This window comes from Sitophilus oryzae, unplaced genomic scaffold (genome assembly GCF_002938485.1).
Source record: "Sitophilus oryzae breed Bouriz unplaced genomic scaffold, Soryzae_2.0 scaffold_1532_pilon_pilon, whole genome shotgun sequence".
NCBI classification, from domain to species: Eukaryota; Metazoa; Arthropoda; class Insecta; order Coleoptera; family Curculionidae; genus Sitophilus; species Sitophilus oryzae.
The window spans coordinates 201,632-262,579 of record NW_022146206.1 but is presented as its reverse complement, the minus strand read 5'-3'; the positions used below and the strand labels follow the sequence as shown (position 1 = coordinate 262,579).

The window sequence follows — 60,948 nt, the reverse complement described above, 5'->3', positions numbered from 1 at the left end:
TCCGCTACGCCGACGCGGAGGCATCAGTCTAGTGTGAGCAATCGGAGCAAACACACCTCTGAAGATGCTAGCCACTCGTGCTAGCGAAACGTTAGGAAGCAATTCTAACCGACGACGGCCTAATAACCCGAAAAACCAAAATTCTTCAAACGATGGCCGCGAAAGCCTAAACTACTACATTAACCCGCTGTATTCTCGACTCCTTTACTTCTACATGCAGGGCTCTGTAGAAGTGGACCAACTAAACCTTGCGGTGTAATTGACCTCAAATCCAAGGAGGCAATAGAGAAAGAGGAATATCGTACATATATAGACTTTATGATGAGCTATAACTCAAGAAAGGGTGACACAATAGGATTTTAAGATCGCGGTGATTAACCCTCACTCTTACTCATTCTACATTCTAGTAATAATTATTGAAACAAAATTAGGTGTTATACCCTTTTTGGCTAAAAAAATGTTTATAAATAAAACAACATTTTGTTTTTGTTTTCTCGACTAGTTTATTTATATCAGGTAACAAGTACAATGTAAAACATCTTACTGTCGATTTAGTCTAAAAATCACAAAAAAGATGGTTGTAGTATAACAAATTACGTATTATGTCAATAAAAATCAAATAAGAACATATTTTATTGCTGTGTAGTAGTTATAGAGACGATAATGGGAAAAAGAAAATATATCTCAGGATTAAAATATATTCGAGCAGTTCATCGAACCACACGATCAAACCAATGTCCTATATTGTTAGACAAAAGGCAATAGGCAGACTGAATGGATGGTGCTGACAGGTAGATGATTTTTTAGTTTTATTAAAACAACGTGTAGTGAGATGAAGTGCTTCACAATGTGTCTTTCTGTCTTTGTATAAAGCAACAACTCATATTTACAGAAAATAAATATAATTTGCTAAATTATCTATAAACATTTCTAGAAAATAAGTAAATATATATGGGTGACAAACGATAATTAACATGGCTGTAAAATGGAATGACATTTAGTCAGTTAATTAATATTTTTAAACAATGACAAGCTAAACGAAATTCGGAAAATTTACATTCATTTAAAGTAAATATTCCAATTACGGTGCATGGACATACCAAGCATTCTAAAAAAATGAATAATAAAACCATTGCGAGGGTTATTCTACACAAAATAGGAAAATAATTAGTGCAAAAGCTGCCACCACACAAGCAAAAAAACAACAAAGAAAAATTTAGAACCTATATACATACTCACCGAGTGTTACGAGGTAGAATTATCACACGAAATTACACACATGTATAAAAGTATTTTAATGAAAATGTTTTTATAAACCTATATAGTATTATATTACAGTCTTTACAAAAATATCAAATAATTCGCAGTTATTTTCCTCTCACACTTGGAATGTTCTGGCAAGATAATAACTTAGTATTATGTAAAATAACCCTGCAAAAGAAATTAATTTGAGTATAACATCATCGTAAATAAATAATGTGAAATATTTGATCTGGTATATTGATCTTCTGAGATTCTTTAGTTTATTAGTTTCGGTTTCCTCCTCCTGTAATACTTTTAATTAGATAATTTTTGAGCAAATCCGTACCTATCTTTTTTAATCCTTGTGATATTTTGTCCGTGAGTGAGGATCCTGAACTCTTTTGTGGATACTGTTGTTGGTATGGATTATAGTTGTTTTGGTAACCTCCGGGGTACTGATGATTACCTAGAGATTACGAAATGTTAATATATATAAAAAAATCCTATACTATGTTTGATGTAATTTCTTGAAAACATATTATTCTGCCAGTGAAACAGCGGTATTGCCGGATTTTGCATCAACATTTCAAACCGCACAAGTATTGTATTATTATATATAATATTATTTTATTTCTCGTACGAACTGGCAATACCGTATACCGCTTATTATTTTTTCTCTCTATCTGTCAACTGGCCCTATACCTGGTGCGTCTCAAAAGTGGCTCACCCCTATAACTTTTTTATTTTATCAGATAAAAAGAAGAGATTTGGTATGTTAGTATATGACATAAATTAGGATTGATTGACGTATTCAATTATTTTCTGTCACTTTCTGTTTCACCGGAAATGACTACAACTCTTGATTTTTAAATGACACCCTAGGTATTTTTTTACTTTATTCAATAGAAAATTACACTCTGAACAGAATGACATATCATATGTCAACTTCTGACATTTTCGCATATGGTTTATTTGAAATTATAACTTACGGTTCGTAACGAAAATTTGACTCGAAATACCAAGTGTGTGGTATCAAATTATTCATAAAAAATGCTTTTTCCAAATATGCTAATGAGCCACCATCGTTCCATTTAAAAAAAATTGAGATATTATTAAAAATACGATTTGAGCATTTTCTAACTGGCCAGGACGAGACACTAAAAACATTAGACAACCAAATCTATTTTTCCAAGGCTCCTTGATTAAGAATTAGTATTTTTAACATAGCCATGGCACTCTAGATTGAATTTTAAAATACGAATTTTTATTAAGCGATAATGTCAAAAGTTTACATATGATATGTCATTCTATTCAGAATGACAGTTTCTATTGAATAAAGAAAAAAAATGCCGAGGGTGCCATTTAAAAATCAAAAGTTGTAGTAATTTCCGGTGAAACAGGAAGTGACCAAAAACAATTGAATACGTCAATTAGTCCAAATTTTCAGTCATATACTAACATACCAAATCTCGTTTTTTTTTTATCTGAAAAAATAAAAAAGTTATAGGGGTTAGGTTGTGAGTCACTTTTGAGACGCGCACCCGGTATATTTATCTCTGTCGTATGAACTAAAGTACAGACCAGGCAAATGACCAGGACTAGTATATTAAATAAATTTCTACGATGTGAAGAAAATGAACTTTGAAACATGCGTGCATATGATACAAATTATAAAAAAGTACTGTCTAATAATTCAATTATACCTTGAGGGTATCCTTGGTAACCACCCTGAGGATAACCTTGTGGATACCCTTGATAGCCTCCTTGAGGATATCCGCCTTGTTGTGGATATCCTCCTTGTTGTGGATATCCTCCTTGTTGAGGGTATCCTCCTGAATGGCCACCTTGTCCTGGGTATCCAGATCCAATTTGACCACCTTGATATCCAGCTCCACCAGAATAGGCAGGCCTAACAACAGATACATTTTTATAATTTTTCGACAATTCCTAATTCCTTGTGTTGTATAAACATTATTTTACTAAATTGTATATTTTATTTATTATCTTTTTATTTTACTTAGATTTATAATTATTTTCTAACAAATGGTTAGAAACGTATTATCAAAACGTTTTATGAGCAAGCGTGCTTTGTGTAATGAGAAATAAACAATTCTTATGAGAAATTACATTTTAACTTTCAAAGTCAAAGCCTACTTGATCTAATTTTTTTATTTCGTATGGTATTTTATTTGAAGGTTTAACGTGATTTTAAGTACAGCCTATACATTAGACAGCTAGCTGACTTCTAGCTGACTTTTTGAGTACCCGCGCTTCACCTGTCGAGGCTGTTCCCGTATACACATGCAGGCAGTCAAGAGGTCTCAATATTTTTTATAAATGGAGCTTCAATCTTCAATGGACCTCAGGATCAGACTTCTTACATGACATAAGATAACCGAATATCCAAGTAGGTACGTACAGTTCCATGTAAATTATCGTAAGTCGACTGGCTGTCAAATGAATAGGCCCTGGTTTTAAACTTGTAATTTAAGAATATATGGTTTGATCAAAATTGAATAATTTTTAGTATATTTGTACCAACCTAACATTAGGTCGAGGAGTGGTCTCTCCCTTTGGTAAACTGGGATAAACTTGTCCAGAATTTTCAGCTGGTGGTGCATTTGGTGCATTGTTGTCATTTATAGCTTGAGTGTCATATGTTGCGAGTCCAGCTGTAATAAATTATATGGAAAATTATTACACTTGATTACAATGTTTAAAAGGTACACGTTAAAATTACAGTGTGCAAAAGAATTTATGGTTATTGATGTAATAACACTACAGTATTATATTGGTAGCTATCTGTTAAGCCGGTTACAGACGACATGGCAAGCCATGGCCAGCGTTTCAGCAAACGTTTGTAGAAGCGTTGGTCTTTGCTTGATATTCGCGCACCGACGACCGTACACACTACATGTTTTATCTTTGCCAATCTTTTCGAGGTAAGTGAAGGCGAACGTTGTACAAGGGTACAAATAACACAAGAAATGGACGTCGACTCCATTTCTTGTCTATTAATTGTATATTTACAGGGTGGCTCGAATTCGACGCTCATTATTGGGATTTCGGAAATCGTAAGAGATACAGGATCGGTTAAATGGAGGCAAAGTTGTGCAATTTGATGCTCAATAAAATGCCGTATTGCATTTTTATTTTTTATTTCTTTATTTTTTTGCATAAAATATTCTGGTGATGGAATTTTCTGTACGAAACGTCGGCAAATATCAAAGTGACTATATATAGTGTTTTAAGAGTGATGAAAGGATTTAATTAAATTAAAATTGTACCATCAAGTTTATCATTTGTTACTGGTTCATCTATTTTACTATAACATTTTATTTTGACAGAAAAAGTAAAGAATAGGCCCCTATTCAGTTCACATTACAACACCCTTGCATTGTCATTTAAACTCAAGCTCTCTTGGACTAACATAATATGTCGTGTGTACGGCGATCAAGGCCACTGGCGAGTTTCAACAAGTCCCTTTGATGTGTGTCGAAAATACCGCTTCATAGGCGAACCCTGGCCAGCGCCAACCTTGCCTTTGCTTTGCCATATGTTTTGCATACACACGATCCGCCAACGTTGAAACGAGCGGACACTGGCCAAGGCTTGCCATGCCGTCTGTAGCCGCCTTTACATAAGTACACCAGAAATAAATAACTTAATAATGTATAATATAATAACTAATTCATAACCATCTATGCACACAACCATCTATGGACCGTTTTTTTGTTGACGAAATTTAAAAAAATGTTTTTCTTTTTGCTGTATTTTTTTTGTAATGCAGCTTGCCTATGAAGCTCTTTTAGTAAAATAATATGATGCTTTAGAATCATATTGGGCGATGCCCAAGCTATACAGGTTTCAAAAGTTGATATTAGTTCTCCATGTTCAATAATTCGCCAGGTACAGTCAACTGATAAATATTGGACCGTGTGGGTTCATTTAATGAAAAAATACTCAGGATTTTTTGAAGATCTGAACCCACCTTAATGATATTAATGATATAATAATGAGATTATTTATTGAGCCGTTTTTTAAACCTTTGAAGCCAACCTTGAGATGCACAAAAATCTCCATTTTACGAATAGTTTTTGCCTTTGGTATTTAAGATCCAATCTTATTTGTTTTCGTTTCAACGTTATTTTCTGATTTATAATGAAAACAATATAAAACTCTAATTCACCACAATACACCAAACCACTTTTACTTTTGCACTGCATCATCAGCAGATGATTAAAACTGTTTTAATCAGTTAAGTAAAAATGTTTTGGTGTATTGTGGTGAATTAGTATTTTATTTTGCTGTTGTAATCACGGTACTCGGTGGCGTAGAGGTACAGGCTCTTGTCTACCAATCTCAAGGTAGTGGGTTCGAATCCTATACCCGGCATTTCATCAGCCGACTATTTTTATTAAAATAAAAGTAGTTTGGGTACCTAGATTGACTCAGCCTTAAATGAGTACTTGGGATTCACAATCCTGAGGTAATAATAGGCGGTTGAAGGGTAGTGCTAGTCACATTACCTTCCTTGTATACCGAACGGCTCTAGCATGGCAAGCTGTACCTTGCTACTCCCAAGGCGTCAAACGCTATATACGGAAGCTATTATTATAATACTAAAGGTTCTAACTTCCAACTGTAATTCTAATGAAAGTACTAAATTACTCTTTTAGTTGTTAATAATTATGATGCTTTGAAATCATATTCTTTGATGTCCAACCCTATACAAGTTTTAAAAGCTGATATTGGTCCCCCATGTTCAATAATTCGTCAGTGACAGTTCACTGATAATTATTGAACCACTCTAAAGGTTTAGACATTAGTTATTAAACCGTTTTTTGAACCTTTGAAGTCACCCTTGCCACCTTTTAATGCAAGTTAATCTCTATCTCACAAATAGTTTTTGGAATGCCTTTGCTTTTTAAGATCTAATAATTTTACTTGTTTTCATTTCAACATTATTTTTCAATTTCTAAAGAAAGTACTGATTCACGAAACTGATGATTGTTGGATGCAGATTTGAAGATCAGAAATTAACTGATTTCTACATTCAAGTTCAAACGTGTTACTCTTAAGGGAGGAATGCGAAAGATAGAGCAAGTATACACCGTGCTACGTAATTGACAAGTCTTTGGAGAAACGTTCCAGTTATAGAGTAGCGTTATTCCTACTATAACATCGCAATTAGGGTGTTGCGATAATAAACTGTTTTTAATGATAAATTCATTTTAATGATGGTTTTAGTAGTTAGCACTTACATTTTGATGCATCATTAGAACATTTGGGAGTATCGCCGTCCATTCTGCAGACTTGACTAGGAGGACACACAAAATTCGAGCATGTCCGTTTCCCTGTTGTAGACCTTTTACACGTGGGATATCTGTAAATTTATTAGCACAAATATTAATGTCAGCACATAAGTGAATTGGGTTTAATAATATAAATTAGCGAATACCTACGATCCACATTCTCCTTGTCTTTGATAGTAGGAGCAAGGATCCGTTTCCATTACGCATTGCTGATTTGACGGACATCCAATATCCGCACAAGTTCTTCCATATTCTAAAAACAAATTATTTATTTATTTATTAATTACGTGACATATTAAGATAAAATAAATAATTTAAGCTATGCAGAATCAAATATAAAATGTAAATGTTTAATTACAATACATTTATGGCAGAATTTTTTAACTAAAAATATTGTTTTAATACCACTTGAACGAGATGAAGAAAATATATATTATCCTTTAATTGTAAAATTTGGGTTATACAGGATGAGTCTTAAATGTGTCTCGCTGTATAGAAGAAAGACAATTTTTACTTTACTATAATTATCTATACTAATATATAAAATACTTAAGTGCCTGACATACTGATTAATCACGATCCTGCTCAAACCACTCAACGTAAGAAGCTCAATTTTGGCATACAGGTTGATTCTAGGGTGTAGTGGTTCGATAAGAAGGGATTTTTGGAAATTTCAGTTCCAAGGGGGTGAAAAATCTGGTCATTGATTAATCATGATCCTGTTTAAAGCGCTTGACGTAAAAGCTGCTTTTTGGAAAACAGATTGACTTTAGGGTGTAGAGGTTCGATAATAAGGGATTTTTCGAAACTCGAATTCTTAGGGGGTGAAACTAACCCTCAAATATTAAAATATTTTTTATTTAAAAACCGGTGAGTTTTTCGGAAAAACTCTTAAACACGTATTTTTATTTTGTTGTTTTACATATTTTAAGATTTTTTATAAATTTATACAGGGTGTTTCATAAAATATGACCATTGAGTAATCACAATTCTGCTTAAACTGCTTGACGTTTAAAGCTGATTTTTGGCAAACGGATTGACAGTGGGGTGTAGAGGTTCGATAAGGAGGGGTTTCTCGAATCTCAAGTTCCAAGAGGGTGAAAACGCCCCTCAAGTATTACAATATTTGTTATTTAAAAAACGGTTAATCTTTCGGGAAAACGCTTGGACAAGCATAATTTATTTGGTTTTTTTACATATTTTGATATTTTTAAAAAAATCATACAGGGTGTTCCAAAAAGTTGGGTAATTTCTTAACCACGATTCTGCTTAAACTGCTTGACATAAAAAGCTTATTTTTGGCAAACGGATTTTTCGAAAGTCAAATTCCAACGAGATGAAATTACCCCTCAAATATTAGGTACCAAGTTATATAATAATATCGCCATATTGTTTTTTCTCATGCTGACATAAATGTGAGAGAATTTTATCCAGTTTGTATGTTAATGGAAATTCTTGTTTTGCTTTATCATCACCATTACAAATGATTAATTCGACGCGAACGAAGTCGCTGGTACACGCTAGTTTAGATATATAAATAAAACATATTTACTTTTGTTAACTTAAGGGCTAAAATTCACTTCTCATATTTTTGATTAATTCTTTTAGTCGTTATATAATATTTTTTGAAAATTTATGTTTGGCATCCTTCCATTTTTGAAAACAACAACAAAAAAATAATGGATATTAGATAAAGTTGTTGTCCACCAATTAGACCTTTACTATTATTATTAAGACAAATAAATAAGGAAGTCACTAATTAAGTTCGTTGAAATTTATTTGGGATTTCCTACTAATAATCACTCATCACGATGTAACGCATATTGAAATTGCAGAAACGATTTTGAATTGCATTACATACAATAATATAAATTATAATCTTTATTGAAAAAATATATTAAAATATAAACAACTTTTATTTAGAAAATGTATAAAAACATGTTTGGTTCATATATGTATTGTTATTCTTGACAAGAGCTCAAAACTTGTTAAATAATATTGATATAATCTGCTACATTATCCTGATGAAACAAATTACTATAACCTTGACTTTCAAACCATTCAAAACTAGTTAGCATATAAAAAGCGCTCATGTAACCTAAACCCTTTTGTATACTTAAATGAAATCTTGATTTGCTTCACAGTTTATGCTATTAACATATTTAATGGATATAAAGCAAAAAAGTAACAGCCAATTTTATGGTCGATATAAGGTTTTTGCCATGTTATTATTGGGCTATTTAAACATAATATATTGTAGAACATTCTTCTAGAAAAAAGTGCCCGATAATATAGGGAAAATCATCAGAAAGGTAAATATCGATAACACAACTCAAGCAAAAGCAGGAAATAATCACGAGACACGAGACGTACCAATACCAGTGGGCATTAGACAAGGAGACAGCCTTAGCCCCTTCTTATTCAATCTTTTAATGAACATCATCATAGAAAAGATGAATATCGGTTATCGAATGGGACACAACAGAGTTAGCATCGTTTGTTACGCTGATGATGCACCCATTATCGCGGAGACAGATGACGATATGCAGAGAGAGATTCATAAATTCTATCAAGTAAGCCGAGAATTAAATATGATTAATTCTATAGAAAAAAAATAAATGTTCAACTTTCTCTAAAGAGCCGGTAAGATGTAAACTGGTAGTAGAAAACAAAATTATTGAGCGGGTATCACAGTGTATATACCTAGGAATAGATACGTCGTACTACCATGATTCAGAGAAAGATCTGAGAAGCCAAATAAACAGAGCAACGGCCATGCTAGGATGTCTGAGGCAAATAGTGCGGACAAACCCCTTCATGCGAACAGAAAGCAAAATTAAAATTTATAAGACCTGCATCAGAACAATAATGACATAATATGGCATAGAAATCCGAGAGGCAACAAACAAAACCAAATGCATGTTAAGAGTCGCTGAAATGAAGAACCTAAGAACCATAATGAGGAAGACTAGAAGAGACAAAATTAGAAACACAAATATTAGACAACAATGTGGAATACAGGACGTAGTGAGATGGGGTAGGCAAAGAAAAAGACAATGGTTCGCACATGTAAAACGCATGGAAGAAAACAGGCTACGATGCATAGTTCTTGAAGGGAAACCCATGGGTAAGAGACAGCTAGGAATATCTCCAAAAAGATGGAAAGACAGTTGGCAGTCCATCTCCTAGAACCCCTACAGAGGTAACCCCTGAAAAACAGATCGACTAGATCTCAAATAACAAGAAGATTTCTTATAATAGGACGAGGTCTTGTCAATTCTGTCAACTGCCCTTTTGTGACGTTGATGTCCAGCTGCCATACCAGCCTACCAACTCGACATCTTGTTACTGGTTTTTGTGTTTTGGTCCACTTGGCTTATTATAGATATAGGTAATCTTCTTTTCTTTAAACTGACCACTATGGGCTCACCGCACAATAACGAAATGTAGGTATGTCGCTTAATAAACTGTCATAGAGAATTATTGGCATATTTTGGTACACAGCCAACAATTTGCTCGTGGTTTTTTCCTCAAAATGTTACCTACGATCTATAATCTACATAGATATCTACTACTTCAGTAGTATTACTTACTTGTAAAACAATTTCCTATATCAACCCATCCCAGTATGGCAACGACGACTATAAGTGTCTTCATTTCTTTGTCCTATCTGAAACAACATAAAAAAATCAATAAAGAACTCTCTATAAACAAAACTAGAACTGTAACAACCCGACAAAATCCACTTAACAACTAATTCTACAAATATTTATCGATTTTATCTTTGGACGAATCAAGTTAGCGAAGTTTCTCCACTCTCCCAACTAGGAGAGTAGAATAGTAAGGAAGAGCGATGGCGGGTTATGTAAACCTCTTAAAGTCCTTAAAAGGACTGCAGGACATCGGCTGTAATGATCGCTAGCAGGAGTCGGTGCGTAATCAGATTACGGGAAATTTATAGAAGCGCCGGCAAAATGTGTAACGTGCTGCTCGCTGACCCTATCTAAATAACTTAACGTTTAATACAGTTCGGTTATGGAATTATTAAGGGTAGGACCGTGTTTTCCTTTCGCGTACCGTTAATAGATGTCTTCGTATTCAATTAAATGTGAGGTTAGAGGATTCTCTGAGGATTTCGAGAGGGTGATTTATGAAATGTTATTGGATAACGTCAGGGAATATTTGCAAAATGGTTGAACTAAGGAAAGTTCTATATAGCTAAACTAAGATATATATAATATCTCCCGTATATAGCGTTTAACGCCTTGGGAGTAGCAAGGTACAGCCGTTCGGTATACAAGGAAGGTAATGTGGATAGCACTACGCTTCAACCGCCTATTATTACCTCAGGATTGTGAATCCCAAGTACTCATTTAAGGCTGAGTGGACCTAGGTACCCAAACTATTTTTATTTTAATAAAAATAGTCGGCTGATGAAATGCCGGGGGTAGGATTCGAACCCACTACCTTGAGATTGGTAGACGAGATCCTGTACCTCTACGCCACCGGGCACCTAAACTAAACTAGACTAATAAACTAAGATTATTTCTTACAATAAATAATTATTTTTTATGTATATTTTTACATAATAAAATAAATTTAATAATTAATAATAATACATACAAATTTTTTTTACAAAATGATAATATGTATATTATTTATGAAATTAGATTGTTAGAAAAATTAAGGGGGCGCAACAATTTTTTTTAAAGGGGGGCGCAGGTACAAAAATGTTGGAAGCCACTACGTTAATCTTTGGAACTCGCTGCCAATTTATACATAGCTCTTAGGTTACATCGCCATAGGTTACAAGAGGATTATAGAACATCAGGATCAACAAAATATAAGAGTCAATTTTCTAATGGTGATCAATGATTAGTTAACAATTAGTTTAAGTTAAGCAGTAGGAAATATTTAGTATAAGTAGGATTTTATAGAATTATGTATATACATGATATAGTTTGGAAAACACATTGCGAAAAGATCATTGAATTTTAATTACCAACAATTTTTTACAATAACCTTAGGTTTTGTTTTGGACATCATAATATAACACAGAGTTTGTTTAATAATTCTAATTCTTAAGAAAGACACCAAAGAAGATCAGAAACTATCAATAAGCTTACTACCCATAACATACAAGCTATTCACAAAAATAGTAAACAACAGAATACAAAACAAGCTAGACGCTGCACAACTACGAGAACAATCAGGCTTTAGAAACGGCTTTAGCACAATTGATCACATACATACATTTAGAGAACTTATCAGCTGTAGAAAAGAATATGAACTTTCACTAGGCATAGCCTTTATAGCCTTTGAGAAGGATTTCGACTCGACATATCCTAAGGCAATTATAGAAGCCCTAGCGAAACAAGGTATTTGCACTCATTATATATAAACTCTCGCCAATATATACAAAGAAGCCAAAGCAAGAATAATGATATATAAAACAACCCCAGAGTTCCCAACTGTCAAAGGAGTACGACAGGGAGACGCGATATCCCTAAAGCTGTTTACAGCAGAACTAGAAGAAATCTTCCGTTAACTAGGCCAAACCACCAAAGGATTAAAAGTAGATGGAGAATATCTTAACCATCTAAGATTCGCTGATAACATAGTCCTAATTGCCAATAGTCCTAAAGAACTACAAACACAAATTGACGAACTAAATACAACCAGCAATAAAGTAGGTTTTAAATAAATTTAGCAAAAACTGAAGTAATGCACAACGAACTAATAGACAGAAAATAAATTCTAATAAATAACACAACACTGGAAATAGTAGAAGAATACATATATTTGGGACACTAATACACAGCTTGGGATCTCTTGCTACCAGAAATCAACTGAAGAATTAAGTTGGAATGATGGAGTACTTATGGAAGAAACCCAATCATATTCAAATCGAGGATTCCATTTTAGCTAAAGAAGCAAACATTCGACCAATATGTACTATCAGTCATGACCTATGCACGTGAAACTTGGACACTTAAAACGGACATCATAAGGAAACTGCAGGTCGCACAACGCTCAATGGAATGAAATATGCTGGCAATAACTAAGAAAGATTGTAAAAGAATAGAGTGGATACTACAAAAGACCCAGTTCTAGATGTCATCCACAGAATCAAATTCCTCCAGTGGCAATGGACAGGACACCTGGCAAGAATGATGGACAACAGATGGACCATAAAAATTACAGCATGGTACTCACGAGGAATTAAGAGACCTAAAAGATGACCAAACCTGAGATGAGACCATGATATTAGGAAATTAGCAGGGATAACTTGGACCCGCATAGCCAACAATAGACAACAATGGGCCCAACTACAAAGAGTATCTAAATATGTGAGATAGGCTATACCATAATTGCAAATAGTTGAATAAGCTAAGAATGATGATGATGATGATGATGTTTAATAAAGTCTGCAGATTATGATCTACTATTAAGAAGGATTATTGTATTATAAAATTAGTTTAAAATCCATCAAGGGAGTCGAATGAGAAAATTGTTATTTGTTAGTTAGGTTGTTGGATGATGTCAGCTCAGGGTTATAGGATGTAGATCTTCTTTCTATTTTACCTTGTGATTATATTTCGATAATACGAAGCATTAATCGAATTTCATAGTTAACTTTTGGAAGTTTGCATGTAACAACAATATTTCAAAATAAACAAATTAAAAAATGTAAACAGTAAATAACAGCAGCACGATAGAACCTTGATAAAATCCGATCGCCATCAAATCAGGGTCTGTATGCTTCATCTCCAATTTGATACTGTCGCATCACAAAGGCTTCGCCATTCGAATCGGCTCCAAAGATATCAAATTTAATTTTTGCCAATCAACATCACCCAACAAAACTTCATTTCGCCTCGGTAACGAACGGGTTCAACCGTTCGTCGCATCGTCCTACTTAAACGGGAGCGCCAGAGAGAGACTCTAGTCAATTATTAAATTTTGTTATAGTTGCCTCGCAAAGAAATTGAGTTATTCACTTAAGTTCAAAGTGCCTATCAATCTCCTCTCTTCTTTCTCTACACCACGCCTCTCGATATTACCCTCTCTTTGGATAATTGCTTGGAGAAACTCTCCTTTTGCACAAAGATGCCCGAAATAAAAGAGCCTAGACGTAAATTAAATCAATCGTTCGATGTGGCAAAGTCTGGAAAGGACCGGGAGTGGATACTGGGGCTTTTCCTGTTAATATTTCTGAAATTCGAAATAGATCTTCGCTCACTAGTAATAGGTTTGAGATTAAAGTTGTATGCTATATATAAAAGTATACAGGGTCAGTCTTAAATGAGTCCAAATATTGTCAGGGCTGGTAGATCTCGATAAAAGAAACTTATTTTCTCTCTACCGTATTTCAAATAAGTCCAAAACAACCGAGATATTTTAGACTTGTTTTTATAAAGAAATTGTATTTTGCTAACATTTTGAGAACCGCTAGATCTTTTCTGGATTTTCTTTCTTTTAAATTTGATCTATTACCTATGTTGCCATATTATGAAGATATTACGTTTTTTAACTAAACATTAAAAAAATTTCCAATTTTTTTTTCAAAAAATTCCAAATCTTCAAGATTTTTTTTTCGCGAAAAAACCGCATAGCCGTATTTCTGGGGTCGAAATATACTACCCCTAAAAATATTTGCACTTATTTAATACTCACCGTGTATAAACACAACCAAACTTATATGGAATTATCTATTATTGTGTGTCATAATTTTTGAGACGTTTGAACATTTTGTGCTTATTAATAAAACTTAACAAACTCTTTTAATGAAAGATAAATCCATTTAACGATAAAAAAATAATCAGTTCCTAAAATAAACACAATGATATTTTTTTGGTTTCTGAAACGATATGATATTTAAATTTTTAATGATCAAAAAGCAGAACCAAAAAGAAAATTGATAATTTTAATAATCCTTGTTGCCACCTCTAGTCCTTATGCTTCTTATTAAATTATCAACGTTGTCTTGTATGTTTTCTCATTCTGCTAATGTTGCATTAATAAGCTCTGCGGGCTTTCCTGGATGGTTTCGATGAGCTCCAAGCCTTCTTTTGAGCGTGCTCGACAAGTGTTCGATAGGGTTTAGATCTGGTGAACGTGCAGGCCAGTCCAAAATTATGACACCTTTCCCAAGGTTTCAAGACATTTTCTAGCCACTCTGCTAGTATACAGAGGTGTGCACTATCGCGCATGAAGTTAAATTTATTCCCAATTGTGCAGCTTTCCAAAGCCTAATGATTGGTTCTAGCACTAAATCAACATGCTTTCGACCCGTTATTGTTTGTTGAATTGGTAACAATGAAGTTTTTGCTTTCAGCATAATACCTCCCCAGGACATTACAGTTCCTCCTTTATGTCTTGGATATATTTGGCAGCCTGGAGTCTCGCTCGTCTTCCGGAACCTCTGAGAACCCGAATTCGATGGTCATCTGGTCTTAGACCGATTTTGGTCTCATCCGAAAAAAGAACATTTTGCCAATTCTCAATTGTCTAGTTTTGATGTTGAAGGCACTAATTCAGCCGGTCAATTTTATTTTGTCGAGATAACTGTGAGACTCGTAACTCTCTCCTACTGTACAATCCTCGAACACGAAGCCTTTTTCTTATGGTTTCAACTGAAACGTTCACACCTGTAGCTGCCAGGAGTTGTCTTTGTAGCTCTGGTTGAGAAACATTGGGGTCTCTTCTAGCAATCTGGCATACAAAGTGGCCTTGTTGTTAAGTTGTTACTCTTTGACGCCTTTTTCTAGGCCTGTTCTTGAGAATTCCTAGTTCCAAATACCTTGTATATGATTTCGATACAACACTCTGGGCCTACTATCTCTGCTACCTCTCTTTGGCGCATTCCTTCTTCAATGAGAGCAATAATTCTTCTCTTCTATATATCTGTCTCCTCTATATACCAACATAGGTATTTTTTTTATTTATTTGGATCGATTGAAAATTACCGGACAATCATGATTTTACTACTCAACACAAAATTCACAAGAAAATAAGTCGCAGCAGTCGTTTATTCTTTATTATCATGTTTTGTTACAACCTTATCTAAAAGGTCTTATCTTAAAGCTGTATATCTATTTAGTTCTTTGCAATAAGTTTAGTCGGAAATAGAGTGATTCCATATAAGTTTGGTTGTATGTATGCATCATCCCCCTTTAAAGAAATTAGACAGATACAAATATGTTTGGTTATTTATAGCGATGGGAACTATCGAATGAATTAGACTATCGAATGGTTACTGAATGAATGATTTCAACTATCGAATGGTTTTATTCGAATAAAATCATTCATTAATTTGTATAGGAAAGCATACGTGACAACATCGCCGTGCCACTAAATAGTTATCGTTGAGCCACGACTATCGAATGCTTTTGATAAATGAAATTTAGTATCCGTTTGATTTTTGTGTGCGTCAGTGCCTTATTAGTTCTTCTAAATTTTTATAACTTTGCCGTATAAATACTGTGCTATTTTTGCGTTTATTAAAATATTTCAAATACTAAAATAGTAGTTTTTTTTTTAATTGACGATTGTGTGCGTGTGCAGGTGGTCAACATTTTTCCGAAAATTTTTGTGATTTTTCGTAGCCCGATCTTTCAATTATTTAATTTTATATGGTATATGGTCTATTTTTTAATGGAAAATTTTGAGAAGTAGCAATTTTTAAGAGAGATGAGATGAACTTACAATTAATTTTAAAGATAGATATTTGTATTTTAGATGTTTTAATAATATGAATTAGTTGAACTTAATAATCATATTTAAGTAATGTGGTTAAGTAAATGGTTATCGAACTCAAACTATGGGGTGAGAAAATTAAAATAAAAGTTTTACACGTGCCAATTTAAAAAAAAAGTTAACGATGTTTGTATTTTGTTTATGCTAATTCTCTTACATGTAGTTTTTTTTTATGAAGAAATATTTCATTTATTTTTAAAGTAAATGCCAGTAAAAGTAAATAATATTATTTTAAATAGTAATATAAAGCACCTAATATAAATAATTTTGATTTCTAATTTTTTATTTATATTTTCCATCCATTACACTGCATGCTTAGAAAATTAATAAATGTTGATATTTCATGATTTTAAAATTTGTTGTTAATATAACAAATTAGTTCTGTAATTATTATTATTTAAAAAACAACCGTTGCCCAAAAATTTAGAGTCTATATTATTTTTAAATAGGATCTAATATAAATAATTTTTACATCTAATTTGTTGTTTATATTTTGCCACTACTTAAAAAAATGTTTATATTAAATGATTTTAAATTTTGTCGTTAGTAGGTATAACAAATTATTACTGTTATTATTATTTATTAAACTTATGCTTAAAAGCATTAAAAATCATTTTCCTACATCCAAAATAACAAGTATTATTGCAGTGTAACAACAGAATATTAATAAAAAAAATGCAAAATATATAGACGTACTATCCCTAACTAACTAAAGCCAGACAATAATATTCTTTGCTAATATCAACTAATACCAATATACGCCAACAGCGCCCTCAATGTAGTTTTTTGTGTAAAATACTAGCACCTCAATAAAAAAAATAATGTGTCCTTATCTTTATCTACTCCGCAAAAAATCAAAGATGCCGCCTTCTTTCATAGCATTGCCACCGACCGCTGTCGGGTTTCTCGGAAAGAAACCTACGTCGCCGGGCGACAACTAAAATCCAGTTAATATTTTATTATAATCGATCCTGACAAATAATTGAATTTCATAAATGAATGAATTTTATAAATGAATGGTTTTTGCTGCCGAATTACTGGAATACAATATTTCAAGGCAGATGACACGTTTATTCGATAATTTTTATTCGAATAGTTTTCAACGAATGTTTTCTTACTAGCTATCGAATTATTCGAATGAATTGCAACTATCGAATGTTTCGATAGTATTCATTCGATAGTTCCCATTACTAGTTATTTATGCTTCTTAGATCCAGCCATTAGTCTGATCTTATGCACATTAAAATCATATCTTCTTTCATATTCCTTTGTTTCGTCGCAATTTTTTCTTAGCCATTCTTATTTTGCAATTTTAATTTTTTAGGTTGTTTAATATAAGGATTGTAATTTTTACAATAGAAGATTAAATAAAATTCCTTATTTAGTAAATTATTTTTTTTTCTTGTTTATACAAAAAAAAATATAAAATTTCGCTCAAATTACGTCAACTTTATCTTTGTAGGTTTCTCATCGGGAGTTACAATCATTTAGGGAAGACCGTTTTATAATTTAATTAAAGCAATACGGATTTTATAACATAATAACCGGAACATATTACAAGAGGGCAAAATAAATGTAGCAGGTTGGTGGTTTTTATATATTTTTTACAACCGAAGAAATGGCAAGTAAGATCCATGAAAATCTATATTAAGTCTTTTAGTGTTCGGATTTATTTCTAATACATATTCTTATACAGGGTGGGTCTTAAATAACTGCAAATATTTTCAGGGCTGGTAGATCTCGATAACCGATTACCGTCTTTCAACAAGTCCACAATAACCGAGTTGTTTACGAATATTATTAAAGAAGAAGTAATACAATATAAGTAAAATAGAAAATTATCTTCTCATAGCTTCCATTTGTAATAATATTTCCAAATTTGACGGTTTGGTTTGTCTTGGGAGTAGCAAAGTACCTAGTTATGTGTCTAGTTAGGTATACCTGTCACATATATTTAAAATTCATAAAGGTAATAAAAATAAAATATACTATACCGTGGAAAAAAATGACGTCAGAGTTGTAATGATGATATGTTTGATTTGATGTAAAATTATAAGAGTGAACATTACAATTGAGGGTTGGAACCTTTGGTGTTACACAGCAAAATAAAAACACTAAATCACCACAATACACCAAAACACTTTTACTTTTACACTGGACGCGCGTTTCGCTAACCATGTTAGCATCATCAGCAGATGATTATAAACTATTATCATCTGTTACTATTACCAACATATTATCTATCAGTTTATAATCATCTGCTGATGATGCTAACATGGTTAGCGAAACGCGCGTCCAGTGTAAAAGTAAGAGTGAACGTTATCGATCTTCATTTTCAAGCGAACCTGACGATTTTTTTTTCGATTCTACAATATTAATGATCAATGATAAATAGAGTTGCAATGGATTTTAATGCCATATATCTCTTAATATTTTTTAAAAGTAAATAAGTAAATCTTTAAAGTTTCTAAATAAACAAATCAACATCATTTATATCTGCCCCATTGAATATTACACCTCCAAATAAAGCCAAAAGTTTAGGAAATTCGGAGAACACAAAGTAATTAAAATTATTTTTATAACTCATGCCATAAATCTATTTTACCGCCAAATGATACTAAATTCCTTTTTGCTTAATTAAAACATAAGACGAGTTTAACTAGAATTAACGAACTACAATGATTAAAACACGCTAACTTTAGGAGTGTATAGAAATTATGTAAATGGCAATATTTTCAAACCATGTGGATTTATACAAACTGAAAGAAATGTAATATGGAATTACAGGGGACATCGTTAATGTAATTATATTAATTAAATGTAGAAAACATCATTAAGTTTCATTAAAAGTATCTTTAGCCAAATAATTTAATTATTTTAAAATTGTGGCATGTCGAGATGTGGCTATATCGCAGAATCCTGAGGATACTTTGGACGACTAGATTAACAAATGAAGAAGTTCTAAGACGTGTTTACAAACAGCGTGAATTGTATGAATTGAAAAGAAATAAACCGCATACCTAAGGCACATAATGCGAAACCCAAAATATCAATTCTTATAGACATGTGTTGATCGCAGGGAAGATCGTAGGCCGGAGGGGTATCGGATGGAAAAAATGTCTTGGCTGAAGAATATCTACTGTGTAACAGTGGACATGTCTACATGATGTACAGTCGCTAATAAACACCGCTAGGAATAGATAAGCAATGGAAACATCCATTAATGGATTCGCACTAAAAGAAGAAGAAGAAGACACATCGTAAAATAATATATTTTTTGTATATACAAGTCTAGAGCTTAGATTGCTAAGTTTGTTAGTTGAATTACATTCAACAGAATTAATAGTTTTTATTAATGGTCATGATATATGGAAACTCTTAGTGCACAATATTCTAATCTATTGACACAACAAATGTTGTTCTTCGATGATTTTACATTTTGTTCGTCACCTGATTTCATTGAGTTAAATCTATAGTGAGGATATATTTAAAACCTCGTACAGTTAGTTTTTTAGAAACTATCAGCCGAAAAAAGAATACGAACTTCCAATAGATCCAACAATAGACACCAATAGGCTCAACTGTGAGGGAGGCTACACCATAATTTGAAATAGTTGAATAAGCTGATAATGATGATGACAGTTATTTTAAAAAAAAATGGCAAGTCTTACAGCGCAGTTGAGCTATATTTTTATAAACAATAATCAAATTACACATTTGTCAATGCTGATGATTTTTCAAGTTACTTAAAAAATTGGGAATAAAGAGTATTTAAAAAAAATAGAAAATATCGTTTCTCCATATCTATCTCTGCTCAGTTTTAATAATTCCAGGTTAAGTTTCTATTATTCGAACTTATAATGCAGTGTACGACATTTGGCGTACCGAGACAAGAGGGAATAATGGGAATATTATTAATTATACATGACGAACAAAAGATATGCGCTGGTACCCCGTTCTATAAACATCGTTACGGAACTTTAGACATGTGAAGATTGTGAACGGAGGGATTTATCTGCTTTACCAACTAATGCCAACTTTGTCTTCTATTTGCATTTCCTTACCTACTACGTTTTAGTTTCGAACAAGAATGTGAAAATTTTATATTTTTGTCTTTCCAAAAAATGTTAACTTTTAGTTTCTTTAGTCAGTATAGCTTATTGTAAAACGGCAGAGTGGGGAAAATCTGTTACTCTTAAAGAATATTCTCAATTAATTGAATAAAATAAATAGTTTTAAAAATTAAGTTAAATTGAATTGTAAATTAATGTATGTATGTAAAGTATAATGTATGTACTGATAAGCCAAGAAAGGGAAAATTAGTAAAACTGCAGTGGGTTTACTAACAGGGCATTTCACGTTCAATAGGCGTTTCAAGCTCATAGGATTGTCAATTGAAGTCATGTGCAGATTCTACCAATCAGAGGAACAAACGACAGAAGATATTCTATGTTGGTTCGATAGCTTGGTAAAGTTCGGTATTTTGAACTATACAGTAATAAGTTATTGGATATATGTATCTAATATACCATATCAAAGAAGAACAGCACCGAAGACATCAGAACAAGAGAAAGAGTGCATCTGTCAGGTACATTGTAAATGTGGTGAGTCGTATATTGGAGAGAAAAACTGCTATTAAGAAGCATAAACATACGTAAAATGGTGAAAAAGTCAGGTTATTGGAGACCATTAGATTACGACTGAAAACCGAAACCACCTAATCGAAACTTATGTATGAAACTATGTAAAATATCAAAATTAAAGACAGTATAAAATACTAAACTTCTCTCTTCTTCAGTTTTTCATAAAAAGATTTAAAAAGGATATTTTGTATGTAAGTAAATTATATTGAATTACTCATTATAATATTTTAGCATGTAACAAATTCAGTTTTAACTTCATACATATTTCAAGAAAACCACAGATATGTATATAAGAAAATATTTCTATATATATGGTGATAACATTGTTTTTTTTTGTTTATTTTATTTGTGGAAATGATGGGTTAAAATTATTGGTAGAATATTTCTACACTAAAATTTTAAAAAGAGAATCAAGTCCTAAACATTTACTTTATATGATTACAGTTCTGTTTCCAAATATTAAAAGTGAACGTATAATTATACTAATTTCGATTAGGTTTAGATGTTATTATTTACTCTGTTTTAGTTTATCTTCTATTTTGTTTCAGTCCAATTACTTAGTGTAAAGTTAATATTAACATTATACAGGATGAGTAAGAAAACTAACTGCAATATAATATCATTCTGGATATATCTATTGGATATACCGGAATTATAGTTCTTCGGTATCTATATCTATAAATTGGTCCCAGTTATGTTAAAAGAATAATCGAGAGTTTTTAATGTCATTATACCACGGACAGGAAAATTCAACTTCAAATTATAACGGATAACTTCAATAATTATATTTGGTTATACACTTCTCGTCGCTCAAGCCTTTTTAGATCTTCTGTGAAAGACTCTATAAATAATTAGTAAGCAATCATACCATCTATAACCGTCAGAATTAGTGATGGGATAACTCGAGAGAAAATTCGCTCGAGTACTCGATTATTAAAATAACCGACATCGCTCGATGTCTGAGTGTCAATCATCTGTCGTCAGATGATTGACATCTTGTCGTCATCTTTGTCGTCATCTGAGTGACAAAATTTTACGACTACATCGACAATGCTTTGAAATCTTTAAAATAAACTAAATCCAGCGATCAAGCGAATCGCTCGTCGCTTGCTACTTGCCATTAATCACTGAAAGAATATGCGATCTGCGCACGCAACATACTGCTTGGCGTTACGAGTGCAACAAGCGACGGGCGAAAAACCGTATTTTTAAATACGAGCGATATTTCTCTCAAGCGATCTCTCGATTATTGAAATCGCTTCAGACTCGAGTACTCGATTATTGAAATTAATCGGTTTTTCCCATCACTTGTTAAAATCCTCTACTGAGAGGTAGGAGACTCAAAATCACAGTCGTGTATAAAAAAATTATTTAAAATTTCTACTATTTAAAAAAATCTAGGCCAACATGTTTCGGAAATAACAATCCCATCTTCAGGCCCGGGCAGACAAAAAGGTTACTCCATCAATTATACCTTTAGATTAAGATTATACCCACAAGGCATCATGGATAAAACAATATAAAAATATTTCAACAAATAATGCATTTTCTGCTGTTATGTACCAAGTGTTAAACCAATCAATCATCCCCAGCAATCATACCATCTATAACCGTTTCACATTTATTTAACATTTTAATTTTGGATCTTGCATCTTAGATTTTTTTTGGGTATGTGTTTAAGCTAGGACATGGTCAAACTGTTACTATGGTAACAACATGGTCAAACTATCACTATAGTAACAGTTTGAGTGTTTGAGTGTTCTAGTTTAGACACATACCTAAAATAAGATGCAAAATCCAAAATTAAAAAGTTAAAGAAGGATGTGAAACGGTTATAGATGGTATGATTGCTGGAGATGATTGATTGGTTTAACACTTGGTATATAATAGCAGCAAATGCATTATTTGTTGAAATATTTTTATAAAAAAAATTATCCTTGATGACTGGTGGATATAATTGATGGAGTGACATTTTTGCTTTCGGGCCTGAAGATTTTTTTAAATAGTAGAAATTTTAAATAAAATTTTTTATATAAGACTGTGAGTTTGATTCTCCTGCCCCTCAGTAGAGGATTTTAACTAATTTTATTATATACTCACATTGGGTCGTTGAACGCTTACCCACTTTATAATTAGTCTAGAAACCCTGAGTTTTGTATGCACTTTATAATCTTGTAGGAGCACTTTATCATCTGCCACACTCACTAGAAGTGGCCTCTTTCTCCAATTTTTCCGCATAATATCACACAAGGAGTAATTTTCTATCATATGATTTTTAAGATAAGTGAGTGTACATTTAGGGGGTTTGTTGCGTGAACTTGATATGATTCAAAAAACACAGACCTAAGTACAAAGGACAGATGTTTCTATAGCTAAATTGGAATAACATGTTTGAAAGTGGCAGAGAATGGTGAATTATGAAATTGACTGACACTGATCTTTTCTGATGTTTCTTTCAAAGGCTTGATAATGGTTACTACTGTCTAGATGGCGAGGAGATGAGTATAATATTTTACAAAGCCTTTAGGTCATTGGGTATTCCATACAGTTTTCATAGAAGATCCAGTGACAACAACTTAAAACAACTTAAAAAGTGAGCATGTATTTAACAATTAGTCCCTCATAGCATGATACATGATAAGGATTATCCAATTAAGGTTTGTTGCAGTAAAAACTGTTGTTTAGTATATTTTTGAACTTTGATGGGCTTCCGAAAGCCAGTAGCTCCATGTTCTGTGAACATCCTGAAATATGGACTGGCTTTTGTAAAAAAGAATAAGAATCGGTCACAATAAGCCTGCGGTTGCAGTAAAATATTTTTCTTGAACAGTCTCACTTCCAAAAACATCATCGTTTGAGGTATTTTTTCTAGTACAATATTGCAATTGATTAAATATTTTGCAGGGTGTTTACGGCCTGTTTCTATTTAAAAAAGGTAAACAAATTCACCAATTTAACTGACTAAACGAACTGAAATTTTCACTGCTAAAACTACGTGTAACCCGTCCTGTATCGTACAGAGAGCACGGGCCGACTAGACTGGCTGTTTCAACTACAATGTTTGATTTAAAAGCAGAGCAAATATCGATACGAATCTAGTAGTTTTGAGAGGAGGCTTTAGCTAACATTAAATTGAAAATTTAATATCATTCCAAGATAAATAAAACTTGGCGGATCAAATATAGATAGAGCGGCTCTATTTTGTGAATGTTATTATTTTTGTATTAAAGATTTGCGCGAGCGTATTTACACAGTAAATTAAGCTCGTAGAATAAGGATAATAAATATTTGTAGAGGAAATGGAAATATAGTTTTTTTCGGTAATAATGAAGTTATAAAAGTTAATTAGAAAAATTTATATGAAAATTATAGAAGTTGATTTAATATGAAAATGGACAGAATAAATATAGTGATTTTAAACTGAAATTTTATATTAGATTATTGAATAGCATAGTGGTAATCAGGGTTCGGAGAACTACACGTTACTCTTTAAAACTACATAAACTTCATTACAAGTTAATCATCTCTCCAAAAAAATCCTTTATGGGTATTTCGCCACTGCACTACAAGAAAATCTACAAAATAAAATAGTTATTTTTTGTAAACACTTCTGGGGCGTTAAGCTTGATTTTCATGCGCCCGTTATCCGTTGATACGATGGTCCGACGGCGCGGCGCTCTGATTGGTCATAGCTTTTTCGCGCCACTTTTCATCCGTAAATATTTTACTTCAGCCCGTCAACGGACCCGTTCATACGATAACGGACGTTTTAACACTTTTTTGACAAATTTATTCTAACAATAATAAAAATATAAGTAAAATAGCAAAATCGTTATGGAAACGAAAATATAAAATAACACCAACGTATATCCGAGAAACAGAGGCACGAAAATGCAATAAATTTAAAAACTGCCTTATTTTCTAACCAATCAAAGTCTTTAAATTCTACCAATAAAATTAATATCGTATCAACGTAAAGTCAAGCTTTAAACCTAAACGGGCACTGCTTGTCAGAAGTTATGTTTACAGTTATACAAATTTGCCTAAGAAAGAAAAAAATGCTTATCGTTTCGGAAAGTTTATCTCTTTCCGTCGTCGGAAGCAAAAAAATACAAAGAAAAAGAAAAAAAACTATTTAGAATATTTAAATTCAACTATTCGAGAACACTTTACTTTTTTAAAACAGATACGTCTAGAAGAAACCGTTGACGTTCTGTTAAAATGACATTATATCAAGTTAAACTTCAAAATTAACAATTGCTACCTGATAACAATTACTTAATAAGGTAAAACCAAAAGCCCCAAACTTTCTGTATGATTATTTTTAAATTTTACGTATGTTATGTTTATTTATATTATGTTCTTTAAAATCAAAGAAGCGATTGCCATACATTACTAACATCTACAATCTACATCTACACCTATAATCGACTATTCTATAATTCGACCCCATAAATTAAAACCTAGGCATATTGAATCCGGTGACTCAGCTGGCCATGGAAATATGCCGCTCCAGCATCTCTATTCACTAAAGTACCTAAGTGGTATCCAAGAAGCCCCACACATTCATAGCAAAATAAGCGGCACAGCTGCACCAACTGCATCAACTACACCAACTGCAACGAACTACACCAACTACTGATGGAATTGCAACAAATGCATTTTCATCATGATGGATCTCCTAACAAAATTGGCAATTCATCTCTTAGAAATTATGGATAACTAGTTCATTTCATTCAGATAATTAAAAAAGGTTCAATCATTCGCCATCCTAGAATTGCTGCCTAAACACTTTACTACTTACTTTACTTACTTTTTTTTTTCTTCCACCACTTTATTTTATGAGATAGAGCAAAACTCTATATCAAAAAAATACAAATTTCTCAATGATTACACTAGTAATATTTAAAATACCTGTTCACCTGCATATTTTTGAGAAAAACCCTGTTTGCTGATTGGCTATCACAAAAACGCCTCCTAGCGGACATTTTTCGATTGAAAATAATTTCCAGGGATTTCTCTTGGTCGATTTACTTATTATATTTTTTTCCCAAAGTTATACGATAAGTAGTTTCTGAGATACAGCCAGCCTCCATTCTTAGTTGGCCACCCGGTACTTTACCAAATACTTTTATACATAAAACATACTAATAATCCATAAACTACTTCTTTTTCCAGAATGTAAGAAAATAGTATTATGTAGATCAAGCGTGCCTTGTATTGTATAACAATACAATTTTTAATTGTCAAATTAAAAGCACGCTATCATAAAACTTTTTGATCATACGGTAACGTTAGATTATCCATTTATCGATACGATTTTATTTGCATAGGAGTTCAACATAGTTAGCTTTGACTTCTCAGGTAACCTAGCAACCGGCGCGCGGCGCGACGCCGCGCCGGCGCCCGAAGTTCAACAAAAAATAAAGTTTTTCTTTGCTTTGCGTCGAAGAAAAAAAAACAGTAAAGTTATTCGATTGTATTTTGCGTTATATTTTGATGTTTAATAGTAGTAGAAAGACAAGAAACAGTGAACTTTTAGTTTAATTCTGGTTTTGTGTGTGATAATTCTGCAGTGGATCGTCGTTTTTTAAGGTAGGATGTTTTTTGTTAGATAATATTTCGGTAGGTTAACCTTAAAAAACTTTTTAAACTATTATGTTACTTTTATATATCAAAGAAAACGTAATTTTAATGGTAAAATATTTGAAATTATTGTTTCCATCGTTGCTTAAGACCTTATATTGTTATTATGCTGATTATTTTTGTAGAAATTGATGGTTTCATGGTGATTTTGGTTGTGGATATGTATTTAAACCTTTTATAACAAATATATTCACCTATAGCACCCTATTGCCTTAATGTAGGATGTCTTTGTTAGATATATTGATAATATTTGTGTGTATTTTTAACCTAAAGCCTTAAAACTTAATACTATATTTTTATTACATAATTTTTATATAATTTATTCCATCGTTGCTTAAACCATAGTATTTTTAGCTTAGACAAGGAAAGAGAGGGGACAGGTAACACGGCAGCTGAAAGTGAGGCAAGTTGTCACCACGCGAAATTCTCCAATGGCGTAGCATCAGAAATTAGCTTGTACCTAGACGGTACAAAATATTTATTAAAACGTAAACTAATATATCGTTCATTTTTGAGAAATGCATATACAATTTTGTATTTTATAGTCTCACCTTTATAATATTAGAATATCTAAGTCGATAATGCAAAATTTATTTAACAGTCACAGTGGACTGATTATCAAGACATTGGAAATGACAATTTCACAAATGAATATTAAAAATTACATTATTCATTGAATTCGTGTAAGCAAGTGTGAAGGGAATTGGCTAGATTCATTATTATACCGTATAATCGAAAAAAAACGACGTCCAGTTGGCTTGTAAATTACGATCGATGACATTCCCCATATAATTCTACATATAAAATGACATAAAAACTATACAAAACGACATCGAAAAAAGACGGCGTCAGCGATGGCTATGAAATGAAGATCGCTGTCATTTATATGTAAAATTATATGGGGAATGTCGTCGATCGTCATTTACAAGCCAACTGGACGTCGTTTTTTTTTTCGACCATACGGTATAATAATGAATCTAGCCATTACCCTTCACACTTGCGTACGGATTCAATGAATAATGTAATTTTTAATATTTGTTACCTTCAGTCATACGAATATCCTATTTTTAAGAATATCCGAATTTATCCACAAAAAAAATAAAACAATTCTAGAAGCTTTGTGTTATTTTATTTATTTTTAAATTTTTATTAATTACTTACTGAAACTGTTATTATACACCTAAATTAGCAAATTTTTTGAAAGAATATTTAAAAAAATATAGTAACAAGTAGTCCACTACAAGTTTGTCCACCCCCAGCAAATCTTGGCAGGTAAATTTAAGTTTTATATAACAACTTTACATATAGATTTTTTATCACTAGAATTTTTCATTTTTTTTATAGTTTACAATTATTTTACTATTTGATAACAATACTTTATACATTTTTTTACATGTAAAATATGTATAAAAAATGTTTATTGCAGAAATTGTATTTCTCTAATTATAATTCCCTACGCCACTGGAGAAATCCATGCTGAATAGCATTATTTATAGTTTCAAACATATATAATATATATAATACAGGATATTGAAAATACTACTTGGAATTATTAAAAATAGTTTTGTTAGGATGTGGTACAAGACATATTAAAAGCATTTTACATATTTTTACTGCAATAATGAAAAAAATGTACATTTTGTGACCACATAACAAAAGTTGTATGTCGATTTTTACCTGTGAAATGTAATTCCAGCCACTTTTTACTCGCTTCGGCCTTTGCAGCCATACGCTGAACATCTCACCATACTAAACAACACAGTTTATAAATTTAAAACAAAACAGTATTCACAAAAAACATAAAAATTCGCTTGGTGTCACCTCGAAATCTTGTCACCAAAGTATGGCTGCCGATCGAATTTTGGCCTCACTAACCGATAACGGGAGAATATGTGTGTTACCCGTCCCCTCTCTTTCCTTGTCAAAGATTTTTAGCCTAAGAGCTGACGACATATTTAGAGAACATATTTTAGGCAAGCTAGAATAACTAAAAATGTATAGTTTATTAACTGGTGAACCCAGAATCCTAAGTCTAACTGAGGGGTTGGGGTATTTCGCTACTGCGCAACCCATAACTTTTACAAAAAAATAGATCCAAAAAACATTCTTTAGGCAACTTGAAATTTGTTTATTCTTAAATTTGAGCATCTATTTAACCTAGAAATAAGTATGCCAGACTTTTTTTTCGTGTTTAAAGTGTCACCCGTGTTAATTGCCAGACGAATTCAATGGGATTTAATACTTGCCTGACGCGAATAAAGATTTTAAATGAGCGCGATAAGAAAGTCTTATGAGTGCGAGAAAGATAGTTTATTGAGACCCGTCGGCAGCCGATGCGGCTGACGTAACAGCATTTTGGGGTCGTAAAATTTAAAAAAAAAACTAACTAATATTGAATAAATAAAAAGAAACATTTTTTAATAAAAATGTATGATTGAAATCCTTTCAATAAGAAGACTTTTCAATTTAACTATTTTGTATCTGAAAGAATAAAAAGACGAATAATTATTTAAAAATTAGCATTATATAAAATATATTTTTTTCAAACGTCACAAAAGTATAATTATTATTATACTTTTGTGACATATTATATTATTATTAATTTTTGCGACCCTATTGACAATATAAAAAAGTCATTTTAACGCCTAAGCATAAAAGTAAAGCACTTTTACTTTCTTTTGAATCTATTTAGAAAGATTAACAATGGTACTTTAATAAAATTCCAGAATACTTATTTTTTTAGCCCTGTACATGGTACCCTTTTGTCGGGACTACGTTTTCTGGTAAAACCACTTCTTTAAATTTTAAACCATAATGTTGGCGCACTTTTAAAAATCCTTTTTATTTTTGTAGTCTGCCTTCATAAAAAACAATAACTTTGTCACTAGCAAATTTTTTACAAACTACACAACTTAAATGTTTTTTATCCATTGTGATTTAGTAGTTAGTAGCGAAATTAGTAGTTACTAAAATATTTATTTGCAGTAATTATTCTAAAGTATTTACACTATGGACATCAATATTTAATTCAAATACATGTTTGTACATAAATACATATTTGTACATGGTAACTTAATTCCAACAAAATAATATCTGCATTAAAAGCCTGCAAATAATTGAAATGAAACCGAAAAAAAAAATGTTTTTATGATAATTTGAAGTACTCCAAAATACTGTTACGTCAGCCGCATCGGCTGCCGACGGGTCTCAATAAACTATCTTTTTCGCGCTTATAGATACACATAAGACTTTTTTGTCGCGCTCATTTAAAATCTATATTCGCGTCAGGCAAGTATTAAAACCCGTTGAATTCGTCTGGCAATTAACACATCGTCAGTGAAACGTGAAAACCTGCTAACTCCATTTTTACGTTAATAAGTTTTTTTATACCATTAGAAAGAGAAAAAAATACTCTATAAGTAGGGAAAGCAAAGATATTTTTTCTCATTAAAGAAATTTTTTTATTTTAACTCAATAATATCTGCTAACTCCTAGTGATCTGAAATAGCCACCGAAATACTGCTATCTCCGTAATTTTCGTTACGATCACGCTAAAGCAAACACACAGATTCTTAGTCGTATATTTTTTTAGTACAGTACGTCGATCCAGGGTCGCACTAGGCCAAAGGGGCCTGGGTGGCAATGTAAGGAGAGGCTAGTATGTTTTTTTGGCGTATTTTTTCGCCTTACGTTTTGGTCAATTTTCCCTATTATATTCCCTATAGAGTCTTAAATAAGTGCAAATATTTTTAGGGTAGTATATTTCGACCCAAGAAACACGATTATGAGGTTTTTTGCGCGAATTTTTTTTTGAAAAAATGGAATTTAAAAAAAAAATTTGGATTTTTTTTTAATTTTTAGTTTAAAAACATACTTTGTTTGTAATATGGTAACATAGGTAGTAGAATAAATTTACAAGAACGAAAATCCAATGATTTTCAAAATTATAGCAAAAAATTGGAAATTTTAAAAGTGAAATAACTCGGTTGTTTTGGATTTATTTGAAAAAAAAACGGTAAAGAGAAAATATTATGTTTCTTTTATCGAGATTTACCAGCCCTGCACACATTTGCACTTATTTAAGACTCACCCTGTATAGAAATCAGGGAACTACCCTATGCAAGGTAAACCAATGCAATGCAAATTCCATAATGCAATGCAAAGCAAATATTGTTAAGAACAATAATTATTCTTAATTCTCATTAATTATTATACGAATTAAAAAGGCCCCTTTAATGGTTATCTATAATATGGCCAGTCCGGACCCTGCGTCGATCCGTTCTTGTAAATACGGGGTATCGTAAAGGGTGGGAAAACGAAATTCTATACGAGCAATTCATCGGCGTGCTATAACAGTTTAAACATTACTTACTTGTACAAGAATTTCCATAGTACCTAATCAGTTTTATTTTTTTCAACGTATTTTCACGAAATGATACATAATTTTTATAAAATTAAAAAAATAAGGGAAAAGTAATAAAAATTTATTAAAATCACGCACTGTCTTCCAAGCTCGGTCTACTACCGTTGTATAAAAATTAGGATAAGCATGGAAGGATTCTACCATATCTTCTAAGAATTGTAAGTTTAATTTTTAAATTATTTTCATATTCATTAAGTCCAAAATTCTGCTACTTCAGTTCTTTAAACATGCCAAAAATTTTAAAATTTTCATTAAAAATTTATTCGTTTTTGGACTGGTATGTTTTGCTTCTAGACCGACGATATTATAAATATATGGTTATGAATATCATATTTTTTAAATTTAATTGATTATTTATATATCTGTTTAGGTAATATTCATTTTTACTTTCAAAATTTCAAACAATAAAGGTTGCTATCTCCAGAAGTATATGTTTATTTCTTATTTCTGCAAGACGAATATCTGCTATCTCCCTATTGTGTCGGAAAAAAATGACGTAACACGAAATATTGAGGTTTATTGTTCCCCAGCAAATAAAATTCTTATATCTTTATCATATTAACGCATCAAAATACTTCCTACATGTGTTTTTGTACCGTTTTTTTGCTCTCATGTAAAATTAGGAATAATGGACTTAGCAGTTTATCACGTTTCACCGACGACATATTTTTGTAATATCATCTAATAAACACGCTGTAAAAATTTTAGAATGCCTAAAGTATGTTTTCCAGGTATAATAATTAAACATATTTGGAATGGTCGGGTTACACTTTAAACCCGAAAAAAAAGTCTGGCATACTTATTTCTAGGTTAAATAGATGCTAAAATTTAAGAATAAACAAATTTAAAGTTGCCTAAAGAATGTTTTTTGGATTTATTTTTTTGCAAATGTTATGGGTTGCGCAATAGTGAAATACCCCCAACCCCCCAGCCAGACTTAGGATTCTGGGTTCACAAGTTATTAAACTTTATTTTTTTTGTTATTCTCACTTGCCTAAAATATGTTCTCTCAATATGTCTCCAGCTCTCCGGCTATTTGTTATTGTGCTTAGTATTGTTGTAAAAACAGGTGTTTTTTTTTTATTTTGTTTGTGGATATGTAACAAACTTATAATAAATATTAACTCACCTATTGCACCTTATAGCCATTATTAACTAAAACAGACACGTGCTGCTAATATTGTGGAGTAGATTTTCTAAAATATTAACTGGATGATCATTAATAATATTATTGTTGTCCGGTAATACAATTATTTGATATGTCACGCAACTTTAATCAATCAACTCAATTGAAGACCTGATTGTTACTTTAATTACAAGATATCATGTTTGCGGATCGTATGTTCCTTTATAAAAATATAAACTATAGGTAAATTGATAATTAACTTCATAAATTAAAAAATTATGATGACTGACATATTTAGGGGGCTATTAATTACGGGAGGCATTTTGGATGATTTATTGACACCCCCTTCCCCTCCTCTAATCTCACGTGAGCTTTTTGAAAATTTGTAGTTTAATGTGTTGGATTTATAAACAAACAACACATTGACTTATCATTTTTATTAAGACTAGTAAAAACGAATACCGTATGATCGGAAAAATAGCGTCTAGTTGGCTGGGAAATTAACATCAATGACATTCCTCATATAAAATGACAGCTATCAAAAGATCGCTGTCGATATCGATCGCATATTTATCGAAAATGTCTTGAATTTTATAGCCATCGCTGACGCCGTTTTTTTTTCATCATATGGTATTTGAGACATTTTCGATATATCGGTAGGTAATAAATAACTTTACATCTATTCATGGATTTTAAAATACAGGGTGTTCCTTAATGACATGCTAATATTTAAGGGCGTGATTCTTGGACCTATTCTAAGAGAAACATTTGATATGTGAATATGTCTCCTAAACAACTTAATATCTGAGATACAGGGTGGCAAATTTTTCTAAAAAAAATTTTCTTTTTTTCATAATAACTTTGATTTTATTACAGATATTTTTATGAAACTTGATACACGTTTTCTATGTATCAAAATACCTTTTTGGTGTACAAAGAATTTTATTTATTTCAATCAGTGCCGTCCATACGGGTTTTACTATGAATATTTTTGGACAAAAAAGTGGTACGACACCACTTAGTTCCCTTAAAAAAAATTATTTTCAAAATATCCATTCATTTCTAAACATTTTTACCTCTAAAAAAATAAAGTCAGTTTATTTCAGGATTAAATCGCTGAAAATATGATGCGATGACTGTTGCGTGGAAATCATTTCTGCATCGGCTGGAAGGAAATTCAGAAATAAAACAATTTTTTTGATGCATGGAAGACGTGTATCAAATATACCATCAGAGATATTTTGAAATAAAAAATAGAAAATTTTACCACCCTGTACCTTAAGTTAAATGTTAGGACATAATATATTCATATGAAGATTTTTTTTAGAATAGGTCCAAGATTTACCTCCTTAAATATTAGCATGTCATTAAGGAACACCCTGTATAGAAGAAGTGTGTCAGATTTCGGTATATTTTAGTTTAGAAATATTTACTTTAAATTAATCTGATGGTTTTCTCATATTTTTAAAATATTTTTGGACCGAAAAGAATTAGGTAATATTTGCCGAAACCCACTCCAGCTTGACCCCCTTCCCCTTATGATCGTCTTATGTAATTAAAGGACGCTCCCTTACTATAAAATATTTGCAACAATTAAAGGTAACAAATTTTTACGATACTACTTTTGCCGATACTATACTATAAGCAACCTTGAACGGAAGGTGAGACCATTTATAAAAATATCCGACAAAGGAATTATAAGTTTTTAAAACAAAGCATCGGTGAACTATTTAAAGTGGTTTGCTTGATTTCCTCTTAATGTGTGATTAATATTTTTCAGCAAAAGATTAACGACTATGTTATTGTTAATGAATCCTTGATGATAGATGTTGATATAATTTTTTTTATTGCATTAATAAAAAAATACTAGATATTTATGAGGGTTTGCATTACATTTTTTAAACTATGATGTGATATTAATAAAAATTATAACTTGTAATAATATTTTGTTATTTTTGTATACACTTAATATATTCATATAGGCTCTAAAAACGTTAATTTTCTAAGGTCAGGGATATTTCAGTTATATCTATTTGAATAAGTAGTCAAAATTTTATGCGTTTTATAGTGGAATGTTTTTTAAACAAAGTGTAAAGAAATCGTTTAGGAATATACCCTATTCATTAACAAGTGCGGCAGTATTTTGCAATGACTAATAATTAGCAAAATGATACGGAAAGTTTGCAGATACTACTCCACATGATTCAGTGAACATTCCAGTTAAAAATGTTAAACCTTCGAAAATATAACGAAATATACACCATTTTTTTAATAAAAAAATATATATTTTAAAGTACTTAAAGAAATATGAACAAGACGACACTTTTAGGTGAGAATTTATAATAATAATTTGCTCCAGTTATGAAAGAAAGCAATTTCAAAACAAATTTAATTATCCTTGGAATAATAGTTCTTCCCACACAATATTGAACAATTATAAAATTATTAATTGAGAAAGCTGTTTTCTAAATATCTCCTTACAAAGCATGCTTTTAATTATGCCTTTAGTTAAAGAATATTATAGTTAGAATTATCTTTGCTTTAGTTCAGATATCTATAATAATGAATAATATACTTTTCTGTTTTTATGTTTTAGCCAAAATGATCAGTATACCTATATATTTTTGTCTTTTGTTTAACTTGCGAAAGAAAAAATAGTTCCTAAATTAGTTTCTATGGAGTGTTATAAATAAACATTTTAGAATACTAAAGCTGCTAGCTGCTCTGTATATACATTGTGTAGCTTAAACATATCTTTTGATACTTTTTTTGATGATTTTGATTCTTGTTTTGATCTAAAATTTGATTAATTTAACTCTCTTTCGCATATTGTATCTGTGTTTAGTACTTTACGAATTGATAGAATAACGATATACACGGCTGTTCACCACATACGACACGGAGTATTGTAGCTAAACGATTAGATTTTTACAAATTGTAAGTTTTGGGTTCGTTGAAGGACTATTAGAGCTACAATTTAAAAACATTTTTACAAGATACATAGTGTCCCAAAGTATTTCTTTAAATAGAACACCCTGTATATTATTACATTTTTAGTTTCTACGATTAAAATTAAGGTAAATTTGATAAAGATTTATTACACTTAAACCTTACCGTTTTTAAAATATTTTCAATTTTGTGAAATTGCAGTCAAAATTTTAAGACTTCATTTCTCCAAGGGTATCAAAGTTTTTAATACTAAATATTTACTGAAGTTTATTTATTGATCAGTTATTGTGTTGCAATAATAAAAATTATACTACCTTATACAGAGTGTCTAAAATTTTATTTTAAATAATTACTAGTTTTAAACGGCAATAACTTGTTTAATTTAAATGGAAAACCCTGTATATTTTAGGCGAATCAGATGCACAATTTAATTGTCTATCAAATTATATTATACCATTTTTTACCTATCTCTTCAAGTTCGGTAGAAAATGCTAATCTAAATTTCTTGTAATTTAAAATTCATTTATCAATATACCCATGGAATACTGACATTTTAGATTATTTTTAAAGATGTACCAAATTTTTAAAGAGCACAGATACTAATATTGTAATATTGTCGATATAGTTTGTTTACTTCATTAAAAATAAAAAAAAACTGTTTAAATATTTGCTAAAGAGGACCAATTAATATGATTCCAGTATTCAAACTACATTAATTGACTGTTTGCGTTGGTTAATAATAATTGCTCCAAATACCAAAAAACTGAATTTTGTATGTGTATTAGACAGTGTGATAAAAAGTAACACCTTAAAAATGATATTTCATTTTTTGACAAATGCTTATTTATAACAACAGATACATTCATTTTCATAACTTATTATTATATTGATTTCTGTGCCAAATCCACATTTATTTAGAATAATTTATTAACGAACATAATTAAGTATGTAATTAATTAGTATTTGGGCGGAAATAATGGTGTTATATTTAATTATTGGTATACTCTTTTATAAAGATTTACATAGTTTTCTTTTAGCATACAATTAGACTAGTATAATTATCATTTTGCTAAAAACGATAATATTACTAGCCTGTACATTTGTTGCTTTAAAGACAATCTAAAATTTCAATATTCCATGGGTATATTGATAAATGATGTCTAAATTATAAGAAAATGCATTTTCTACGAAAACTTGAAGGGATAGATAAAAAATGGTATAATACAATTTGATAGACAATTAAATTGTGCATCTGATTCTCCTAAAATATACAGGGCGTTCCATTCAAATTAAACAAGTTATTGCCCTTTAAAGCTAGAAATAATTTAAAATAAATTTTTAGAGACTCTGTATGAGGTAGTAGGTAGTATAATTTTTATTATTGCAACACAATAACTAATCAATAAATATACTTCAGTAAATATTTAATATTAAAAACTTTGATACCCTTGGAGAAATGAAGCCTTAAAATTTTTACTGCAATTTCACAAAATTATTCACATAATTATTTAAAAATATTTCAAAAACGGTAAGGTTTATGTGTAATAAACCTTAATCAAATTTACCTGTATTTTAATCGTAGAAACAAAAAATGTAATAATATACAGGGTGTTTCATTTAAAAAATACAACTTTGATTTTTTTTATTTATTTGGGACACTCTGTATCTTGTAAAAATATTTCTAAATTGTAGCTCTAATAGTCCTTCAACGAACCCAAAATTTACAATTTGTAAAAATCTAATCATTTAGCTACAATACTCCGTGTCGTATGTGGTAAAGAACCCTGTATTCAGCCTTTTCAACAATGATCATATGCAGGCGATATACCGGGTGTTTTTCAAGTGGTTCACCTCTAAACCTTTTTTTCACATAAAATAACGAAATTTGGAATGTTAGTATATGATATAAATCGGGATTGATTGGCGGTACTCAATTAGGTTCTGTTACTTCCTGTTTTACTGGAAATGGCTGCAAATTTGGGAAAGTATAAACGGGATTAGCCAGTTTAGAACAAACAAAATTTTTTATGAAGAATCTATTTCTCTCAAAATGTCAACAATAAAAAAGTTTATCCTCTTGTAAAGACGGAGGACATACTGTATACAAAACGGCCCCGTAGTAGCATCAGCTATTTTTAAGTAATCAATAATGTTTCTCACATCGGCGATAACCAGATGTCTTGATTCTAAAAATACACTCTCTATTTTGAATAATAACAGCGGCAATAATAATTCCAAAAACGCCATTCAATTTTCCCATTTTAAATCTGGGTATTTCGTGCAATATTGATCAGTCTCGACACTGCGTTTAAACAAGAAGAATCGATAATCTTTAACCTAAATAAGATTGCGGAGAATTCAGATAAATCATATTTTATATAGGGAAAAATTGTATCTGGTAATTACAAATATATTTTCTTAGTATGTAAATACGTCTAAATATTTGTCGTTTTTTTAAATATATTATTTTAACACAGTTATCACAAATGGAAATACTTATTAATTGCAAAAGTTGGACTAATAATATGCTGAATTGTTGCACATCAAGTTCTGTCATGAAAATATATTCTTCAGTAGAATAGGGTTTTAGGGATATTTAAAACCAGCATCTCTTTTCTTATCATGACCCGGATTTTTGGAGTGACGAATGGTCTTTAATTAATATTCGGTGATGGGTAGTTGTATTTTGCTATACCATACAGAAAAAAACAATATTTTTAAACCAAGAATATGCAAATTCTTGAAAATATATGCTTCCATTAAGAATATTTTTTTCTGCTTAAAACTACTTAATGATTTTAAAAAGATTTATTTGTTTTAAAAATATATGCTTTTAATGAAGAATTTCGTTTTTCCTTATAGCTACATATTTTTTCTTGATTTAAATATATTCTAATTTTGAGACAATAATAAAATAATTTTAATACAAGAATATGGCATTTTTAATAAAAAAATATCATTTTATGAAATTTATTTACAACATTAAGCGAAATTTCTGCAATTTACTTCACACAAAACAATGAAATCTTAAAAATATTTCATCCAAGAATATCTAAATTAGATTGTTTTAATTTAAGAATATCATCTTTCTTATATGAAGTAAATATATTTTCATGAACGAAAGCGAAGACTTTCTTCATTTAAAATAAAATTTTAATTTTAAATTAAATATATTCTCTAACAAAAATAATAAATCCAAGAATATCATATTCCTCATAGGGGGATATATTGTTTTCATTATATACAAAGCATACATTATCTTAAAATAAATCAAGTTGCTTTAAAGGAAGAATTTATTTTTCTGTGTGCATAACATGGTATACTGATGCTTCCAAAACTACAGCAGGAACAGGGATAGCAGTATTTGGACCGAAAACTAAATACTCCGAACCAATGAGCACCTACCCCGGCATCCTAAATCTACGCTATCGAAAGATGCGGACAACTTATCTTATATATACTAGATAGGAACTATATCGGAAACATGAAATAGCCATCTTATCCGACAGTCAAGCAGCATTAAAAGCGACCAACTCAGTAACTACCAATTCGAAGTTGGTTAAAGAATGCCTAAAGAAGCTGAACAAATTAGGCAAAGATAATAAAGTCCTCCTACTCTGTGTGCCAGCCCACCAAGGGATAGAAGGCAATGAAAAAGCAAACGATCTAGCTAGAAAAAGAGCGAACACTCTACTAACTGCACCAGAACCGTTCTGCTTCCCAAGTGGAAACCAACTTAAAGCGGAACTGAAGAACCTGGAATACTCCATCCGTAACCTGGAATGGGAATCTTCCAACGGTTTTTGACACTCGAAGAAATTTCTTGCAACTTACGACCGAGAAAAATCGAATATTTTCGTTGATTTAAGTAAGAACAATCTTCGGATTATCACGGATTGAAAAAGGTAATGTCTGCTCAACGAATACCTCAATAGATTGAAGCTAAGAAACAACGGCGAAAGCAGATTTTGTGGAGAAAATGGGGAAACACGAGAACACCTCATCACTGAGTACATCGTGACAACAACCATTCATGCAATGTAGTTTGGTATGGCTGATATTGGAGATGAAGAACTAACCTCTGTTAAACCGTCTCAGATAATGGCTTTTGTCACAGCCTTGAAAAAGCCTCTGATGAGTTAAAACTCAAGAAAGAAGGACGCAATAGATCTCTAAGTTCGCGGTGATTGACCCCCTTTCCAAATATTTGTGTTTGGGAATTATCAAGCATGTCTTATCTGCTTGTCATAATCGATCTCTTTATGTTCAATAATGGCTCTATTAGACTTGGATACATTTTATTTTATTGAGAGCAACGGCCTAGCTACGCTGAAACACCGGTTCTCATTAGAACACCGAAGTTAAGCGACGTAAGGCGATACTGGTGGATGGACGGGTGACCGGTTTGAAACTCTGTATCGTGCTGTTGTTCAAGGGAAAAGTGTAAAAATCTATTGATACACACTGCTCATTCACGCCGGTTCGAGGCCGGATGAGATCGGATATCTCGTGAGTAAGAGTTGATTTAGACACCTCCTTAGTCGGTAGGCCTTTGACCATGATATGGTCGAGGACCGCGGTTCGGATTCCGCGTAAACAAAGTAGGCCCGTCGAGATTAGCCCTGGCAGCAACAAGGACACGTTAACTGAAATCTTTACTACCTAATCTATACTTTTACATATTTTACTGAAATATGAGTTTCAATGAAATGCATCATTATCATTTATTATTTGAGATACAAGTTTTACTGCAACTAAATAAATGCATCAGCGAAGTGCAACTATACTTCACAGTTTCTGAATACACATGCCAAATTTGAACAATGTTGGACAAGCTGATTTTAAGAACTTTAAGAAAAACTGCATCTATTTTTCAATTAAAACTGAACAGGTAACAATGGAAAACCAAAAATGACAACGTACTTTAAGATGTCAGCCTATAATTTTGTTAATGTCAAATTATATTTTCTAAACATTGGGTTTTTGCCTCATTCGAACCAGCTTTAAATTACAAAAATGCATTTCGGGGACACTAACCGTACGTATTATAACGTAGCAGTGGAGACAACACAACCATAAAACATCCCTCTTTAGAACTTGTCATCTGTCATGTTAAGAAATGAAAGTAAAAGCCCCCCTTGAGTTTGTTTGTGCAGTAAATTCATGAAATATCGATCCCTATATTTAATTAATTTTTTTAATATTACAGAAACATTGTTTTAATTGCAACGAAAGAGGTATATTAAAATTAAATTATAGATATTAAAAATTACAATAAAAAATTATAATTTATTGTACAGTTGTTCTTCGCAGGTTTACGTCCTCGGTTGAAAAAAGCCATTGCATTTAAATATGAATACTTATAATAAAACGTAGGTACTTGATAAAATAAGTCCAAATACACCAGTAATTAAGGAGGAAATTGGCAAAATCACACACCGAATATTCACAAAACACAACGAAATAAAAATATTGACATCTTTAAAAAACACATGAACATTTGTTAACTGTTTAATGACTAGCAGTGCCTCTAGTGTTTGTTCGCACAATATAGCTTTCAGTCAGTTTTATAGTCATTGCCATTACAGAAAATGTTCTAAAGGGGGATGTTTTGTGAGCACAACATATTACATTTGACAATGATATAATCATAAGTTGACAACTTATGGCAATTTGACCTTTGACTAGTTTTGCTGATGTTACCTTATGTTTGACTGATCGTTATCTGTTCAGTTTTAACGACTTTAGCTGTAAAATTAATAGAGGGCCAATATTTGGAGAGTTCAAAATTTGCATGGGGGTTTGGATTTCTTGTTTCCAACGAGCTACCCGGTATAGTAGAGATTATGCTAAAGGAAACCACATATATGGTGTAACTACCTATTCAATCCCGGTCTTATAAGGATATATCATTATTTATTTATAGTCGTTGATTATAATTACAATTACAATTTTAGTCGAGGGTATAGACACAGTTTAATTAATGTATAGATATGCACTTTTTACTTAGAGTTGCCCAAGGAAAACAGCCAATATTACTAAGACACCTTATTAGAGATTAACAGAAATATAATTGTTACTCATACACAAAAATATCAACCACAAGTATTTACGATACACTCTGATTAATCGAAAAAAATATCACCCCAGCATAATCACATTTTATTGTGAGTAGGTAACAAATTATTTACTCTATGATAATTACAATGAAAATAAACTTAACATTTTGATATTAAAAGCTAGAATCTGTTTGACAAAAGATGGGGTATAAACAAAACCCTTGTTTATTAGTTAGAAAGAATCAATATATTTCTAAATTTTAGATATAATTTTTTTTAAATTTGTCATGCGCCTGTGATTTATAATCCTAGGAAATCTGACTTAATGATTTTAGAATCTTAATTATATCGAATATTTTTGCGATTTCTCTTAGTTCCTTGGCGAAATATTTTCGTAGGCGTATCATTACAACAAAATAAACACCAAAAACTTACTTTTTATGTTATTCCTCCGTAAAACTAGACCAGATCGTCGCACAAACAAGAACTATCAATCGAAAACAAACGAAAAACTGTCTCGAAATCTTAAAATAACCTTCTGCTGCGAGCTTGGTGAAATAAACTGCTAAACTGCCGTCGTCCTGCTGACCATGAATGATGGCGAGGCAGCAGGTGACGTCACAATTCATGGTAAATATCGTGTCAGACTTAAATTTATGTACGAGGGATCCTCGAGAACTATAGTATTGTATTTCTTTAAATACAGTCGCTTTTAATACATGTTTCTTTTGAAACATATATTTTGACGTATATATATTTTTTATCAAGAAAATTTATTCCGTATCATATTTTGGATTAGCAAAGTAAATGTTTTGATATCCCAGTGGTGTTTTATTTTATTTAAAACTATTATATTATTTATTATTATAAACTATAGTAATAATGAAAATTTTAACCCGTATCTTGTTAAGCCATCCTGTATCTTTTACTGTTTCTGAGATTCCTATGGCGAGATTTGAATTTGATTTGAAATACCCCAAATATTTTGAACTACCGCGACTCTTCATTATTCGTTTTTTCATCAGGTAGGGGGGTGAAGGGTCGCAGTGTTTCCGGCAGAGGACGGCCCCTTGTTATGGAAAAAGGGGGGCGAAATATATCCCTATATATATCCCTAATATCTTACTGGGTTTTCTTAAAAGAGAACACTACTTTTTACTAGTGTTCTCTTTTAGACAGTATTCCTGAAATATTGTTAGATATAAATAATAGATAACCCACTCTACAAAAGTTTGGATGTTACTTATACAGGGTGTTTCAAAAAACATGTGCCATCTCTCGTGGGGAGATTGCTCGCGTAAAAATAAGATTTATTTTTCATATCAACAATCAACATAGGTCCGATTCTACTTCATTTCGTTTAGAGTGTTAAAATCTTTTACTTTTAGTGATTTGAATGCAATTTTGGGGGTAAAAGTTAATATAAGTGTTATATATTTTAATGTTAAACAAGTACTAAATTCATCAGGGACGAGCATATGGGTTATCACTGGAATATTTAAAAAAAAAACATGTGCGGCTCTGACTTTTTTCTTTTGATATCAAAATTGTGTAGGCCGTTTAATGCCAATTAAAAGTTATGTCTTGATATTTTGTCCAATTCGGCCTTCTTGATGAGATAACCGCAATTTTATTAATCACAATAATTAATAAAATGAAAATAAAATTAAAATTAATAAATTATGTATTTTTCCTAATTTATTATTAAATATTATCACTATTAGTTACTATTACTATTAGTCCAACATACAGCAATTTCAAATAAAAAAAATATTGGTATTTAAGATAATTACAAAAAAACTAATTTTAAAAAGTTTTAACATCCTGTAACTCCAAAAACTATGCATTTCCATACCCATGTTTATAGGAACTTTTTTTCATATTTTTTTTATGAGGAATCTTATGAGTACTTATTTAAAACATTCGCAAGTTAATGATATTAAATTTTTTTAAAGGTTGCTATTAGACTTGGATCGAGGCAAATTAATAAAATTGCGTTTATCTCATCAGGGAAGCCGAAATCGACAAACTATCAAGAGACACCTTTTAATCGGCATTAAACTGCTTATATTATTTTGCTAACAAGAGAAAAAAATCAGTGGCGTACATGATTTTTTTAGAAAAATATTCCAGTGATAACCCATATGCACGTCCCTGGTGAATATGTTGACATTTTTTTAACTTTAAAATATGTCCCATTTATAGTAACTTTTAGCATTAAAATTTCATTCGAAACGCTAAAAGTACTTGGAAGAAAATTATAATAGGTAAATCAAAAAAATATTAACATTTTAGCACCCTGTAGCTACGAAACAAAGCAGAATCGGACTATGTTGATATGAAAAATAAGTCTTATTTTTACGTGAGGAATTTCCCCACGAGAGATGGCACATGTTTTGAACACCCTGTATAAGATTTTATTCAAATAAATATAAAGATATTTATAAAATATTAGTATGTAGATAGATAAATGAGTTTTTATTTATTTCAAACAATTATGCTCCTTTGGAGCGTGGAACAATGTCCGGTGTATATTGGCATTTTTCAATTGAACAGAAAATTGATTGATATTTGAGATAATTTTATGTCTTTTTAGCCATCCTTAATAATATTTGTTTATTTATCATGTTCACTTCTTTGTTTTAAGATTCCTATGATTAATCAGCATTAATGAAAAAGTATAACAAGGAATATCTTGTTATTTTTGGCGTTTTAAACTAATACATATCATACTATTTCTATATTTGCTAGAGTACTTTTTGCAGGGTATGCGGAAAAAAACTCTTATAGATATTATACGGAGAGCAGGTGTAGCTGGAAAGAGCTATGGTGTAAGTAATTTTCATACATATTTCTTTTTGACTACTTTATATCTTTGACAAGAAACCATTGACGTAGGTAGTATCGTTTTTATTATTACAGAATTACATTTACTTTAAAATACATGATCTAAATTAAACATTTTCATATACGTAATAAATATAATAAATACTTTCTAAATATAGTAGAGTAATGTATTTGGGACTTAGGTAACAAAATTTTGCTTAAATTACCTGTCAATTACCGGTCAATATTCCATATGCCCACTTAGGTTGGACATTGTTGTTACTGACCGGACATTAACATTGCCGGCGGCACTGAAAAAAGAATAGTGATAAGGTATTTTTTTATTTAATTTGTGCCTACCGGCTGCCATTTCAATCGTCTAGCCGCTACTGGTAATTCACTATCCCGTTGACACGAAATTGCACGAATAAGTTTTGATTGCTTTGGTTTCAACTTTTTTTTTCATAATTATCTGATTTTTTTAAATTTTTTACCAAATTTTTTGAATTTGGTTGCTCTGAATGTCTTGATTATAGAATTGAATGTCAAAAAAGTCATGGTTCAGTGGAAAGTGGTATAACAGAGACATTGAGAAAATGTTAGCTGTTAATGTTGCTGCTGAGGTGCTGAGGGCTGTCTTATTTCAAAACTTTTTGATATTATTAATTACGTTATTGCCCGAGCAATGACTGAGAAAAACCAATAAAAGATGAACATTTTCAATATTGCCCTTAATTTATGGACATTTTCGTAATATCCGGGCTATGGTGATATTATCTTCATATTATCCAATAAAATTGGCCTGTATACGTCATTGGCAGTAAGATACATATACAGGATGAGTCTTAAATAAGTTATAGGTGTAGTATATTTCGACTCTAGGAAACACGTCTATGATTTTTTTTTCCCGATTTTTTTTTTAAATTTGGGACTTTTTGAAAATTTTCTTTGACTTTTTTTTTAAATTTTAAGTTACAAAACATAATATCTTTATAATATGACAACATAGGTAGCAGATTAAATTTACAAGAAGGAAAACCCAGAAAAGATTCAGTGGTTCCCACTTTTTTTTAAATTTTCAAAGTAAAATATCTCGCTTATTTTGGATTGGTTTGGTTTGGTTAGGTTAGGTTAGGAAATATGTTTCTTTTAGCGAGATCTACCAGCCCTGAAAATACTTGCACTTATTTAAGACTCACCCTGTATAGTGATAATAAAACGTTTTATAGGCTGAAGAATTCTTGTTTCTGAAAAAAATTAATAAAATTAAAACATTGTTTGCCAAATACAAATCGATTTCATTTTAAACCTGAGACTAAGTAAAAACTAAGATATTTATTTTGTGAACGCTACTGATCCATCCAAGACGACGGTTTTTCCTAAGCTACCTTATATTTTATATGTTTATCCAATATGAATAAAAGATGAAAGAAGATGCACCGACAATTTCACTACATTTTCTTTCCACTTCTCTTTTCTATATAAATAATAAAAAATCGCATTTATATCAATTTTCATCAACTTAACGTGATGACAAACAATTTTTCAATGTTTTTATTGTATACTTTGTTTTCCGTAAAATGATACATAGATATTTTCTATAGCAAAAAATTAATGGAGATTGGCAAGAAACTTATACTCATACCTCATTAATAACCCAAAATTTCAGAGCAAACAGTTCTAGAAGTGTAACAGCTGTTGTGTGTGTTTTCCCTTAAGGCTCCCCATATGTGGAACATTTCATTCTCAGTAGTTTAATATTGTCTTCAACAGAATCTTAATTACAATATTCCCAGATTATATGAGATGATAAAATACCTACATATAGTTGATTTTCTACATATATTTGATTTTTTAATTCATTGTTGCCAACCGTGGACATATTTGGCGCCGGGCTGGCTAAGTGGAATTTCAGTTTCGCTCTGGGGATTCGGGTGGTAGCTCTGGTGTAAAAAATGTCAGGTTGTCACATTTATTTATTTCCTGACATTGTTATTCGTTTTGATACTTTAATTTGGTATTACTATATTTTGGGTTAAATAAATAGAGTTGTGATACTTTAAGCTTAAAAATGTTTACTAGCAGACCTTGCAGTCGGACATTGTTTCTTTTTAAACCTCTTTTAGTGCGAAGTGTACAAGATAGCTTAATAGCCGTAAAAAACTTATCGCAACTTTATTAGAATATTTTGAACGGGAAAGCGGCAGTAATGGCCCTTTATGTCCTTTAAGTGCTGTTAAGAAGACTTTTGTTGAACTTTTGAATTTTCTTAATGTTTATATATTTACAATTAATTTATTTTTGTTTCCTAGAATATTTTAATTAAAAGAATATGTAAAAGTGGGCAACGCTGTGCCCGTCAAGCTTAATCAGTGAATAGAGTTTATTGATGTGAATATTTTTTTATAATTATTAATCAATATAAATTGATATTTGTTGATCTGTGTTCACTTGATGATAGCTTGGAGATACTGATACCAGTATAAACACACACGCTGTATTGAATGTGTTTATACAGGTTGTCCCAGAAATAAGTGCAAATATTTTAAGGGGTGGCAGATCTCGATAAAAGAAACATTTTCTCATTATCGTCTTTCAAATAAGTCTAAAATAACAGAGTTATTTTAGTTTGAAAATTTCCAAAAAAAATGATTTTTTGCTAAAATTTTGAGAACCACTGGATCTTTATTACAGTTGAGGGTTGGAACCTTTGGTGTTACACAGCAAAATAAAAACACTAAATCACCACAATACACCAAAACACTTTTACTTTTACACTGGACGCGCGTTTCGCTAACCATGTTAGCATCATCAGCAGATGATTATAATAACTAAACTAAGTTCTAATATAATAGATAAACTAAGTTCAGTTTATAATCATCTGCTGATGATGCTAACATGGTTAGCGAAACGCGCGTCCAGTGTAAAAGTAAAAGTGTTTTGGTGTATTGTGGTGATTTAGTGTTTTTATTTTGCACTGGATCTTTTCTGGATTTTCTTTCTTCTAAATTAAATCTAATACCTATATTGTCATATTATCAAGAAATTATGTTTTTAACTAAAAACTAAAAAAAATACAAAATTTTCTTCCAAAAATTTCGAATTTTCAATTTTTTTTTTCGCGAAAAAAACCTCATAGGCGTGTTTCTGGGGTTGAACAATACTACTAGTTAAAATAATTGCACTTATTTCTGGGACACCCTGTATAAACATTTAAACAATGTAAAGATAATTATAATCGAAGTTCAAGAGGCAGAAAGCATTTTGATACATTATTTGTTACATTATTCAAATTGGTGGCGCAGAATGATGTATTAAGGTAAGCGCGCATTTGTTCGCACCGGACGCAACGGACGCATCGGACGAATCGCAATATATTTGTTATCATCGCATATTATATCGGATTTTCTTCCCGCATTTTCATTTTAGTGCAATCCTCAAAGCGGGCTAATACGAAACTTTTGTTTTTCACGTTCGTTTCCCAAATTTAAAATGAGTAGTATTGCTGATGAAGAATTATTATTTGCAATTGCATGTGCATTTGAAGAGGAAGAGCAAAGGAACAAGAAAATAAAAACGAATTTGGATCCATAATGTAAATATGAACCGTATTTTTAAAAAGATGTTAAACTGATTTTTCTGCTGTTTAAATATACCTATATGTTAAAGAGTTATTCTATTATATTGCGTCTACATACCCAAGTTATCTCTGATAATGTCCTAATATCATGTAGCCATCTCAGGTCGGTCTTCTTCTATGTCTCTTAATTCCTCGTGGGTACCCTGCTGTAATTTTTGTGGTCTATCTGTAAAACATATCTAGATTTATATATAAAAAATAAATATATTTTTTGTTATATATATAAATGTCATTGCATTAAAATCCAAACAAAACCCAGTTGGCAAATGCGTTTTTTTATTAAGCAACGATAAGTCATTGTATAGCAGATTGAATGGAATGGGCGATCTTATAATATATCTATTCTGTCCCCCTTTCTTGAGTTATAACTCGTCACAGAGTCACAGGGCTTTGACAAAGCCAGTATATGAGCTGGTTTATAGCACGAATGGTTGTCCCCATTTTTTTCAGAATCGGTATTCACCGTTGATTCTTAGCTTCAATCTACTGAGGTGTACATTGAGGAGACTCTGTCCTATTAAAAACACCAATCCCAAGATTGTTTTTACTTAAACCAAGGAAAATCTTTGATTTTTCTCGGTCGCAAGCCCTGAGAGTCCTAGAATGATTCCAGATTACGGATGGAGTCTTCAAGGTTCTTTAATTCTACTTTAAGTTGGTTTCCTTAAGAAGGAGAACAGTTCTGGTCCAGTTAGTGGAGTATTTGCTCCTTTTCTAGCTAGATTGTTTGCTTTTTCATTACTTTTTATTTTTTGGTTGCTTGGTATCAAGAGAAGGAGGACTTTTATTTTCTTTGCCTAATGTGTTCAGCTTCTCTAGACATTCTTTCACCGATTTCGACTTGATGGTTACTGAGTTGATCGCTCTTAAAGCTGCTTGACTAACGGATAAGATGGCTATTTCTTGTTTCCGCTAGTTCCTATCTAAAATAAGTTGTACGCATCTTTCGATAGCGTAGATTTTTGCCTTAAGGATGCTGGGGCTGTAGTAACTAAATACTCCGAACCAATGGGCACCTACATAGGTTACTACTCCGTGCTCCTTGGTAATACTCCTTTCAAATCTAGTATCTGAATAAACTTTCTAAACCTAATCATTATAAAAACTATTTAATAATGAATTTTAATAATTGTCTCGTGTTATTTAATTTCATATTCCGAATGTTGGGATAATAATTAGGACGCTTAAACCCAACACATTCTTAACGCTTATTAACTACTAGTTAAAACTGAAAACTTGCTTTAAAGTCGACGAAATTAACGCAATATACATGTGGCAGTTTTCCTGAAAATGTCGTAATTCCGCTTTTACGTCGGTTTCCGCTCCTGAAGACTGCGCTCCGGTCTTACGTTTAATTGAGTCAACCGCTGTAACCGCGTGTTTATGTACATAGAACTCTATGGGATTTACTGCTTAATTTCGTCAAGATGTAAATACCTTGAAAAACCATTCGAGTATACTAATTTGCCCTCGAGTGAATTCTATTTAACCAACAACTGTACATTACCAATAAATATACAATTACGTATTTCTTTTTATTTCAGAAAAAAAAAATCTTTTAAATTTCCTGCAGTACTCAAAGTTTCTCAATTCCTTTCACTGTCCAATATTACTATATTTTCTTCTTTTGGCCACGTTTTTTAAATGATATACTGTGTGGTGCATCGGAACACGGGACATAGGAAATTCCATGTAAATTTTGAAAAGGTGAAATATTATCTCCTCAGATAATTTTATGCAAAAGTTGTATTAGACTTTTTTGAAGAGGTGTTGTACTTTTGTCTAGAATTTCGTTGATTTCTATGATCGCTTCCCCGACACAAACGGTACATTGTGACAAAAAATACTCAATAAAATGAAAAATATACGAAATAATATACATGTACTGATTTCTGTCGAAAATCGACAACTATGAAACTATGATCCCTTTCCCGACACAAACGGTATATTGTGAGACAGGAAATTGTAGAGAGAAACAAGCCCTATAATATAGGAAACAACATTTTAATAAACAGTGCTTTCCATAAAATCAATAAAAAGAAAAATATACCAAATAATATACATGTACTGATTTCTTTCGAAAATCGACAACTATGAAACTATGATCCCTTCCCCGACACAAATGGTACATTGTGAGACATGAAATTGTAGAAAGAAACAAGTCCTCTAACATAGGATACAATATTTTAATGAACAGTGCTTTCCATAAAATCAATAAAACGAAAAATATACGAAATAATATGCATGTACTGATTTCTTTCGAAATTCGACAACTATGAAACTATGATCCCTTCCCCGACACAAACAGTACATTGTGAGACAGGAAATTATAGAGAGAAACAAGCTTTCCATAAAATCAATAAAATGATGGTGATTTTTTTTAATACCAAAAGATAATAAAATGAGTATATCTAGAGCATGCGCTGCAAGTGAAAGGACCCTTAAGGATCGGGCTTTTCTTTCCTGGCAAAAAGGTAATTTCTGAAATAAAATAGGCCAGTCCCTTATTGTTTGGACACTTGTAATATTTTAGCTTTGTGTGGTGTTTGGGGAGCGTTAGCAGAACCAATTTTTTGTGTAATTCTTAAGTAACGGTGTGATATTAACGCCACCTGTAGCTGTAAAGTGGGAAATTTATACCACCTCTAAGTGGCCACGTTACAGTCTTGTAGTTTTATTGTGATTGGAATTATTTTTTTTAATTTTGTTGGTTTTGTTTTAGGACCTGAGAGGTAGATTTTATTTTTTAGCTTTAATAGTCGTCGAAGGTTGAATGTTCTGGCGACAAATAAACTTTTAGTAGACATCATTTGCTTTTTTTTAAATACGGAACTGTATTTTTTATTTCAGGTTTTGAAAGAACTCGGTCTCCCGAGTACAATTCTATGGCACAGTTAATATTTTTTTTTTGTTTCAGATATTTAAACGCAATTTATTTAAACTAATTTCAAGTCCGGGCCTGTTTTTTTATCGTTACAATATTTTTGAATTACCTTTCTTCTTATTTTGCAACATTTTTTACATTAATGTGGTAGATGTGCGTCCTTATGTTATAGATGAAATTGCGGTCGCAGGTTTAGGACAAGGAAATAAACAACCATTTATTTGTAAAAGAAAAAGCAATTGCTGAATTTTTATTCATTAGAGTCGGTCATTTCTATCAATATAAAAATAAATTTTTACCAGAACGAACAAATACAAAACATACTTTATAATAATATAGCTGTGACTCTCATTCTATCCTAAATAAGATTACACAAACGACGTATTTCTAGCAACAAATCTTTACCCTCTTACCCCCCCCTCTCTTCGCGCGGCAATAAAAACAACCCTATTGCTCTTCTGAAAAATAGGAGCGAATTATCTGGAAAACTCCGAAACGCTCATTAACGGCAAACTTTTCCCGGAGTCCGGAGGAATATCATCCCGGAGGAAAGTTTTAAACGGCAAGGCGAAGGCGGCGGTAGCGCCTTCCAAATTTATTTTCTTTAAAATTAAAACAGTTCCCTTAATCCGTGCCGACGTAAAAATCCACCCCTAATCCTACCGAAACACATATTGTCCGAAACGCCTTTTGCTTTTGCGCGAAATTGACGCAACTTAAGGGGTTTTGCCGTGGTGCAGCGTTTGAACTAAGACACGCTTGTGGAAATGTTTCTTTCGAAGTTAGAAATAAACTACAAGTTGTAATAAAAGAATGTCTCATTTTGAAACATTTTTTATAATAATGTGGTAGAATTGCGTCCTTATGTTTTAGATGAAATGGCGTTCGCAGGTTTAGGACAAGGAAATAAACAACCGTTTATTTAAAAAAGAAAAAGCAATTGCTAAATTTTTATTCATTAGAGTCGGTCATTTCTATCAATATAAAAATACTTTTTTACCAGAACGAACAAACACAAAACATACTTTAATAATATAGCTGTGACTCTCATTCTATCCTAAATAAGATTACACAAACGACGTATTTCTAGCAACAAATCTTTACCCTCTTACCCCCCCCCTCTTCGCGCGGCAATAAAAACAACCCTATTGCTCTTCTGAAAAATAGGAGCGAATTATCTGGAAAACTCCGAAACGCTCATTAACGGCAAACTTTTCCCGGAGTCCGGAGGAATATCATCCCGGAGGAAAGTTTTTTAAACGGCAAAAGGCGAAGGCGGCGGTAGCGCCTTCCAAATTTATTTTCTTTAAAATTAAAACAGTTCCCTTAATCCGTGCGTAAAAATCCACCCCTAATCCTACCGAAACACATATTGTCCGAAACGCCTTTTGCTTTTGCGCGAAATTGACGCAACTTAAGGGTTTTGCCGTGGTGCAGCGTTTGGACTAAGACTCGCTTGTGGAAATGGTTCTTTCGAAGTTAGAAATAAACTACTAGTTGAAATAAAAGAATGTCTCATTTTGAAACATTTTTTATAATAATGTGGTAGAATTGCATCCTTATGTTTTAGATGAAATGGCGTTCGCAGGTTTAGGACAAGGAAATAAACAACCATTTATTTAAAAAAGAAAAAGCAATTGCTAAATTTTTATTCATTAGAATCAGTAATTTCTATCAATATAAAAATAAATTTTTACAGAATGAACAAATACAAAACATTGTCTTAATAATATAGCTGTGGCTCTCATTCTATCCTAAATAAGATTACACAAACGACTTATTTCTAGCAACAAATCTCTACCCCCTTATCCCTCCCCCCACTCTTCGCGCGGCAATAAAAACAACCCCACTGCTCTTCTGAAAAATAGGAGCGAATTATCTGGAAAACTCCGAAACGCTCATTAACGGCAAACTTTTCCCGGAGTCCGGAGGAATATCATCCCGGAGGAAAGTTTTAAACGGCAAGGCGAAGGCGGCGGTAGCGCCTTCCAAATTTATTTTCTTTAAAATTAAAACAGTTCCCTTAATCCGTGCCGACGTAAAAATCCACCCCTAATCCTACCGAAACACATATTGTCCGAAACGCCTTTTGCTTTTGCGCGAAATTGACGCAACTTAAGGGGTTTTGCCGTGGTGCAGCGTTTGGACTAAGACTCGCTTGTGGAAATGGTTCTTTCGAAGTTAGAAATAAACTACAAGTTGTAATAAAAGAATGTCTCATTTTGAAACATTTTTTATAATAATGTGGTAGAATTGCGTCCTTATGTTTTTAGATGAAATGGCGTTCGCAGGTTTAGGACAAGGAAATAAACAACCGTTTATTTAAAAAGAAAAAGCAATTGCTAAATTTTTTATTCATTAGAGTCGGTCATTTCTATCAATATAAAAATACATTTTACCAGAACGAACAAATACAAAACATACTTTAATAATATAGCTGTGATTCTCGTTCTATTCTAAATAAGATTACATAAACGACGTATTTCTAGCAACAAATCTCTACCCCTTATCCCTCCCCCACTCTTCGCGCGGCAATAAAAACAACCCCACTGCTCTTCTGAAAAATAGGAGCGAATTATCTGGAAAACTCCGAAACGCTCATTAACGGCAAACTTTTCCCGAAGTCCGGAGGAATATCATCCCGAGGAAAGTTTTAAACGGCAAGGCGAAGGCGGCGGTAGCGCCTTCCAAATTTATTTTCTTTAAAATTAAAACAGTTCCCTTAATCCGTGCCGACGTAAAATCCACCCCTAATCCTACCGAAACACATATTGTCCGAAACGCCTTTTGCTTTTGCGCGAAATTGACGCAACTTAAGGGGTTTTGCCGTGGTGCAGCGTTTGGACTAAGACTCGCTTGTGGAAATGGTTCTTTCGAAGTTAGAAATAAACTACAAGTTGTAATAAAAGAATGTCTCATTTTGAAACATTTTTTATAATAATGTGGTAGAATTGCGTCCTTATGTTTTAGATGAAATGGCGTTCGCAGGTTTAGGACAAGGAAATAAACAACCGTTTATTTAAAAAGAAAAGCAATTGCTAAATTTTTTATTCATTAGAGTCGGTCATTTCTATCAATATAAAAATACATTTTTACCAGAACGAACAAATACAAAACATACTTTAATAATATAGCTGTGATTCTCGTTCTATTCTAAATAAGATTACATAAACGACGTATTTCTAGCAACAAATCTCTACCCCTTTATCCCTCCCCCCACTCTTCGCGCGGCAATAAAAACAACCCCACTGCTCTTCTGAAAAATAGGAGCGAATTATCTGGAAAACTCCGAAACGCTCATTAACGGCAAACTTTTCCCGGAGTCCGGAGGAATATCATCCCGGAGGAAAGTTTTAAACGGCAAGGCGAAGGCGGCGGTAGCGCCTTCCAAATTTATTTTCTTTAAAATTAAAACAGTTCCCTTAATCCGTGCCGACGTAAAAATCCACCCCTAATCCTACCGAAACACATATTGTCCGAAACGCCTTTTGCTTTTGCGCGAAATTGACGCAACTTAAGGGGTTTTGCCGTGGTGCAGCGTTTGAACTAAGACTCGCATGTGGGAATGTTTCTTTCGAAGTTAGAAATAAACTACTAGTTGAAATAAAAGAATGTCTCATTTTGAAACATTTTTTATAATAATGTGGTAGAATTGCATCCTTATGTTTTAGATGAAATGGCGTTCGCAGGTTTAGGACAAGGAAATAAACAACCGTTTATTTAAAAAAGAAAAAGCAATTGCTAAATTTTTATTCATTAGAGTCGGTCATTTCTATCAATATAAAAATACATTTTTACCAGAACGAACAAATACAAAACATACTTTAATAATATAGCTGTGATTCTCGTTCTATTCTAAATAAGATTACATAAACGACGTATTTCTAGCAACAAATCTCTACCCCCTTATCCCTCCCCCCACTCTTCGCGCGGCAATAAAAACAACCCCACTGCTCTTCTGAAAAATAGGAGCGAATTATCTGGAAAACTCCGAAACGCTCATTAACGGCAAACTTTTCCCGAAGTCCGGAGGAATATCATCCCGGAGGAAAGTTTTAAACGGCAAGGCGAAGGCGGCGGTAGCGCCTTCCAAATTTATTTTCTTTAAAATTAAAACAGTTCCCTTAATCCGTGCCGACGTAAAAATCCACCCCTAATCCTACCGAAACACATATTGTCCGAAACGCCTTTTGCTTTTGCGCGAAATTGACGCAACTTAAGGGTTTTTGCCGTGGTGCAGCGTTTGAACTAAGACTCGCATGTGGAATGTTTCTTCGAAGTTAGAAATAAACTACTAGTTGAAATAAAAGAATGTCTCATTTTGAAACATTTTTTATAATAATGTGGTAAATTGCGTCCTTATGTTTTTAGATGAAATGGCGTTCGCAGGTTTAGGACAAGGAAATAAACAACCGTTTATTTAAAAAGGAAAAAGCAATTGCTAAATTTTTATTCATTAGAGTCGGTCATTTCTATCAATATAAAAATACATTTTTACCAGAACGAACAAATACAAAACATACTTTAATAATATAGCTGTGATTCTCGTTCTATTCTAAATAAGATTACATAAACGACGTATTTCTAGCAACAAATCTCTACCCCCTTATCCCTCCCCCCACTCTTCGCGCGGCAATAAAAACAACCCCACTGCTCTTCTGAAAAATAGGAGCGAATTATCTGGAAAACTCCGAAACGCTCATTAACGGCAAACTTTTCCCGGAGTCCGGAGGAATATCATCCCGGAGGAAAGTTTTAAACGGCAAGGCGAAGGCGGCGGTAGCGCCTTCCAAATTTATTTTCTTTAAAATTAAAACAGTTCCCTTAATCCGTGCCGACGTAAAAATCCACCCCTAATCCTACCGAAACACATATTGTCGGAAACGCCTCTTGCTTTTGCGCGAAATTGACGCAACTTAAGGGGTTTTGCCGTGGTGCAGCGTTTGAACTAAGACTCGCTTGTGGAAATGGTTCTTTCGAAGTTAGAAATAAACTATAAGTTGTAATAAAAGAATGTCTCATTTTGAAACATTTTTTATAATAATGTGGTAGAATTGCATCCTTATGTTTTAGATGAAATGGCGTTCGCAGGTTTAGGACAAGGAAATAAACAACCTTTTATTTAAAAAATTGCAGAAGTTTCGACGTGTTTTAGTTTTCATATTTATGAAGGCTACTTTCAGCTAAAAGGTTCTTTTGTCAAAATTAATTAAGTAGCTTCGCCTAATAGTACGAGTATTTTCAGCTAAAAGAACTTTATGCTGAAAATAGTCTTGATAAAGACGAAAATATACGTCGAAACGTCGGCAATTTTTTAAATAAAAGATTGTTTAGTTCCTGGTCCTAAACCTGCGACGCCATTTCATTATTTATAATTTAAGACAGAGCTGCAACTAGTCAGTTTTTGAAAGACGTAGTTCTTAAGTCTTAAGTAATTTCTAAAATCAAAATGATTTAAATCTTAAGTTAATTTCAACATAAAATTCATATAATTTAAGTTTTTGACTTAAATCATTTTATTTCAAGTCAAGTCATTTTTGTAAAGACATAAATTAATTTAACTTTATTTAAGTTTTTATTAAATTTTGACGGCTTAATTTTGACTTAAATCATGATAATCTAAACATTTTTCCACGTAAATGAGATACAATCTTAATAAAAATTAAACAATAAGAAAATAATAAAATCTCGCAAATATATTACCGATGAAGGAACTTATGAATTAAGAGAGGCACTCGATGACACGGGTGATGGTTGAAATTTTTGGTGTAGTATATCTTATGTTAGTCTTTTTATATTTGTTAAGTAAGCAAAAGATACAGAGGCCAAGATAGAGCAGCATTTACTTAAAAATGTTATTCATGTGAACACATAGCAATTACTTTTACTTAAGGGCCGGCTACACGTACAAGCTTTACCACGAGCTTACCTGCACAAACCTGTTTGTATCAGGAACTCGCTGTGTGTAGACGGTAAAACGGTAGCACGCACAAACCAACAAGCGTGGCCTGCGTAAACGTCGCGCTGCTAAAGATATTAGTTTAGGCAAACCAGTTTGTGCGGTGATATCATACGTGTAGACGGTATGAGCTAGTTCAAGGTACAGTTTTGTGACTTTTGTGGGTTTTGTTTTATTAGTTATCAACTCTTAGAAAATGTCTGATATGCGTACTTATTCCAATAAGGAGTTTATGACGAGTTTCATTGAAATATATTGATCGTTGCCATGCCTATGGAAGATAAAATCGAAAGATTATTCCGATAGAAACAGAAAAAATGATGCGTACAAGAATTTACTTCACTTCGATCTATACCATTTATTTTGCTGTTTTTTCTTTAAAAATAAACAATAAAAAACAATAATTCGTCACTTGACATTTCTACGAACGGAACCACAAATTCAGAATAAAAATAATGATGAATGTATGTTCTTACTTGCATCGTGTGGACACCGCACAGTGTTCCTTCTAGTTTGCGCAAACCGAGGGGCAAACCGCTGGTGGTATTTATTGTACAAGACTTTTAAGTTACCTAGGAAAAAATCTGTGCACGTACCTACCAGTATTGTTACAGGTTAATTCGTGAAACAAATGTGTTACATATTATTCGTGGTATTAGTGGTATTATATTCGAATCAGCTTGGCATTAGTGGGGCATTATATGAGAAATTTTGGTATTTAATTTGTATTTTTGGCATTACTTTGGCATTAGTATACAGACATTTGTCAGCGGTTTACTCCTTGTAGATAATCAAAAAGTTTTTTGATAAAATTTGCTTTTTATGTCAGATCATTTCTATGAAAAATTACATTAGATTTTTATTAAAGACGCTGGGTAATTAAAACATTGACTAATAAAGCTTGTCCACTTTAAATAAGGGGTCACGAAATATCCTCCTTGGAGTGTTTGGGTTAAGGGGTGTATAATAAATTAATTGTTGTTTTATAATAAAAACCATAAAACATTTATTTGTGAGTAAAATAATGCAATGGTTGGATATCTCTCCTTTATAATTAGGTGACTGAAAATACACTAAAATAATTAGAAAAAAATCTTGTACTTATTTAGTAATTACGTCAATATTAATTAATTGACTTTCTAGTCTATTTTATTTTATCTACAAATATATTATTAACTTTTAAGCATTAAGTAATAAAACACTTTGTGGGCCCTATTATATCGTAAGAGTTTACGAAATATACTCCTGGTTACACCCCTTACAGAAAACAGTGTAAGGGGTGTAAATAAATTGTATAATCACTGTTTTTTATAATAAAAACTATAAAACATTTCTTATTTGTGAGATTAAAAAAACAAAACAATGCATTGGTTAAAATAAGTACATTCAATACATATGTATGTGATATAACATAATATAGCCATTACTATTATACTATTATTATTAAAATAAATATGTGTGTAACATATTTCTTTAACGAATTAACCTGCAACAGATATTTATATGCCCAGTATATTTTTGTTTAACAAACCAATCAGGAAAAATCCAAAACCTACCGTTATAGGAGGTATAAGATGATTAAACTTATATAATGACAACTACTTATCGGATAACAAATTAATTACTACTGTCAGCTAGTTCAGCTACTGTCTAGGTAGAATATACCTAGAGTACCTACACCTACCTATGATGTAGGTAGATTAAAGCTTATTTTGACGTTACCTCTCACTTCGGTGTCACAAGCTGAATTTTTCAGGGATGGAAGTACAGTACATGATATGGGGACCCTTATTCCGAAAGTAGTACAAAATTAGACCGGGTAAAAGGAAATCAAAAATCGATATATTAATACCACCGTAAACAAATACTTATTTTTTGATCCAGTACACAATAAAGTCTTCGTAGGGAGTAATTTCTTATAATTATTTACAAAAAAAACATTTCCATTAGCGCTTATGACCAAAAAAAACTTTAAACATGAATAATAATTTCAATCATGCGAAAATTTGGTTTAAAAATAGATTTTTTCTAATATAACTTTCATTTAACGAAAAACGAAGGCCTAAATGAAAAAAAGAAACAATTTAAAAGTTTCGCTTATGTCTTGACAAGGTATCAAAGCAAACCCCGTATTTTTTGCTTTTAAACTAATAAAGATATATCAATAAACAATTAGCGATGTAATGGTTTTTGCGCGCGCTGGCCGACTGCCGCCGCTGCGCCGAGATTTCCTATGCCCTTGTATATATGACGTCATGGTGTGGCAAATGTAGCATTTTAATTCGATTTGGGCTCCCTTATATAGGATAACAGAAACATTTTCAATGTTAAAAATCAATTACTTTTTATGCCTAGTTTTTATTTTATAAATTTTTGAAGTATCGATGTTAATGGAACCGTTAAAATTACTTTTTAAACGTGTCATGACAGTAGCTTTATTCGAGTTCCCAAAAAGTACGGTTCTAGAACGGTTCAAAACACTGGCACTGGCACAATAGGATTTTTTGCAACTTTTGACATGAATGATTGTCATAATTAGACTGTGGGACTGTTTTAAACAGTTCTTGAACCGTACTTTTTTGGAACTCGAATTAAGCTTATATGTTTTTCTGACCTAATTATAGTTGACATGAATAGGCCCTAAAGCTCCAAATATCTTAAATTCTTTAGATATTAAAAAGAATAATACTTATTTGGTATTTTTGGTACTTTTTTCCCAAAATTGGTATTTATTGTACACCGTTTTTGGCAGCGGTTTGCCCCTCGGCGCAAACTATACAGTGCCGGCAAGTCGCTACCGTATAGCCGCCGCTTTAGATCAAATACTTTTTGGGCCAATTACTTTTTTATATATAACAGTTAAATAAATATGGTATAGATAAGGATATTAGTAAGTACAATGATAAATGAGGATTATATCATATACATTTTATTTCATTAAATTAACAGAAAGAAGCAAAGTCCATATTCCCAATTATTTCCAACGCAGATAAGCACCAGTACTAATCCGATATAGGGAAAATGTCCGCTTCCGTTTAATCCTCTTCCGTTTTCGTTCCAAATTACGATTTGAATTCGAATGGTTGGAATGAAGTGGCTTATTGCCGCGCTATTGAGTATTTAAAGAGGAGGGTTACCTGAAGAATATGAAGACGGTTACCTGACCTTTGTCAGTCGGGAGAGCCCGATGGAGTACCTGGCACGATAAATATTAATGTTATCTTTAATTTTTAAGGTGGCAGATTAGAAACGGGGCTAAGAGGATGGACTTGGTATGAAAGATCATTTTAGGTGCAAATCTCGGATTCAAGACACTTTACACTGAACGAAAGATATTTGATATTTCAGGGATTAAGAGTCTTTTTTTTGTAACAGAAAAAAAATATATTACGTTTATGCATATCCCTTGAAAGAAAAAACAAAACTTTAAAATTTTCATCTACTTTGAAGTATAATATATTTAATAAACGTTAGTTGACTCAGTGTGAGTACATTATAAATAAATATCTTCTAATGAGTGAACAAAGACACAACTCTAAAAAATATATAATTTTTTTTTCTTAATAAATAATGGGGCTACGTGTTTGAGGATTATTACATCCCATTCTCAGGACCAAGCTAAAATATCATAAAAATACAGTCAGAAAAATAAAACATTGCAAAGACAGTCAAAACAAACAAAGTCAGGTGATAAATACAAACAAAAAAACAAATTGCATAGAATTAAAATTATTACAATAGCTTGAATACAAAATTGTTGTAGAAAGTTAAATTTAGCCATAAATTAGATAAATTATAATTTTAAATTAATTATACTGGGTTGGGGGGAGGGTTTACCACATACGATACGGAGTATTGTATCTAAACGATTATATTTTTAGAAATTATTGTAAGTTTTGGGTTCGTTAAAGCTATAATTTAAAAATATTTTTACAAGATACAGAGTGTCCCAAATAAGTAAAAAATATTATAGTTGTATTTTTTTAAATGTAACACCCTGTATATTATTTTATTTTTAGGTCCTACGATTGAAAGTAAATTTGATTAAGGTTTATCACACTTAAACTTAATCGTTTTTGAAATATTTTCAATTTTGTGAAATTGCAGTAAAAAAATTATGGCTTTATTTCTCCAAGGGTATCAAAGTTTTTAATACTAAATATTTACTGAACTTTATTTATTGATCAGATTGTTGGATTCTATCCCTTCCTCCCATCCTTTACCCGAAAAACCTCAGTGGGTACGTAGCCGTAGTCGAATACGAGAGAGAGACAAGATCGGCCGAGTACACAGTGTACACCTCCAAGCGCGCGCTATCCTCAAGTGTTTTGTTCAAGCAAAAAATCAACAGGTACGAGTCCAGAACGGGAATAAAGGTGAGTGCCCACAGTCCTGATACATTAACTCACCTTAATTTTCGTAGAATATGCATTTTCTTGTAATTTAGACCTCATTTATCACACATATACCCATGGAA

The 60,948-nt window shown here is 31.9% G+C and overlaps 1 protein-coding gene across 3 annotated transcripts; it reads right to left on the bottom strand.

Moving 5' to 3' along the window:
• Positions 1-478: 478 nt before the first annotated feature.
• LOC115878833 (protein SRC2 homolog) lies at positions 479-41,748 on the bottom strand. Of its 3 annotated transcripts, XM_030895443.1 has the most exons (8): positions 41,598-41,748; positions 10,151-10,227; positions 6,708-6,810; positions 6,507-6,628; positions 3,785-3,914; positions 2,946-3,151; positions 1,589-1,708; positions 479-1,431 (listed from the first exon to the last, which is right to left on the bottom strand). In XM_030895443.1, the coding sequence occupies exons 2-8, from the start codon at positions 10,212-10,214 to the stop codon at positions 1,379-1,381; spliced, it is 798 nt and encodes a 265-aa protein (XP_030751303.1). In that variant the 5' UTR covers positions 10,215-10,227; positions 41,598-41,748; the 3' UTR covers positions 479-1,378. The 3 variants fall into 3 exon arrangements, with proteins under 3 accessions (XP_030751303.1, XP_030751302.1, XP_030751304.1); XM_030895442.1 differs by having other exon boundaries at positions 479-1,708; XM_030895444.1 differs by lacking the exon at positions 10,151-10,227 and having other exon boundaries at positions 479-1,708; positions 41,598-41,747.
• Between the last annotated feature and the right edge of the window lie 19,200 nt (positions 41,749-60,948).

Excerpts from the sequence above, each read along its gene's own strand:
- LOC115878833 (XM_030895442.1), bottom strand. The coding sequence starts at position 10,214 with ATGAAGACACTTATAGTCGTCGTTGCCATACTGGGATGGGTTGATATA. Across the intron at positions 6,811-10,150 it reads TATAGGAAATTGTTTTACAA|AATATGGAAGAACTTGTGCG; the intron begins GTAAGTAATACT and ends ATTTGTTTTTAG. Across the intron at positions 3,915-6,506 it reads TTCTAATGATGCATCAAAAT|CTGGACTCGCAACATATGAC; the intron begins GTAAGTGCTAAC and ends AATTTATTACAG.